The sequence below is a fragment of the Lithobates pipiens genome, unplaced genomic scaffold, assembly GCF_037356315.1.
Source record: "Lithobates pipiens isolate NorthernLeopardFrog02 unplaced genomic scaffold, aLitPip1_a1.2 Scaffold_134, whole genome shotgun sequence".
NCBI lineage: Eukaryota > Metazoa > Chordata > Amphibia > Anura > Ranidae > Lithobates > Lithobates pipiens.
In genome coordinates this window covers 68382-129138 of record NW_027507723.1, presented here as the reverse complement: position 1 = coordinate 129138, position 60757 = coordinate 68382, and the positions used below count along the sequence as shown (strand labels likewise).

General features: G+C 50.4%; 1 protein-coding gene across 1 annotated transcript; it reads right to left on the bottom strand.

The window, feature by feature from the left end:
• Positions 1-29443: 29443 nt before the first annotated feature.
• Positions 29444-58948, bottom strand: LOC143981292 (G-protein coupled receptor 4-like). Its single transcript, XM_077479094.1, has 2 exons — positions 58245-58948; positions 29444-30744 (listed from the first exon to the last, which is right to left on the bottom strand). The coding sequence occupies exon 2, from the start codon at positions 30612-30614 to the stop codon at positions 29505-29507; it is 1110 nt and encodes a 369-aa protein (XP_077335220.1). The 5' UTR covers positions 30615-30744; positions 58245-58948; the 3' UTR covers positions 29444-29504.
• Positions 58949-60757: the final 1809 nt, after the last annotated feature.

Genomic DNA, 60757 nt, shown 5'->3' with positions numbered 1-60757 from the left:
CTCTGACACTCATCTCCCCTCTACAAGTGTCCTCCTCCTCCTCCTGTACATTACACTGCACTCCGACACTCATCTCCTCCCTACAAGTGTCCTCCTCCTCCTCCTGTACCTTACACTGCACTCCGACACTCATCTCCTCCCTACAAGTGTCCTCTTCCTCCTCCTGTACCTTACACTGCACTCCGACACTCATCTCCTCCCTACAAGTGTCCTCTTCCTCCTCCTGTACATTACACTGCACTCTGACACTCATCTCCCCTCTACAAGTGTCCTCCTCCTTCTCCTCCTCCTCCTGTACATTACACTGCACTCCGACACTCATCTCCTCTCTACAAGTGTCCTCCTCCTCCTCCTCCCTCCTCCTCCTCCTGTACATTACACTGCACTCCGACACTCATCTCCTCCCTACAAGTGTCCTCTTCCTCCTCCTGTACATTAAACTGCACTCCGACACTCATCTCCTCTCTACAAGTGTCCTCCTCCTCCTGTACATTACATTACACTCCGACACTCATCTCCTCTCTACAAGTGTCCTCCTCCTCCTCCTCCTGTACATTACACTGCACTCCGACACTCATCTCCACTCTACAAGTGTCCTCTTCCTCCTCCTGTACATTACACTGCACTCCGACACTCATCTCCCCTCTACAAGTGTCCTCCTCCTCCCCCCTCCTGTACATTACACTGCACTCCGACACTCATCTCCTCTCTACAAGTGTCCTCCTCCTCCTCCTGTACATTACACTGCACTCCGACACTCATCTCCCCCCTACAAGTGTCCTCCTCCTCCTCCTGTACCTTACACTGCACTCCGACACTCATCTCCTCCCTACAAGTGTCCTCTTCCTCCTCCTGTACCTTACACTGCACTCCGACACTCATCTCCTCCCTACAAGTGTCCTCTTCCTCCTCCTGTACCTTACACTGCACTCCGACACTCATCTCCTCTCTACAAGTGTCCTCCTCCTCCTGTACATTACACTGCAGTCCGACACTCATCTCCTCCTCCTGTACCTTACACTGCACTCCGACACTCATCTCCTCCCTACAAGTGTCCTCTTCCTCCTCCTGTACCTTACACTGCACTCCGACACTCATCTCCTCTCTACAAGTGTCCTCCTCCTCCTGTACATTACACTGCAGTCCGACACTCATCTCCTCCTCCTGTACATTACACTGCACTCCGACACTCATCTCCTCCCTACAAGTGTCCTCCTCCTCCTCCTGTACCTTACACTGCACTCCGACACTCATCTCCTCCCTACAAGTGTCCTCTTCCTCCTCCTGTACCTTACACTGCACTCCGACACTCATCTCCTCCCTACAAGTGTCCTCTTCCTCCTCCTGTACATTACACTGCACTCTGACACTCATCTCCCCTCTACAAGTGTCCTCCTCCTTCTCCTCCTCCTCCTGTACATTACACTGCACTCCGACACTCATCTCCTCTCTACAAGTGTCCTCCTCCTCCTCCTCCTCCTCCTCCTCCTGTACATTACACTGCACTCCGACACTCATCTCCTCTCTACAAGTGTCCTCCTCCTCCTCCTGTACATTACACTGCACTCCGACACTCATCTCCTCTCTACAAGTGTCCTCTTCCTCCTCCTGTACATTACACTGCACTCCGACACTCATCTCCTCCCTACAAGTGTCCTCCTCCTCCTCCTGTACCTTACACTGCACTCCGACACTCATCTCCTCCCTACAAGTGTCCTCTTCCTCCTCCTGTACCTTACACTGCACTCCGACACTCATCTCCTCCCTACAAGTGTCCTCTTCCTCCTCCTGTACATTACACTGCACTCTGACACTCATCTCCCCTCTACAAGTGTCCTCCTCCTTCTCCTCCTCCTCCTGTACATTACACTGCACTCCGACACTCATCTCCTCTCTACAAGTGTCCTCCTCCTCCTCCTCCTCCTCCTCCTCCTGTACATTACACTGCACTCCGACACTCATCTCCTCCCTACAAGTGTCCTCTTCCTCCTCCTGTACATTAAACTGCACTCCGACACTCATCTCCTCTCTACAAGTGTCCTCCTCCTCCTGTACATTACATTACACTCCGACACTCATCTCCTCTCTACAAGTGTCCTCCTCCTCCTCCTCCTGTACATTACACTGCACTCCGACACTCATCTCCACTCTACAAGTGTCCTCTTCCTCCTCCTGTACATTACACTGCACTCCGACACTCATCTCCCCTCTACAAGTGTCCTCCTCCTCCCCCCTCCTGTACATTACACTGCACTCCGACACTCATCTCCTCTCTACAAGTGTCCTCCTCCTCCTCCTGTACATTACACTGCACTCCGACACTCATCTCCCCCCTACAAGTGTCCTCCTCCTCCTCCTGTACCTTACACTGCACTCCGACACTCATCTCCTCCCTACAAGTGTCCTCTTCCTCCTCCTGTACCTTACACTGCACTCCGACACTCATCTCCTCCCTACAAGTGTCCTCTTCCTCCTCCTGTACCTTACACTGCACTCCGACACTCATCTCCTCTCTACAAGTGTCCTCCTCCTCCTGTACATTACACTGCAGTCCGACACTCATCTCCTCCTCCTGTACCTTACACTGCACTCCGACACTCATCTCCTCCCTACAAGTGTCCTCTTCCTCCTCCTGTACCTTACACTGCACTCCGACACTCATCTCCTCTCTACAAGTGTCCTCCTCCTCCTGTACATTACACTGCAGTCCGACACTCATCTCCTCCTCCTGTACATTACACTGCACTCCGACACTCATCTCCTCCCTACAAGTGTCCTCCTCCTCCTCCTGTACCTTACACTGCACTCCGACACTCATCTCCTCCCTACAAGTGTCCTCTTCCTCCTCCTGTACCTTACACTGCACTCCGACACTCATCTCCTCCCTACAAGTGTCCTCTTCCTCCTCCTGTACATTACACTGCACTCTGACACTCATCTCCCCTCTACAAGTGTCCTCCTCCTTCTCCTCCTCCTCCTGTACATTACACTGCACTCCGACACTCATCTCCTCTCTACAAGTGTCCTCCTCCTCCTCCTCCTCCTCCTGTACATTACACTGCACTCCGACACTCATCTCCTCTCTACAAGTGTCCTCCTCCTCCTCCTCCTCCTGTACATTACACTGCACTCCGACACTCATCTCCTCTCTACAAGTGTCCTCTTCCTCCTCCTGTACATTACACTGCACTCTGACACTCATCTCCCCTCTACAAGTGTCCTCCTCCTCCTCCTGTACATTACACTGCACTCCGACACTCATCTCCTCCCTACAAGTGTCCTCCTCCTCCTCCTGTACCTTACACTGCACTCCGACACTCATCTCCTCTCTACAAGTGTCCTCTTCCTCCTCCTGTACCTTACACTGCACTCCGACACTCATCTCCTCCCTACAAGTGTCCTCTTCCTCCTCCTGTACCTTACACTGCACTCCGACACTCATCTCCTCCCTACAAGTGTCCTCTTCCTCCTCCTGTACATTACACTGCACTCTGACACTCATCTCCCCTCTACAAGTGTCCTCCTCCTTCTCCTCCTCCTCCTGTACATTACACTGCACTCCGACACTCATCTCCTCTCTACAAGTGTCCTCCTCCTCCTCCTCCTCCTCCTCCTGTACATTACACTGCACTCCGACACTCATCTCCTCTCTACAAGTGTCCTCCTCCTCCTCCTCCTCCTGTACATTACACTGCACTCCGACACTCATCTCCTCTCTACAAGTGTCCTCTTCCTCCTCCTGTACATTACACTGCACTCTGACACTCATCTCCCCTCTACAAGTGTCCTCCTCCTCCTCCTGTACATTACACTGCACTCCGACACTCATCTCCCCTCTACAAGTATCCTCCTCCTGTACATTACACTGCACTCCGACACTCATCTCCTCTCTACAAGTGTCCTCCTCCTGTACATTACACTGCACTCCGACACTCATCTCCCTCTACAAGTATCCTCCTCCTGTACATTACACTGCACTCCGACACTCATCTCCTCTCTACAAGTGTCCTCCTCCTCCTGTACATTACACTGCACTCCGACACTCATCTCCTCTCTACAAGTGTCCTCTTCCTCCTCCTGTACATTACACTGCACTCCGACACTCATCTCCTCTCTACAAGTGTCCTCCTCCTCCTCCTGTACATTACACTGCACTCCGACACTCATCTCCCCTCTACAAGTATCCTCCTCCTGTACATTACACTGCACTCCGACACTCATCTCCTCCCTACAAGTGTCCTCTTCCTCCTCCTGTACATTACACTGCACTCCGACACTCATCTCCTCTCTACAAGTGTCCTCCTCCTCCTGTACATTACACTGCACTCCGACACTCATCTCCTCTCTACAAGTGTCCTCCTCCTCCTCCTGTACATTACACTGCACTCCGACACTCATCTCCTCCCTACAAGTGTCCTCTTCCTCCTCCTGTACATTACACTGCACTCCGACACTCATCTCCTCTCTACAAGTGTCCTCCTCCTCCTCCTCCCTCCTCCTGTACATTACACTGCACTCCGACACTCATCTCCCCTCTACAAGTATCCTCCTCCTCCTCCTGTACATTACACTGCACTCCGACACTCATCTCCTCCCTACAAGTGTCCTCCTCCTGTACATTACACTGCACTCCGACACTCATCTCCCCTCTACAAGTATCCTCCTCCTGTACATTACACTGCACTCCGACACTCATCTCCTCTCTACAAGTGTCCTCCTCCTCCTCCTGTACATTACACTGCACTCCGACACTCATCTCCTCCCTACAAGTGTCCTCTTCCTCCTCCTGTACATTACACTGCACTCCGACACTCATCTCCTCTCTACAAGTGTCCCCCTCCTCCTGTACATTGCACTGCACTCTGACACTCATCTCCCCTCTACAAGTATCCTCCTCCTGTACATTACACTGCACTCCGACACTCATCTCCCCTCTACAAGTATCCTCTTCCTGTACATTACACTGCACTCCGACACTCATCTCCTCTCTACAAGTGTCCTCCTCCTCCTCCTGTACATTACACTGCACTCCGACACTCATCTCCCCTCTACAAGTATCCTCCTCCTGTACATTACACTGCACTCCGACACTCATCTCCTCTCTACAAGTGTCCTCCTCCTCCTGTACATTACACTGCACTCCGACACTCATCTCCTCTCTACAAGTGTCCTCTTCCTCCTCCTGTACATTACACTGCACTCCGACACTCATCTCCTCTCTACAAGTGTCCTCCTCCTCCTCCTGTACATTACACTGCACTCCGACACTCATCTCCCCTCTACAAGTATCCTCCTCCTGTACATTACACTGCACTCCGACACTCATCTCCTCCCTACAAGTGTCCTCTTCCTCCTCCTGTACATTACACTGCACTCCGACACTCATCTCCTCTCTACAAGTGTCCTCCTCCTCCTGTACATTACACTGCACTCCGACACTCATCTCCTCTCTACAATTGTCCTCCTCCTCCTCCTGTACATTACACTGCACTCCGACACTCATCTCCTCCTCCTGTACATTACACTGCACTCCGACACTCATCTCCCCTCTACAAGTATCCTCCTCCTGTACATTACACTGCACTCCGACACTCATCTCCTCTCTACAAGTGTCCTCCTCCTCCTCCTGTACATTACACTGCACTCCGACACTCATCTCCTCCCTACAAGTGTCCTCTTCCTCCTCCTGTACATTACACTGCACTCCGACACTCATCTCCTCTCTACAAGTGTCCCCCTCCTCCTGTACATTGCACTGCACTCTGACACTCATCTCCCCTCTACAAGTATCCTCCTCCTGTACATTACACTGCACTCCGACACTCATCTCCCCTCTACAAGTATCCTCTTCCTCCCCGTACATTACACTGCACTCCGACACTCATCTCCTCTCTACAAGTGTCCTCCTCCTCCTCCTGTACATTACACTGCACTCCGACACTCATCTCCCTCTACAAGTATCCTCCTCCTGTACATTACACTGCACTCCGACACTCATCTCCTCTCTACAAGTGTCCTCCTCCTCCTGTACATTACACTGCACTCCGACACTCATCTCCTCTCTACAAGTGTCCTCTTCCTCCTCCTGTACATTACACTGCACTCCGACACTCATCTCCTCTCTACAAGTGTCCTCCTCCTCCTCCTGTACATTACACTGCACTCCGACACTCATCTCCCCTCTACAAGTATCCTCCTCCTGTACATTACACTGCACTCCGACACTCATCTCCTCCCTACAAGTGTCCTCTTCCTCCTCCTGTACATTACACTGCACTCCGACACTCATCTCCTCTCTACAAGTGTCCTCCTCCTCCTGTACATTACACTGCACTCCGACACTCATCTCCTCTCTACAATTGTCCTCCTCCTCCTCCTGTACATTACACTGCACTCCGACACTCATCTCCTCCTCCTGTACATTACACTGCACTCCGACACTCATCTCCTCCCTACAAGTGTCCTCCTCCTCCTCCTGTACCTTACACTGCACTCCGACACTCATCTCCTCCCTACAAGTGTCCTCTTCCTCCTCCTGTACCTTACACTGCACTCCGACACTCATCTCCTCCCTACAAGTGTCCTCTTCCTCCTCCTGTACATTACACTGCACTCTGACACTCATCTCCCCTCTACAAGTGTCCTCCTCCTTCTCCTCCTCCTCCTGTACATTACACTGCACTCCGACACTCATCTCCTCTCTACAAGTGTCCTCCTCCTCCTCCTCCTCCTCCTGTACATTACACTGCACTCCGACACTCATCTCCTCTCTACAAGTGTCCTCCTCCTCCTCCTCCTCCTGTACATTACACTGCACTCCGACACTCATCTCCTCTCTACAAGTGTCCTCTTCCTCCTCCTGTACATTACACTGCACTCTGACACTCATCTCCCCTCTACAAGTGTCCTCCTCCTCCTCCTGTACATTACACTGCACTCCGACACTCATCTCCTCCCTACAAGTGTCCTCCTCCTCCTCCTGTACCTTACACTGCACTCCGACACTCATCTCCTCCCTACAAGTGTCCTCTTCCTCCTCCTGTACCTTACACTGCACTCCGACACTCATCTCCTCCCTACAAGTGTCCTCTTCCTCCTCCTGTACATTACACTGCACTCTGACACTCATCTCCCCTCTACAAGTGTCCTCCTCCTTCTCCTCCTCCTCCTGTACATTACACTGCACTCCGACACTCATCTCCTCTCTACAAGTGTCCTCCTCCTCCTCCTCCTCCTCCTCCTCCCTTCTCCTGTACATTACACTGCACTCCGACACTCATCTCCTCCCTACAAGTGTCCTCTTCCTCCTCCTGTACATTAAACTGCACTCCGACACTCATCTCCTCTCTACAAGTGTCCTCCTCCTCCTGTACATTACATTACACTCCGACACTCATCTCCTCTCTACAAGTGTCCTCCTCCTCCTCCTCCTGTACATTACACTGCACTCCGACACTCATCTCCACTCTACAAGTGTCCTCTTCCTCCTCCTGTACATTACACTGCACTCCGACACTCATCTCCCCTCTACAAGTGTCCTCCTCCTCCCCCCTCCTGTACATTACACTGCACTCCGACACTCATCTCCTCTCTACAAGTGTCCTCCTCCTCCTCCTGTACATTACACTGCACTCCGACACTCATCTCCCCCTACAAGTGTCCTCCTCCTCCTCCTGTACCTTACACTGCACTCCGACACTCATCTCCTCCCTACAAGTGTCCTCTTCCTCCTCCTGTACCTTACACTGCACTCCGACACTCATCTCCTCCCTACAAGTGTCCTCTTCCTCCTCCTGTACCTTACACTGCACTCCGACACTCATCTCCTCTCTACAAGTGTCCTACTCCTCCTGTACATTACACTGCAGTCCGACACTCATCTCCTCCTCCTGTACCTTACACTGCACTCCGACACTCATCTCCTCCCTACAAGTGTCCTCTTCCTCCTCCTGTACCTTACACTGCACTCCGACACTCATCTCCTCTCTACAAGTGTCCTCCTCCTCCTGTACATTACACTGCAGTCCGACACTCATCTCCTCCTCCTGTACCTTACACTGCACTCCGACACTCATCTCCTCCCTACAAGTGTCCTCCTCCTCCTCCTGTACCTTACACTGCACTCCGACACTCATCTCCTCCCTACAAGTGTCCTCTTCCTCCTCCTGTACCTTACACTGCACTCCGACACTCATCTCCTCCCTACAAGTGTCCTCTTCCTCCTCCTGTACATTACACTGCACTCTGACACTCATCTCCCCTCTACAAGTGTCCTCCTCCTTCTCCTCCTCCTCCTGTACATTACACTGCACTCCGACACTCATCTCCTCTCTACAAGTGTCCTCCTCCTCCTCCTCCTCCTCCTCCTCCTGTACATTACACTGCACTCCGACACTCATCTCCTCTCTACAAGTGTCCTCCTCCTCCTCCTCCTCCTGTACATTACACTGCACTCCGACACTCATCTCCTCTCTACAAGTGTCCTCTTCCTCCTCCTGTACATTACACTGCACTCCGACACTCATCTCCCCTCTACAAGTGTCCTCCTCCTCCTCCTGTACATTACACTGCACTCCGACACTCATCTCCTCCCTACAAGTGTCCTCCTCCTCCTCTTGTACCTTACACTGCACTCCGACACTCATCTCCTCCCTACAAGTGTCCTCTTCCTCCTCCTGTACCTTACACTGCACTCCGACACTCATCTCCTCCCTACAAGTGTCCTCTTCCTCCTCCTGTACATTACACTGCACTCTGACACTCATCTCCTCTCTACAAGTGTCCTCCTCCTCCTCCTCCTCCTCCTCCTGTACATTACACTGCACTCCGACACTCATCTCCTCTCTACAAGTGTCCTCCTCCTCCTCCTCCTCCTGTACATTACACTGCACTCCGACACTCATCTCCTCTCTACAAGTGTCCTCTTCCTCCTCCTGTACATTACACTGCACTCCGACACTCATCTCCCCTCTACAAGTGTCCTCCTCCTCCTCCTGTACATTACACTGCACTCCGACACTCATCTCCCCTCTACAAGTATCCTCCTCCTGTACATTACACTGCACTCCGACACTCATCTCCTCTCTACAAGTGTCCTCCTCCTCCTCCTGTACATTACACTGCACTCCGACACTCATCTCCCCTCTACAAGTATCCTCCTCCTGTACATTACACTGCACTCCGACACTCATCTCCTCTCTACAAGTGTCCTCCTCCTCCTGTACATTACACTGCACTCCGACACTCATCTCCTCTCTACAAGTGTCCTCTTCCTCCTCCTGTACATTACACTGCACTCCGACACTCATCTCCTCTCTACAAGTGTCCTCCTCCTCCTCCTGTACATTACACTGCACTCCGACACTCATCCCCCCCTCTACAAGTATCCTCCTCATCCTCCTCCGTACATTACACTGCACTCCGACACTCATCTCCTTCTCTACAAGTGTCCTCCTCCTCCTCCTGTACATTACACTGCACTCCGACACTCATCTCCTCCCTACAAGTGTCCTCTTCCTCCTCCTGTACATTACACTGCACTCCGACACTCATCTCCTCTCTACAAGTGTCCTCCTCCTCCTCTGTACATTACACTGCACTCCGACACTCATCTCCCCTCTACAAGTATCCTCCTCCTGTACATTACACTGCACTCCGACACTCATCTCCCCTCTACAAGTATCCTCCTCCTGTACATTACACTGCACTCCGACACTCATCTCCTCTCTACAAGTGTCCTCCTCCTCCTGTACATTACACTGCACTCCGACACTCATCTCCTCTCTACAAGTGTCCTCCTCCTCCTCCTGTACATTACACTGCACTCCGACACTCATCTCCTCCCTACAAGTGTCCTCTTCCTCCTCCTGTACATTACACTGCACTCCGACACTCATCTCCTCTCTACAAGTGTCCTCCTCCTCCTCCTCCTCCTGTACATTACACTGCACTCCGACACTCATCTCCCCTCTACAAGTATCCTCCTCCTGTACATTACACTGCACTCCGACACTCATCTCCTCTCTACAAGTGTCCTCCTCCTCCTCCTGTACATTACACTGCACTCCGACACTCATCTCCCCTCTACAAGTATCCTCCTCCTGTACATTACACTGCACTCCGACACTCATCTCCTCTCTACAAGTGTCCTCCTCCTCCTGTACATTACACTGCACTCCGACACTCATCTCCTCTCTACAAGTGTCCTCTTCCTCCTCCTGTACATTACACTGCACTCCGACACTCATCTCCTCTCTACAAGTGTCCTCCTCCTCCTCCTGTACATTACACTGCACTCCGACACTCATCTCCCCTCTACAAGTATCCTCCTCCTGTACATTACACTGCACTCCGACACTCATCTCCTCCCTACAAGTGTCCTCTTCCTCCTCCTGTACATTACACTGCACTCCGACACTCATCTCCTCTCTACAAGTGTCCTCCTCCTCCTGTACATTACACTGCACTCCGACACTCATCTCCTCTCTACAAGTGTCCTCCTCCTCCTCCTGTACATTACACTGCACTCCGACACTCATCTCCTCCCTACAAGTGTCCTCTTCCTCCTCCTGTACATTACACTGCACTCCGACACTCATCTCCTCTCTACAAGTGTCCTCCTCCTCCTCCTCCTCCTGTACATTACACTGCACTCCGACACTCATCTCCCCTCTACAAGTGTCCTCCTCCTCCTCCTGTACATTACACTGCACTCCGACACTCATCTCCTCCCTACAAGTGTCCTCCTCCTGTACATTACACTGCACTCCGACACTCATCTCCCCTCTACAAGTATCCTCCTCCTGTACATTACACTGCACTCCGACACTCATCTCCTCTCTACAAGTGTCCTCCTCCTCCTCCTGTACATTACACTGCACTCCGACACTCATCTCCTCCCTACAAGTGTCCTCTTCCTCCTCCTGTACATTACACTGCACTCCGACACTCATCTCCTCTCTACAAGTGTCCCCCTCCTCCTGTACATTACACTGCACTCTGACACTCATCTCCCCTCTACAAGTATCCTCCTCCTGTACATTACACTGCACTCCGACACTCATCTCCCCTCTACAAGTATCCTCTTCCTGTACATTACACTGCACTCCGACACTCATCTCCTCTCTACAAGTGTCCTCCTCCTCCTCCTGTACATTACACTGCACTCCGACACTCATCTCCCCTCTACAAGTATCCTCCTCCTGTACATTACACTGCACTCCGACACTCATCTCCTCTCTACAAGTGTCCCCCTCCTCCTGTACATTACACTGCACTCCGACACTCATCTCCTCTCTACAAGTGTCCCCCTCCTCCTGTACATTACACTGCACTCTGACACTCATCTCCCCTCTACAAGTATCCTCCTCCTGTACATTACACTGCACTCAGACACTCATCTCCTCTCTACAAGTGTCCTCCTCCTGTACATTACACTGCACTCCGACACTCATCTCCTCTCTACAAGTGTCCCCCTCCTCCTGTACATTACACTGCACTCCGACACTCATCTCCTCTCTACAAGTGTCCCCCTCCTCCTGTACATTACACTGCACTCTGACACTCATCTCCCCTCTACAAGTATCCTCCTCCTGTACATTACACTGCACTCTGACACTCATCTCCTCTCTACAAGTGTCCTCCTCCTGTACATTACACTGCACTCCGACACTCATCTCCTCTCTACAAGTGTCCTCCTCCTCCTGTACATTACACTGCACTCCGACACTCATCTCCTCTCTACAAGTGTCCTCTTCCTCCTCCTGTACCTTACACTGCACTCCGACACTCATCTCCTCCCTACAAGTGTCCTCTTCCTCCTCCTGTACCTTACACTGCACTCCGACACTCATCTCCTCTCTACAAGTGTCCTCCTCCTCCTGTACATTACACTGCAGTCCGACACTCATCTCCTCCTCCTGTACCTTACACTGCACTCCGACACTCATCTCCTCCCTACAAGTGTCCTCTTCCTCCTCCTGTACCTTACACTGCACTCCGACACTCATCTCCTCTCTACAAGTGTCCTCCTCCTCCTGTACATTACACTGCAGTCCGACACTCATCTCCTCCTCCTGTACATTACACTGCACTCTGACACTCATCTCCCCTCTACAAGTGTCCTCCTCCTTCTCCTCCTCCTCCTGTACATTACACTGCACTCCGACACTCATCTCCTCTCTACAAGTGTCCTCCTCCTCCTCCTCCTCCTCCTGTACATTACACTGCACTCCGACACTCATCTCCTCTCTACAAGTGTCCTCTTCCTCCTCCTGTACATTACACTGCACTCTGACACTCATCTCCCCTCTACAAGTGTCCTCCTCCTCCTCCTGTACATTACACTGCACTCCGACACTCATCTCCCCTCTACAAGTATCCTCCTCCTGTACATTACACTGCACTCCGACACTCATCTCCTCTCTACAAGTGTCCTCCTCCTCCTCCTGTACATTACACTACACTCCGACACTCATCTCCTCTCTACAAGTGTCCTCTTCCTCCTCCTCCTCCTGTACATTACACTGCACTCCGACACTCATCTCCCCTCTACAAGTATCCTCCTCCTGTACATTACACTGCACTCCGACACTCATCTCCTCTCTACAAGTGTCCTCCTCCTCCTCCTCCTCCTGTACATTACACTGCACTCTGACACTCATCTCCCCTCTACAAGTGTCCTCCTCCTCCTCCTGTACATTACACTGCACTCCGACACTCATCTCCCCTCTACAAGTATCCTCCTCCTGTACATTACACTGCACTCCGACACTCATCTCCTCTCTACAAGTGTCCTCCTCCTCCTCCTGTACATTACACTACACTCCGACACTCATCTCCTCTCTACAAGTGTCCTCTTCCTCCTCCTCCTCCTGTACATTACACTGCACTCCGACACTCATCTCCCCTCTACAAGTATCCTCCTCCTGTACATTACACTGCACTCCGACACTCATCTCCTCTCTACAAGTGTCCCCCTCCTCCTGTACATTACACTGCACTCCGACACTCATCTCCTCTCTACAAGTGTCCCCCTCCTCCTGTACATTACACTGCACTCTGACACTCATCTCCCCTCTACAAGTATCCTCCTCCTGTACATTACACTGCACTCTGACACTCATCTCCTCTCTACAAGTGTCCTCCTCCTCCTGTACATTACACTGCACTCCGACACTCATCTCCTCTCTACAAGTGTCCTCTTCCTCCTCCTGTACCTTACACTGCACTCCGACACTCATCTCCTCCCTACAAGTGTCCTCTTCCTCCTCCTGTACCTTACACTGCACTCCGACACTCATCTCCTCTCTACAAGTGTCCTCCTCCTCCTGTACATTACACTGCAGTCCGACACTCATCTCCTCCTCCTGTACCTTACACTGCACTCCGACACTCATCTCCTCCCTACAAGTGTCCTCTTCCTCCTCCTGTACCTTACACTGCACTCCGACACTCATCTCCTCTCTACAAGTGTCCTCTTCCTCCTCCTGTACATTACACTGCAGTCCGACACTCATCTCCTCCTCCTGTACATTACACTGCACTCTGACACTCATCTCCCCTCTACAAGTGTCCTCCTCCTTCTCCTCCTCCTCCTGTACATTACACTGCACTCCGACACTCATCTCCTCTCTACAAGTGTCCTCCTCCTCCTCCTCCTCCTCCTGTACATTACACTGCACTCCGACACTCATCTCCTCTCTACAAGTGTCCTCCTCCTCCTCCTGTACATTACACTGCACTCCGACACTCATCTCCTCTCTACAAGTGTCCTCTTCCTCCTCCTGTACATTACACTGCACTCTGACACTCATCTCCCCTCTACAAGTGTCCTCCTCCTCCTCCTGTACATTACACTGCACTCCGACACTCATCTCCCCTCTACAAGTATCCTCCTCCTGTACATTACACTGCACTCCGACACTCATCTCCTCTCTACAAGTGTCCTCCTCCTCCTCCTGTACATTACACTACACTCCGACACTCATCTCCTCTCTACAAGTGTCCTCTTCCTCCTCCTCCTCCTGTACATTACACTGCACTCCGACACTCATCTCCCCTCTACAAGTATCCTCCTCCTGTACATTACACTGCACTCCGACACTCATCTCCTCTCTACAAGTGTCCTCCTCCTCCTGTACATTACACTGCACTCCGACACTCATCTCCTCTCTACAAGTGTCCTCTTCCTCCTCCTGTACATTACACTGCACTCCGACACTCATCTCCTCTCTACAAGTGTCCTCCTCCTCCTCCTGTACATTACACTGCACTCCGACACTCATCTCCTCCCTACAAGTGTCCTCTTCCTCCTCCTGTACATTACACTGCACTCCGACACTCATCTCCTCTCTACAAGTGTCCTCCTCCTCCTGTACATTACACTGCACTCCGACACTCATCTCCTCTCTACAAGTGTCCTCCTCCTCCTCCTGTACATTACACTGCACTCCGACACTCATCTCCTCTCTACAAGTGTCCTCTTCCTCCTCCTGTACATTACACTGCACTCCGACACTCATCTCCCCTCTACAAGTGTCCTCCTCCTCCTCCTGTACATTACACTGCACTCCGACACTCATCTCCTCCCTACAAGTGTCCTCCTCCTGTACATTACACTGCACTCCGACACTCATCTCCCCTCTACAAGTATCCTCCTCCTGTACATTACACTGCACTCCGACACTCATCTCCTCTCTACAAGTGTCCTCCTCCTCCTCCTGTACATTACACTGCACTCCGACACTCATCTCCTCCCTACAAGTGTCCTCTTCCTCCTCCTGTACATTACACTGCACTCCGACACTCATCTCCTCTCTACAAGTGTCCCCCTCCTCCTGTACATTACACTGCACTCTGACACTCATCTCCCCTCTACAAGTGTCCTCCTCCTCCTCCTGTACATTACACTGCACTCCGACACTCATCTCCTCCCTACAAGTGTCCTCCTCCTGTACATTACACTGCACTCCGACACTCATCTCCCCTCTACAAGTATCCTCCTCCTGTACATTACACTGCACTCCGACACTCATCTCCTCTCTACAAGTGTCCTCCTCCTCCTCCTGTACATTACACTGCACTCCGACACTCATCTCCTCCCTACAAGTGTCCTCTTCCTCCTCCTGTACATTACACTGCACTCCGACACTCATCTCCTCTCTACAAGTGTCCTCCTCCTCCTGTACATTACACTGCACTCTGACACTCATCTCCCCTCTACAAGTATCCTCCTCCTGTACATTACACTGCACTCCGACACTCATCTCCTCCCTACAAGTGTCCTCCTCCTGTACATTACACTGCACTCCGACACTCATCTCCCCTCTACAAGTGTCCTCCTCCTGTACATTACACTGCACTCCGACACTCATCTCCTCTCTACAAGTGTCCTCCTCCTGTACATTACACTGCACTCCGACACTCATCTCCTCTCTACAAGTGTCCTCCTCCTCCTCCTGTACATTACACTGCACTCCGACACTCATCTCCCCTCTACAAGTGTCCTCCTCCTCCTCCTGTACATTACACTGCACTCCGACACTCATCTCCCCTCTACAAGTATCCTCCTCCTGTACATTACACTGCACTCCGACACTCATCTCCTCTCTACAAGTGTCCCCCTCCTCCTGTACATTACACTGCACTCTGACACTCATCTCCCCTTTACAAGTATCCTCCTCCTGTACATTACACTGCACTCCGACACTCATCTCCTCTCTACAAGTGTCCTCCTCCTGTACATTACACTGCACTCCGACACTCATCTCCTCTCTACAAGTGTCCTCCTCCTCCTGTACATTACACTGCACTCCGACACTCATCTCCTCTCTACAAGTGTCCTCCTCCTCCTCCTCCTGTACATTACACTGCACTCCGACACTCATCTCCTCTCTACAAGTGTCCTCCTCCTGTACATTACACTGCACTCTGACACTCATCTCCCCTCTACAAGTATCCTCCTCCTGTACATTACACTGCACTCCGACACTCATCTCCCCTCTACAAGTATCCTCCTCCTGTACATTACACTGCACTCCGACACTCATCTCCTCCCTACAAGTGTCCTCCTCCTGTACATTACACTGCACTCCGACACTCATCTCCTCTCTACAAGTGTCCTCCTCCTCCTCCTGTACATTACACTGCACTCCGACACTCATCTCCTCTCTACAAGTGTCCTTCTCCTGTACATTACACTGCACTCTGACACTCATCTCCCCTCTACAAGTGTCCTCCTCCTGTATATTACACTGCACTCCAACACTCATCTCCTCTCTACAGTTGTATCTCTTCCTATATGTAGTGTGGTATATGGTTCGGTGTAGGAATACATTGGTGTCACACAGACACTCTTCTCTCTCTGGATCGTTCTGTCCTCCTCTCTCTCCTGTAGTTGGATGGAGATGAGGATCCTCCGCCGTCCCCTGGAAGTCGCCTGTTTTATGGCCGATGTCTCCGGAGTGTCGGGGGAGGGGAATTATCTGCATGCTTCTGGTAAATGTCCAACCCCCCATTTTCTCTTCTAGGGAGAGGAGTCGCCGTGTGATGTCATCATCCCGCCTCTCCCTACAGTGAGTATCCCTCCTCTCCTCTCCTCTCCGTGTATCTCAGTCCTCAGACCCCCTCCTGGTCACTCAAACTGTACTCGTCTCCCAGTCTGTATTCTGCATATGTCCCACCATTGGATCCTTCGCACCTTCACCCCGCCCCTCCTCCTTCACCCCGCCCCTCCTCCTTCACCCCGCCACTCCCTCTCCCGCCACTCCTCCCTCACCCCGCCACTCCCTCTCCCGCCACTCCTCCTTCACCCCGCCACTCCTCCTTCACCCCGCCACTCCTCCTTCACCCCGCCCCTCCTCCTTCACCCCGCCCCTCCTCCCTCACCCCGCCCCTCCTCCCTCACCCCGCCCCTCCTCCTTCACCCCGCCCCTCCTCCTTCACCCCGCCCCTCCTCCTTCACCCCGCCCCTCCTCCTTCACCCCGCCACTCCTCCTTCACCCCGCCCCTCCTCCTTCACCCCGCCACTCCTCCTTCACCCCGCCCCTCCTCCTTCACCCCGCCCCTCCTTCACCCCGCCCCTCCTTCACCCCGCCACTCCTCCCTCACCCCGCTCCTTCACCCCGCCCCTCCTCCTTCACCCCACCACTCCTCCTTCACCCCGCCACTCCTCCCTCACCCCGCCACTCCCTCTCCCGCCACTCCTCCCTCACCCCTCCACTCCTCCTTCCCCCCGCCACTCCTCCTTCCCCCCGCCACTCCTCCTTCCCCCCGCCACTCCCTCACCCCGCCCCTCCTCCTTCACCCCGCCACTCCTCCCTCACCCCGCTCCTCCTCCTTCACCCCGCCCCTCCTCCTTCACCCCGCCCCTCCTCCTTCACCCCGCCACTCCTCCCTCACCCCGCCACTCCCTCTCCAGCCACTCCTCCTTCCCCCGCCACTCCTCCTTCCCCCCCCACCACTCCTCCCTCACCCCGCCACTCCTCCTTCCCCCCCGCCACTCCCTCACCCCGCCACTCCCTCACCTCGCCACTCCCTCACCTCGCCACTCCTCCTTTCCCCCCGCCACTCCCTCACCTGCCACTCCTCCTTTCCCCCCGCCACTCCCTCACCTGCCACTCCTCCTTTCCCCGCCACTCCTCCTTTCCCCTCCACTCCTCCTTTCCCCTCCACTCCTCCTTTCCCCGCCACTCCTCCTTTCCCCGCCACTCCTCCCTCACCCCGCCACTCCTCCCTCACCCCGCCACTCCTCCCTCACCCCGCCACTCCTCCCTCACCCCGCCACTCCTCCTTCACCCGCCACTCCTCCTTCACCCGCCACTGTCTCACCCCGCCACTGCCACTCCTCCTTCCACCCGCCACTCCCTTCCCCCGCCACTCCTTCCTCCCGCCACTCCTTCACCCCGCCACTCCTTCACCCCGCCACTCCCTCCCCCCGCCACTCCCTCCCCCCGCCACTCCCTCCCCCCGCCACTCCTTCCCCCCGCCACTCCTTCCTCCCGCCACTCCTTCACCCCCGCCACTCCTTCACCCCGCCACTCCTTCACCCCGCCACTCCTTCACCCCGCCACTCCTTCACCCCGCCACTCCTCCCTCACCCCGCCACTCCCTCTCCCCGCCACTCCTCCTTTCCCCCCGCCACTCCTCCTCCCCCCCGTCACTCCTCCTTCACCCCGCCACTCCTCCTTCACCCCGCCACTCCTCCTTCACCCCGCCACTGCTCCTACACCCCGCCACTCCTCCTACACCCCGCCACTCCTCCTACACCCTGCCACTCCTCCTTCACCCGCCACTCCTCCTTCACCCGCCACTCCTCCTTCCCCCGCCACTGTCTCACCCCGCCACTGCCACTCCTCCTTCCCCCCCGCCACTCCCTCCCCCCGCCACTCCCTCCCCCCGCCACTCCCTCCCCCCGCCACTCCCTTCCCCCGCCACTCCCTTCCCCCGCCACTCCTTCCTCCCGCCACTCCTCCTCCCCCCCCACCACTCCTTCACCCCGCCACTCCTTCACCCCGCCACTCCTTCACCCCGCCACTCTTTCCCCCCGCCACTCCCTCACCCCGCCACTCCTTCCCCTCGCCACTCCTTCCTCCCCGCCACTCCTCCTTTCCCCTGCCACTCCCTCACCCCGCCACTCCTCCTTTCCCCCCGCCACTCCCTCACCCCACCACTCCTCCTTCCCCCCCCCCCCGCCACTCCCTCACCCCGCCACTCCCTCACCCCGCCACTCCTCCTTTCCCCCCGCCACTCCTCCTTTCCCCCCGCCACTCCTCCTTTCCCCCCGCCACTCCTCCTTTCACCCCGCCACTCCTCCCTCACCCCGCCACTCCTCCCTCACCCCGCCACTCCTCCCTCACCCCGCCACTCCCTCTCCCCACCACTCCTCCTTTCCCCCCGCCACTCCTCCTCCCCCCGTCACTCCTCCTCCCCCCCCGTCACTCCTCCTCCCCCCCGTCACTCCTCCCTCACCCCGCCACTCCTCCTTCACCCCGCCACTCCTCCTTCACCCCGCCACTCCTCCTTCACCCCGCCACTCCTCCTTCACCCCGCCACTCCTCCTTCACCCCGCCACTCCTCCTACACCCCGCCACTCCTCCTACACCCCGCCACTCCTCCTACACCCCGCCACTCCTCCTACACCCCGCCACTCCTCCTTCATCTCGCCACTCCTCCTTCATCTCGCCACTCCTCCTTCACCCGCCACTCCTTCATCCCACTGGCCAGTCCTCCTTCACCCCGCTACTCCTCCTTCACCCCGCCACTCCTCCTTCACCCCGCCACTCCTCCTTCACCCCGCCACTCCTTCTTCACCCCGCCACTCCTTCTTCACCCCGCCACTCCTTCATCCCACCCGCCACTCCTTCATCCCACCCGCCACTCCTCCTTCACCCCACCACTCCTCCTTCACCCGCCACTCCTCCTTCACTCCACCACTCCTTCATCCCACCCGCCAGTCCTTCTTGACCCCGCCACTCCTCCTTCCCACCCTCCACCCCTCCTACATCCGCCACTCCTCCTTCACCAGCCACTCCTCCTTCACCCGCCACTCCTCCTTCACCCCACCACTCCCTCACCCCACTTATCCTGCATCTTACCACTCCTGCGTTGTTTTCAGGCTTGATTTGCTGGTTACCTTTTTGTAAATAAATTGCTGTATTTTATTATTAGATGTTTACATAGATTTGTTGCCTGGTGATGGAGGAGGGCAGCAGCTTTGGACCATATAAGTGTCCGGGCAAAGATTGGAAATTGCCCACCGAAATCCCCCCTTCCTATCAGACACCCAGTGCAATGAGCTGATCCCGTCCCGCTATGTATGGAGGAGCCTCTGGCCAGTCTCATGTCTGTGGCAGGTCGGTGCGTACGGTGTCAGACGGTGCGTACGGTGTCAGACGGTGCGTACGGTGTCAGACGGTGCGTACGGTGTCAGACGGTGCGTACGGTGTCAGACGGTGCGTACGGTGTCAGACGGTGTGCGTACGATGTCAGACGGTGCGTACGGTGTCAGACGGTGCGTACGGTGTCAGACGGTGTGCGTACGATGTCAGACGGTGTGCGTACGATGTCAGACGGTGCGTATGCGTACGATGTCAGACGGTGCGTACGATGTCAGACGGTGCGTACGGTGTCAGACGGTGCGTACGATGTCAGACGGCGCGTACGATGTCAGACGGTGCGTACGGTGTCAGACGGTGCGTACGATGTCAGACGGCGCGTACGATGTCAGACGGCGCGTACGATGTCAGACGGCGCGTACGGTGTCAGACGGTGCGTACGATGTCAGACGGTGCGTACGATGTCAGACGGCGCGTACGGTGTCAGACGGTGCGTACGATGTCAGACGGTGCGTACGGTGTCAGACGGTGCGTACGGTGTCAGACGGTGTGCGTACGGTGTCAGACGGTGCGTACGGTGTCAGACGGTGCGTACGGTGTCAGACGGTGTGCGTACGATGTCAGACGGTGTGCGTACGATGTCAGACGGTGCGTATGCGTACGATGTCAGACGGTGCGTACGATGTCAGACGGTGCGTACGGTGTCAGACGGTGCGTACGATGTCAGACGGCGCGTACGATGTCAGACGGTGCGTACGGTGTCAGACGGTGCGTACGATGTCAGACGGCGCGTACGCTGTCAGACGGTGCGTACGATGTCAGACGGCGCGTACGATGTCAGACGGCGCGTACGATGTCAGACGGCGCGTACGGTGTCAGACGGTGCGTACGGTGTCAGACGGTGTGCGTACGGTGTCAGACGGTGCGTACGGTGTCAGACGGTGCGTACGGTGTCAGACGGTGTGCGTACGATGTCAGACGGTGTGCGTACGATGTCAGACGGTGTGCGTACGATGTCAGACGGTGTGCGTACGATGTCAGACGGTGTGCGTACGGTGTCAGACGGTGTGTATGATGTCAGACGTGGGTTGTAGCTGGCTGGAATTCTCTGCAGATTATTGGAGAGTCAGGTGAGGGAATGAAGGGCCCCCAGTGGCCCCTGTGCTTCAATACTGTGTGGCTGAGGAGGGGATTCCAGTGGGGATTACAGTGAAATGTCACGGCTGTGCCTGGCACTGTACATGTATCTGTATGTCCCTATCTGACCGGGACAAGTCATTCCCAGGACACACTCCATGCAGATGTCTTCCAGCTGTGGTCAGAAGAAGACGGTCAGGACAAGGACACAGGAGATCCTCCGCTCCCACCCGGGTCTGGATGGACACACAGAGCTGCAGCTCCGCTCCGGTGCCCCCATAGCAAGCTGCTTCCTGTGGGGGGCACTCGACAGGAGGGAGGGGAGAGAAGAGGCAAAGAGAGACCTGAGAAGAGGAGGATCCCGGCTGCTCTGTGCAAATCCAACTAGTATAACATGTTTGTGTCTTTTTTAAAAAAATGAGACTTTTCCATCACTTTAAAGCAGGGTTGGGTTATAATAAAATCTCCCAAGCTTTGACCATCTCACGGAGCTCTGTTCAATCCATCATCGGAGAATGGAAAGAGTATGGGCACAACCACAAACCTACCAAGACACGGCCGTCCACCTAAACTGACCGGGCCGGGCAAGGAGAGCATTCATCAGAGAAGAGCCAAGAGGTCCATGGTAACTCTGGAGGAGCTGCAGAGATCCACAGCTCAGGGGGGAGAATCTGTCCACAGGACAACTATTAGTCGTCTCTCCACAAATCTGCCCTTTATGGAAGAGTGACAAGAAGAAAGACATTGGAGAAAGAAAGTCATAAGAAGTCCTGTTTGTAGTTTGTGAGAAGCCATGTGGGGGAGGGGGCAGCAAACATGTGGAAGAAGGTGATCTGGTCAGAGGAGACCAAAATTCTACTTTATGGCCTAAAAGCAAAACGCTATGTGTGGGGGAAACTAACACCGCCCATCCCCCGAACACACCATCCCCACCGTGAGACATGGTGGTGGCAGCATCATGTGGTGGGGATGGTTTTCTTCAGCAGGGACAGGGAAGCTGGTCAGAGTTGATGGGAAGATGGATGGAGACAAATACAGGACAATCTTAGAAGAAGACCTGTTATGCCGCCTACACACGATCACATTTTCTGATAACAAATGTTGGCTAGCAGGTTCTCAAATTTTCCGCCAACAAAACTCTGTTGTCGGAATTTCCGAGCGTGTGTACACAAGTCCGTCGCACAAAAGTTCACGCATGCGCGGAATCCAGCAGAAGGAGCCGCACTGGCGTCGTCCGCCTCAACTGCTCGTGGATCTGCCTGCCTGTGTAGTGGGAAGCAAGCAGACAATCGTAGGGGAGATGTGGATATTACAGTTATAACTGAAATTGGTCAATTAATCGATAAAAAATAATAATAATTGTTTTAAACAAACATATTGCATGGCTCTCTCAACCAAAAAGGTTCCCTACCGCTGGTTTACATCAAAGCATATTCATGTGTTAGAATGGCCCAGTCACAGTCCAGACCTAAATCCCATTGAGAATCTGTGGCCAGACTTGAGAATTGCTGATCACAGACGCTCTCCATCCAAACAGAGCTTGAGATATTTTACAAAGAAGAAGAATGGGCAGAAATGTCCTCTCTAGATGGGCAAAGCTGGTAGAGACACCCCCAAAAAGACTTGTAGAGAAAGGGGGTTCTACAAAGTATTGACTCCGGGGGGCGCCATACAAATGCCCCTCCCCCACACTTTTCACATATTTATTTGTATCATTTACCATTTTCCTTCCACTTCACAATTATGTGGCGTGTGTAGTAGAGGGACCCTATAGGTGGCATGTGTAGTAGGGGGAACCTATAGATGGTGTGTGTATCAGTGGGATTCTATAGGTGCAGTGTGTAGTAGAGGGGTACTAAAGGCGTTGTGTGTAGTAGAGGGATCCTATAGGTGGCATGTGTAGCAGTGGGATTCCATAGGTGGTGTGTGTAGTAGATGGATCCCATAGCTAGCGTGTATAGCAGTGGGATCATATGGGTGGCATGTGTAGCAGATGGATCCTATAGGTGGCATGTGTAGTAGAGGGATCCTATGGGTGGCATGTGTAGTAGAGGGATCCTATGGGTGGCATGTGTAGCAGATGGATCCTATAGGTGGCATGTGTAGTAGAGGGATCCTATGGGTGGCATGTGTAGCAGTGGAAATCTATAGGTGCCATGTGCAGTAGATGGATACTATGGGTGGCGTGAGTAGCAGTGGGATTCTATAGGTGGCATGTGTGGTAGATTGATGGTATAGGTGCCGGGTGTAGTAGAGGGGTTCAATAGGCGGTGTGTATAGTAGATGGATCCTATAGGTGCTGTGTGTAGTAGAGAGATTCTATAGGTGGCGTTGTAGTAGATGCATCCTATAGGTGGTGAGTGTAGTAGATGGATCTTCTAGGCAGCGTTTGTAGTAGAGGGATCCTATAGGCAGCGTGTGTAGTAGAGGGATCCTATGGGTGGCATGTGCAGTAGAGGGATCCTCTAGGCAGCGTGTGTAGTAGATGCATCCTATAGGGGGCATTGTAGTAGATGGATCTTATAGGCAGCCTGTGTAGTAGAGGGATCCTATAAGCGGTGTGTGTGTAGTAGAGGTATTCTATAGGTGGCGTGTGTAGCAGTGGGATTCTATAGGCAGTGTTGTAGTAGATGGGTCCTATAGCTGGCGTGTGTAGTAGAGGGATCCTATAGATGGCATTGTAGTAGATGGATCCTATAGGTGCTGTGTGTAGTAAAGGGACCCTATAGGCGGTGTGTGTAGTAGATGGATCCTATAGGCGGCATGTGTAGTAGATGGATCCTATAGTTGGTGTGTGTAGTAGATGGATCCTATGGGTGCCCTGTGCAGTAGAGGGATCCTATAGGTTGCGTGTGCAGTAGATGGATCCTATAGGTGCTGTGTGTAGTAGAGGGATCCTATAGATCAGGCATGTCCAAAGTCCGGCCCGCGGGCCAATCGCGGCCCGCGGTCCGGTTTTGAACGGCCCGCCTGGTGTGCTGCGGGATCAGGGCTGTCAAATAAGCCGATCCCCGTCACTGTGTGAAGCTCCGTCGGCTTCAAATGTGAAAGTAAAGTGCAGAGGAGTGTGCTGTGCTCTCTGCTTCCCCCTACAGTGCAGTACCCGGCTGAATAAGGAAATGGAATGGAAAGGTACTGTACTACAAGCTAGATTCGTTTTAAAAAGGCTTTATTTATGTGTGTGTGTGTGTGTGCATGTGTGTCTGTATGTATGTATATGTGTGCATGTCTGTCTGTATGTATGTGCATGTGTGTCTGTATGTATGTGCATGTGTGTCTGTATGTGTATGTGTGTCTGTATGTGTGTGTGTGTGTGTGTGTGTGTGTGTGCATGTCTGTCTGTATGTGTGTGTGTGCATGTCTGTATGTATGTATGTGTGTGCATGTCTGTCTGTATGCATGTGTGTGCATGTGTGTCTGTATGTATGCATGTATGTGTGTGTGCGCGCATGTGTGTCTGTATGTATGTGTGTCTGTATGTATGTGTGTGCATGTCTGTATGTATGTGTGTGCATGTGTGTCTATATGTGTGTGTGTGTGTGTGCATGTCTGTCTGTATGTATGTGTGTGTATGTGTGTCTGTATGTGCATGTGTGTCTGTGTGTGTGTGTGTGTGTGTGTCTGTGCATGTATGATTGCATGTGTGTGTGTGTCCATGTATGTCTGTATGTATGCGTATGTGCATGTGTATGTCTGTCTGTATGTGTGTGCAGCATGTGTGTCTGTATGTATCTGTGTGCATGTATGTGTGTGTGTGTGTGTGTATGTATGTCTGTATGTGCGTGTATGTATGTGCGTGTATGTATGTATGTATGTGTGTGCATGTGTCTGTATGTGTGTGTGTGCATGTGTCTGTATGTATGTAAGTATATGCATGTGTCTGTATGTGTATGCATGTGTCTGTATGTGTGTATGTGTATGCATGTGTGTTACTTTTAATCCAGACCTCCCCCCCCCATTCTTGTACCATCAGAACTGCTTTTGTGGTGCTTGTGTGTGTGATAGCAGCCAGGATTGCTGCTCCTCTGAAAAGCAATCCATATACAGATCGCTTTTCAGAGGCATTTGAAAGGTGGTAAAGAGGCATTATGTTGCCTCCTCACCACCTGTTTTAAGCCCGTAAATGTAGCATCACTATACCGCAACTGTGCAGTCTACACAGTTGCGGGGTAGTTGCAGTGCAGGCCCATTCACCCTGAGCATACCTCCAGCTGCAGCCACAGCATGTGTACACCCCCAGCTGCTCCCTCTGCAGCTAGAGGGGGAGAAGTTGGGGGTGGTAAAAACAGCTTAACCATGTAGTTTTACTGCCCCTCCAATAAGCCCTTGGTTCACATCTGCATGGCTGCATGCTGTGTGTAGGGCAGCCCATGCATTTCAATGGTCTTCCATACCCACAAAAATACAGGGAAAGAAGTCCCAGAGCTTTTTTTTTTTTTTTTATTGCGCTGCACCAAAAGCACCCCATGTTTCCAATGTGTGGGGTACCATTAAGACTTAACGGTACCCCTAAAGAACAGAGCATTCGTCTGTGTGTCGGGCAAACGAGCGCAACAAAGGCACGAGAATTTTTGTTGGGCCAGGTATGAGTGCTCGAATGACCGAATTTTAATGGTTCAAAGAATGTCAGGCAAAATGGTCGGCCCTCACACATGTTCACTTCATCGAATCTGGCCCTCTTTGAAAAAAGTTTGGACACCCCTGCTATAGATGATATAGTAGATGGATGCTATAGGTGCTGTGTGCAGGAGATGGATCCTATAGGTGGTGTGTGTAGTAGATGGATCCTATAGGTGCTGTGTGTAGTAGAGGGATCCTATAGATGATATAGTAGCTGGATGCTATAGGTGCTGTGTGCAGGAGATGGATCCTATAGGTGGCGTGTGTATTACATGGATCCTATAGGCGCGTGTGTCGTAGATGGATCCTATAGGTGGCGTGCATAGTAGAGGGATTCTATAGGTGGCATGTGTAGTAGATGGATCCCATAGGCAACGTGCGTAGTAGAGTGATCCTATAGGTTGCGTGTGTAGTAGATGGATCGTATGGGTGGCGTGTGTAGTAGAGGGATCCTATAGGTGGTGTGTGTATAGTAGAGGGATGCTATAGGCGGTGTGTGTGTAGTAGATGGATCCTATAGGCAAAGTGCGTAGTAGAGGGATCCTATAGGTGGCGTGTGTAGTAGAGGGATCCTATAAGCGGCGTGTGTAGTAGAAGGATCCTATAGGTGGCGTGTGTATTAGAGGGATTCTATAGGCGGCGTGTGTAGTAGATGGATCCTATAGGTGATGTGTGTAGTAGATGGATCCTATAGGTGGCGTGCATAGTAGAGGGATGCTATAGGTGGCGTGTGCAGTAGATGGATCATATAGGTGGCATGTGTAGTAGATGGATCCTATAGGCGATGTGCGTAGTAGAAAGATTCTATAGTCGGCGTGTGTATTAGAGGGATCTATAGGCGGCAGGTGTAGTAGATGGATCATATAGGCGACGTGTGTAGTAGAGAGATTCTATAGGCGGCGTGTGTAGTAGATGGAGCCTATAGGTTGCGTGTGTAGTAGAGGGATCCTATAGGCGCTGTATGTAGTAGATGGGTCCTATAAGCACCATGTATAGTAGATGGATCCTATGGGTGGCATGTGTAGCAGAGGGATTCTATAGGTGGTGTGTGTAGTAGATGGATCCTACAGGTGGCGTGAGTAGTAGATGGATTCTATAGGCGGCGTGTGTATTAGAGACATCCTATAGGCGATGTGTGTAGTAGGTGGTGTGCATAGTAGAGGGATGCTATAGGTGGCGTGTGCAGTAGATGGATCCGATCGGTGGCGTGTGTAGTAGAGGGATTCTATAGGCGGCATGTGTAGTGGATGGATCCCATAGGCGATGTGCGTAGTAGAGGGATTCTATAGGTGGCGTGCGCAGTCGAGGGATGCTATAGGCGACGTGCGTAGTAGAGGGATGCTATAGGCGGTGTGTGTAGTAGATGGATCCTATAGGTGGAGTGTGTAGTAGAGGGATGCTATAGGCAACGTGTGTAGTAGAGGGATTCTATAGGCGGCGTGTGTAGTAGATGGATCCTATCGGTGGCGTGTGTATTAGAGGGATTCTATAGGCGGCGTGTGTAGTAGATGGATCCTATAGGTGGCATGTGTAGTGGATGGATCCCATTGGCGATGTGCGTAGTAGAGGGATTCTATAGGTGGAGTGCGTAGTCGAGGGATGCTATAGGCGACGTGCGTAGTAGAGGGGTGCTATAGGCGGTGTGTGTAGTAGATGGATCCTATAGGTGGAGTGTGTAGTAGAGGGTACCTATAGGCGCTGTACGTAGTAGATGGGTCCTATAAGCGCCATGTATAGTAGATGGATCCTATGAGTGGCGTGTGTAGTAGAGGGATTCTATAGGCGGTGTGTGTAGTAGATGGATCCTACAGGTGGCGTGAGTAGTAGAGGGATTCTATAGGTGGCGTGTATATTAGAGGGATCCTATAGGCGATGTGTGTAGTAGATGGATCCTATAGGTGGCGTGCATAGTAGAGGGATGCTATAGGTGGCGTGTGCAGTAGATGGATCCGATCGGTGGCGTGTGTAGTAGAGGGATTCTATAGTCGGCGTGTGTATTAGAGGGATTCTATAGACGGCATGTGTAGTAGATGGATCCTATAGGCGGCATGTGTAGTAGATGGATCCTATAGGCGATGTGCGTAGTAGAGGGATTCTATAGGTGGTGTGTGTAGTAGAGGGATGCTATAGGCAACGTGTGTAGTAGATGGATCCTATAGGCGACGTGTGTAGTAGAGGGATTTTATAGGCGGCGTGTGTAGTAGATGGATCCTATGGGAGATGTGCGTAGTAGAGGGGTCCTATAGGTGGTGTGCGTAGTAGAGGGATGCTATAGGCAACGTCTGTAGCAGATGGATCCTGTAGGCGGTGTGTGTAGTAGATGGATCCTATAGGCGATGTGTGTAGTAGATGGATTCTGTAGGTGGCCTCCGTATTAGAGGGATTCTATAGGCAGCGTGTGTAGTACCTGGATCCTATAGGTGGCGTGTGTAGTACCTGGATCCTATAGGTGGCGTGTGTATTAGAGGGATTCTATAGTCGGCGTGTGTATTAGAGGGATTCTATAGTCGGCGTGTGTAGTAGATGGATCCTATAGTCGGCGTGTGTAGTAGAGGGATTCTATAGTCGGCGTGTGTATTAGAGGGATTCTACAGGCGGCGTGTGTAGTAGATGGATCCTATAGGCGGCGTGTGTATTAGAGGGATTCTATAGTCGGCGTGTGTATTAGAGGGATTCTACAGGCGGCGTGTGTAGTAGATGGATCCTATAGGCGGCGTGTGTATTAGAGGGATTCTATAGGCGGCGTGTGTAGTAGATGGATCCTATAGGCGGCGTGTGTAGTAGATGGATCCTATAGGCGATGTGTGTAGTAGATGGATCCTATAGGTGGCATGTGTAGTAGATGGATCCTATATGTGACATGTGTAGCAGATTAATTCTATAGGTGGCGTGTGTAGTAGATGGATCATATAGGCAACGTGTGTAGTAGATGGATCCTATAGGTGGCGTGTGTAGTAGATGGATCCTATAGGTGGCGTGTGTAGTAGAGGGATTCTATAGGCAGTGTGTGTAGTAGAGGGATGCTATAGGCAATGTGTGTAGTAGATGGATCCTATAGGCGGTGTGTAGTAGATGGATCCTATAGGTGGCGTGTGTAGCAGATGGATCATATAGGTGGCGTGTGTAGTACATGGATCCTATAGGTGGAGTGTGTAGTACATGGATCTTATAGGTGGCGTGTGTAGTAGAGGGATTCTATAGGTGGCGTGTGTAGTAGATGGATCATATAGGTGGTGTGTGTGTAGTAGATGGATCCTATAGGTGGCGTGTGTAGTAGATGGATCCTATAGGCGGCGTGTGTAGTAGATGGATCCTATAGGTGGTGTGTGTGTAGTAGATGGATCCTATAGGTGGTGTGTGTGTAGTAGATGGATCCTATAGGTGGCGTGTGTAGTAGAGGGATCCTATAGGTGGCGTGTGTAGTAGAGGGATTCTATAGGTGGCGTGTGTAGATGGATCCTATAGGTGGCGTGTGTAGAAAATGGATCCTATAGGTGGCGTGCGTGTATATGAGGGCTGTGTTTGGCGGTAGCAGAGCAGCCGGTGTAGGGAGATGGGAGGCAGATTCTTGGCACGGTGGAGGTGTAATGTGTGGCCTGGTACAGCCCGCTCCTCCGCCAGTGACAGCTGTGTACTCCTCACTCACCCTCTCCCCTGTTCCCATGTAACTCGATTGCCACAGCCGTCTCGGCAATGTCTGCGTAAGCTGCACTGACTCAGCAGACAGATGGCAGACCTGCAGACTATTCCATTCTTCCACCTGCAGATCATCACTCCAGGATGGCTCACACTCCTCGGCGTGCCGTACGGTCACACCGCGCTCTGACAATAACCGACACCTTATTCTGGAAGATGTTGGAATAATTTATTGCATTGTGCAGATTCTCCCCATCGCCCATCTGCCCTCCTGGCTCAGACTATGGAGGTGGCTCCTCTGGCAGCCATTTCCACCATCCCCATTTCTTCTCCTCGATATCCCATCCCCCGCCCTTCCCCTCCCCGGTCCAACCACCCAGTTCTGTCCTTGCCCATCGCCCACGCCACCACCCGCCCTATTGCTTTTGCCACCTCCCCTCTTGCCCCAGGGCAGGCCAGGCAGTAAAGGGCAGGATCGGCGACACAGTTCAGGGTGGCCATGGCCAGTGCCGCATGGTAAGCAGGGAACAGCCTTTCCTCGAGTGCACAGCTTTTACCCTCTGCTCCGGCGTCTCCGCTGATCAGAAACACCACGCTGCGCAGGAGCAGCAGCACGTAATAGGGCCCGTAACACAGGAGGGCCACACACGGAAGACCCAGCGCCAGCCTCCGCACTCTCCTCTTCTCCCTGCGCTCACACGACGCGCTGTCCTTCAGGGCCCGCAGCAATCCGGCATAACACAGCAGCATGATCCCCCAGGGCAATAAAAATCCCGCTAATACCCTCCCAACATTGGCCAGGGCATCTGCTGTTCCGGAGAGGGGGTAGCTCTCGTAGCAGAAGGTGTGGTTATAGCGGTCCCGGGTGATGGCGTCGCTGAACAAGGGTGGAGTATTGGCAGCCAGTTCAACAACCCAGACCAGTGCAGAGATGGCGGCAGCCGAGCGGATGGGCCTGGCGCCGGGAAAGCGCAGCGGGTGTGCCACCGCCAGATATCGGTCCGCAGAGACACAGGACAGGAAGGCCGCTCCCACGTACAGATTGGTGTAGAAAACAAATCCAAAAAGTCGGCAGGCCCCCGGCCCATAGCCCCATACGTCCCGCCGCAGGTAATAGTCTGTCCATGGTGGAAGGGCACAAATGAGGAGGAGATCGGAGAGGCTGAGGTTCAGCAGGTACACTCCCAGCTCTTTACCTTTCCGCACCTGAAGCCAGGCTGCCCACAGCGCCAGCAGATTGGCTGGAAGGCCGACCACAAACACCACGGCATAGAGGGAAGGAGGAAGGACGCCGTCCAGATCTGAGTCCACGTTGCAGGCCTCCCGGGTGACGTTGGTCATCGTGAAGGGAAGGGAAAGCGCCAGATGACAACCAGTTGTGTCCATTCACTTGTTCGCTGTATGCCGCTCCTCCTCCTCCGCCTTCCTGCCCCTTGTAGGGCGCTTCGTGCTGAATGGGAGCTCATTTATGGGGCCTGTCCTTCGTGACTTCTCAGGGGCGGCACCATCACTGCGTCTGTGGAAAGAGAATATCAGAGGGTGAGAAATCACATATATAGAACGAGGAGTTCTCATAGACTGAACAACAGGAACCTGTATATACCGACCAGCAGAGGCCTTGTGTAGGACCCATTATAGAGAGGGCAAGGGGAGCAGACAAGATACTCATCTACAAGGGGTAGGCTAAGAAAAAGGGTAGGTGCTCTGTGAGAGGAGGGGCAATTATTAGGGGTAGGGAGTGAGGAAGCAGTGGTGGGTACTCTGTGAGAGGAGGGGCAGTTATTAGGGGTAGGGAGTGAGGAAGCAGTGGTGGGTACTCTGTGAGAGGAGGGGCAGTTATTAGGGGTAGGGAGTGAGGAAGCAGTGGTAGGTACTCTGTGAGAGGAGGGGCAATTATTAGGGGTAGGGAGTGAGGAAGCAGTGGTAGGTACTCTGTGAGAGGAGGGGCAATTTTTAGGGGTAGGGAGTGAGGAAGCAGTGGTAGGTACTCTGTGAGAGGAGGGGCAATTTTTAGGGGTAGGGAGTGAGGAAGCAGTGGTAGGTGCTCCTGTCAGAGGATTGGCAATTATTGGGTGTAGGGAGTGAGGTACTCTGTGAGAGGAGGGGCAGTTATTATGGGTAGGTGGTGAGGAAGCAGTGGCAGTATATTATTTGAATGGGGAATATCCTCCCAGACAAATTGAGGTCATACATGACTGGAGCATACAGAAGGGGAGATGGCGTCTCCTACCCCCTGGGTGACCGGCTCTTCCCATATACTCTGTGTTTGGTATCGCTATTCGCGATTTGCGAAATATAATACTGAACAATAATCTACCGGTTTCCAGAACTGCGTGTAAGGGGAGGGGCATGATCCAGTCATAAACACAATGGCCACTCCTCTGACGCTTAATTGGTCACATGGTATCTGTCAACACCCCTTTGATCTCAGAGAAAAGAGGGGTGCTGGGCCAGTTCTCATGTACCATCAACCAAGGAAGATCTGTCAAATTCTGAGAGCCAATAACAATCTTGCTCATTGGCTGGACCAAGACATTGCAAGTATTCTACCTTTTCAACCTTTTTTTATTTTTTATTATTATAATTTATTTCTCTGTTGTTTTGTTTTCTTTTTATCTCTTTGTATCGCCCTTTTTCTTGTGGAAGTTCCAATTCTTTAATAATAGGCGGTGGTGGCCTAAGTAGAGACCCTAGGGAAAAAAAATGGCAATTGATGAAATGTGCGATATTTTTTTTTTATGTCACGCAGTATTTCTGCAGCGGTTTTGCAAATGCAATTTTTTTGGAAAAAATTCACTTTAATAATTCCTATTGCAAGGAATGTAAACATATCATCAGGTCCTCTTTATGGAGATCATGTAATAGAAATAAGAGATGACAGGTCCTCTTTATGGAGATCATGTAATAGAAATAAGAGATGACAGGTCCTCTTTATGGGGATCTCATGTAATAGAAATAAGAGATGACGGGTCCTCTTTATGGGGATCTCATGTAATAGAAATAAGAGATGACAGGTCCTCTTTATGGAGATCATGTAATAGAAATAAGAGATGACGGGTCCTCTTTATGGAGATCTCATGTAATAGAAATAAGAGATGACGGGTCCTCTTTATGGAGATCATGTAATAGAAATAAGAGATGACAGGTCCTCTTTATGGAGATCATGTAATAGAAATAAGAGAAGACAGGTCCTCTTTATGGAGATCATGTAATAGAAATAAGAGATGACGGGTCCTCTTTATGGAGATCTCATGTAATAGAAATAAGAGATGACAGGTCCTCTTTATGGAGATCTCATGTAATAGAAATAAGAGATGACGGGTCCTCTTTATGGAGATCATGTAATAGAAATAAGAGATGACAGGTCCTCTTTATGGGGATCTCATGTAATAGAAATAACAGATAACAGGTCCTCTTTATGGGGATCATGTAATAGAAATAAGAGATGACGGATCCTCTTTATGGATCTCATGTAAAAGAAATAAGAGATGACGGGTCCTCTTTATGGAGATCATGTAATAGAAATAATAGATGACGGGTCCTCTTTATGGAGATCTCATGTAATAGAAATAAGAGACGACGGGTCCTCTTTATGGAGATCATGTAATAGAAATAAGAGATGACGGGTCCTCTTTATGGAGATCATGTAATAGAAATAAGAGATGACGGGTCCTCTTTATGGAGATCATGTAATAGAAATAAGAGATGACGGGTCCTCTTTATGGAGATCTCATGTAATAGAAATAAGAGATGACGGGTCCTCTTTATGGAGAGATCATGTAATAATAGAAATAAGAGATGACGGGTCCTCTTTATGGAGATCATGTAATAGAAATAAGAGATGACGGGTCCTCTTTATGGAGATCATGTAATAGAAATAAGAGACGACGGGTCCTCTTTATGGAGATCATGTAATAGAAATAATAGATGACGGGTCCTCTTTATGGAGATCTCATGTAATAGAAATAAGAGATGACGGGTCCTCTTTATGGAGATCATTTAATAGAAATAAGAGATGACGGGTCCTCTTTATGGAGATCTCATGTAATAGAAATAAGAGATGACGGGTCCTCTTTATGGAGAGATCATGTAATAATAGAAATAAGAGATGACGGGTCCTCTTTATGGAGATCATGTAATAGAAATAAGAGATGACGGGTCCTCTTTATGGAGATCTCATGTAATAGAAATAAGAGATGACGGGTCCTCTTTATGGAGAGATCATGTAATAATAGAAATAAGAGATGACGGGTCCTCTTTATGGAGATCTCATGTAATAGAAATAAGAGATGACAGGTCCTCTTTATGGAGATCATGTAATAGAAATAAGAGACGACGGGTCCTCTTTATGGAGATCATGTAATAGAAATAATAGATGACGGGTCCTCTTTATGGAGATCTCATGTAATAGAAATAAGAGATGACGGGTCCTCTTTATGGAGATCATTTAATAGAAATAAGAGATGACGGGTCCTCTTTATGGAGATCTCATGTAATAGAAATAAGAGATGACGGGTCCTCTTTATGGAGATCATTTAATAGAAATAAGAGATGACGGGTCCTCTTTATGGAGATCTCATGTAATAGAAATAAGAGATGACGGGTCCTCTTTATGGAGATCTCATGTAATAGAAATAAGAGATGACTGGTCCTCTTTATGGATCTCATGTAAAAGAAATAAGAGATGACGGGTCCTCTTTATGGAGATCATGTAATAGAAATAAGAGATGACGGGTCCTCTTTATGGGGATCATGTAATAGAAATAAGAGATGACGGGTCCTCTTTATGGAGATCTCATGTAATAGAAATAAGAGATGACAGGTCCTCTTTATGGAGATCATGTAATAGAAATAAGAGATGACGGGTCCTCTTTATGGAGATCTCATGTAATAGAAATAAGAGATGACGGGTCCTCTTTATGGGGATCATGTAATAGAAATAAGAGATGACGGGTCCTCTTTATGGAGATCTCATGTAATAGAAATAAGAGATGACGGGTCCTCTTTATGGAGATCATGTAATAGAAATAAGAGATGACGGGTCCTCTTTATGGAGATCTCATGTAATAGAAATAAGAGACGACGGGTCCTCTTTATGGAGATCATGTAATAGAAATAAGAGACGACGGGTCCTCTTTATGGATCTCATGTAATAGAAATAAGAGATGACAGGTCCTCTTTATGGAGATCTCATGTAATAGAAATAAGAGATGACGGGTCCTCTTTATGGAGAGATCATGTAATAGAAATAAGAGATGACGGGTCCTCTTTATGGAGATCTCATGTAATAGAAATAAGAGATGACAGATCCTCTTTATGGAGATCATGTAATGGAAGTAAGAGACGACGGGTCCTCTTTATGGAGATCATGTAAAAGAAATAAGAGACGACGGGTCCTCTTTATGGAGATCATGTAATAGAAATAAGAGACGACGGGTCCTCTTTATGGAGATCATGTAATAGAAATAATAGATGACGGGTCCTCTTTATGGAGATCTCATGTAATAGAAATAAGAGATGACGGGTCCTCTTTATGGAGATCATTTAATAGAAATAAGAGATGACGGGTCCTCTTTATGGAGATCTCATGTAATAGAAATAAGAGATGACGGGTCCTCTTTATGGAGATCATGTAATAGAAATAAGAGATGACGGGTCCTCTTTATGGAGAGATCATGTAATAATAGAAATAAGAGATGACGGGTCCTCTTTATGGAGATCATGTAATAGAAATAAGAGATGACGGGTCCTCTTTATGGAGATCATGGAATAGAAATAAGAGATGACGGGTCCTCTTTATGGAGATCTCATGGAATAGAAATAAGAGATGACGGGTCCTCTTTATGGAGATCTCATGTAATAGAAATAAGAGATGACGGGTCCTCTTTATGGAGATCATGTAATAGAAATAAGAGACGACGGGTCCTCTTTATGGAGATCATGTAATAGAAATAAGAGATGACGGGTCCTCTTTATGGAGATCTCATGTAATAGAAATAAGAGATGACAGGTCCTCTTTATGGAGATCATGTAATAGAAATAAGAGATGACGGGTCCTCTTTATGGTGATCTCATGTAATAGAAATAAGAGATGACGGGTCCTCTTTATGGAGATCTCATGTAATAGAAATAAGAGATGACGGGTCCTCTTTATGGAGATCATGTAATAGAAATAAGAGATGACGGGTCCTCTTTATGGAGATCATGTAATAGAAATAAGAGATGACGGGTCCTCTTTATGGAGATCATGTAATAGAAATAAGAGATGACGGGTCCTCTTTATGGAGATCATGTAATAGAAATAAGAGATGACGGGTCCTCTTTATGGAGATCTCATGTAATAGAAATAAGAGATGACGGGTCCTCTTTATGGAGATCATGTAATAGAAATAAGAGATGACGGGTCCTCTTTATGGAGATCATGTAATAGAAATAAGAGATGACGGGTCCTCTTTATGGAGATCTTATGTAATAGAAATAAGAGATGACGGGTCCTCTTTATGGAGATCATGTAATAGAAATAAGAGATGACGGGTCCTCTTTATGGAGATCATGTAATAGAAATAAGAGATGACGGGTCCTCTTTATGGAGATCTCATGTAATAGAAATAAGAGATGACGGATCCTCTTTATGGAGATCATGTAATAGAAATAAGAGATGACGGGTCCTCTTTATGGAGATCATGTAATAGAAATAAGAGATGACGGGTCCTCTTTATGGAGATCTCATGTAATAGAAATAAGAGATGACGGGTCCTCTTTATGGAGATCATGTAATAGAAATAAGAGATGACAGGTCCTCTTTATGGAGAGATCTGGGAGTCAAAACGACCCCAAATCTCTTCTTTACCTTTTTTTAAAAGCAAAAGGCTAAAAAAACATGATTTTCTTCCAGCCTGGCTGAGAAGTGACGTCATGATGTTGCTCCAGTCCTCTGAGGTCATACTGTGGAGTCCATCAAAGATCTATGAGAGCAGTCGGCCTCACCATCGGATCGTTTCTTGGGCGAACCGATGGAAACAGTAAAGCCCAAGAAGCATCGGTGAGCGGCAGGAGGGGTGGGGGAGGTGTCCCCTCCTTCCACTTTGGAAACCGGCCCAGCAGCTCATGAGAAAGCCCTTCGCCCGTAGAAAATAAAAATTACCAGGGTTATGGTGGATATCTTCACCAATGATCCCGGTAAACCATGTGCAGACCTCAATGCATATATACGTATTGCCGTCAGCAAGTGGTTAATTAACTTAACGTATCGGCAATCACTCTCAGGCTGCTGGCGCCTAGATTGTGGTCCCACAAACTGGAAATCTGATGTCACCATTGTGGGACTGGAGGAGTGTCTGATCTCTCACGTGTATGGAATGGCCGGGATATATTCAGAAGGACATCTATTGTCCTCTATATAAGGCACAATGTAATTAGTTCCAAAGTCTCTGAGCTGTGAGACTGTTGGACCAATGATGGTCTTCTATATAAAGCACACTATGATTGGTTCCATAGTCTCTGAGCTGTGAGATTGATGGTCCTCTATATAAGGAACACTATGATTGGTTCCATAGTCTCTGAGCTATGAGATCTCCCCAATGATGGTCTTCTATATAAGGCACGCTGTGATTGGTTCCATAGTCTCTGAGCTGTGAGATTGATGGTCCTCCTATATAAGGCACACTGTGATTGGTTCCATAGTCTCTTAGCTGTGAGATTGATGGTCCTCTATATAAAGCACACTGTGATTGGTTCCATAGTCTCTCAGCTGTGAGATCGTCCAATGATAGTCCTCTATATAAGGCACACTGTAATTGGATCCATAGTCTCTGAGCTGTGAGACTGATGGGCCAATGATAGTCCTCTATATAAGGCACACTGTCATTGGGTTCAGAGTCTCTAAGCTGTGAGATCGCCCAATGATGGTCCTTTATATAAGGCGCACACTGTGATTGGGTCCATAGTCTCTGAGCTGTGAGACTGATGGGCCAATGATAGTCCTCTTTATAAGGCAGACTGTAATTGGTTCCAGTCTCCGAAGCAGTGAGATTGGCCCAATGATGGTCCTCCATATAACGCCTCTTCTCTATATGGATGGTATCTGACCTCAGCTATCCTGTCATGGGGACATCAGGCAGTGTCCCTAGTAGGGCCCCCTTCCCACACTCCGGCCCCACAGCAGCTGCATGGGTTGTTATGTCTGTATCCGATCTGATTGATCTTGGCCTCATGGACATTATCTGTATATACTTTGTAGCCTGAGATCCGGTATATGTGAGTGCTATATTGGTGAATGTCTTTGTGACAAATGAGGGGAACTTCCTGCTATTCCAAGAACAGGCACCAGGAATTTGCTTAAATTCAAACCGTGGGGGGGCCTTGGACATTCCTACCCATACAGTGACTTCAGCCAGTCAGGGTGATCAGGCAGGCGTGGGTTTTGGGGCTGTCTGAATGTATTACCTGGCACTGGGGATTTCTTCATTCACACCCATAAACGAGGGAATCTATTGGCTTTCTCTAGCTCTACATGGCCAGGCATTAGACTTACCGGGGTCATGGCCGGTGTTCTGCCATATAGCGTCCGTCCATCGGATAATGTCCGCCCCGTACTGCGCAGGCGCAGCACTTGTGCAGTACGGAGCAGAAGGAGATTTGGAAAATCTCCAAAGATGAACATCGCCTGCGCCGTGAGTGGAGGTGGTGGCCCCACCATCCAAGCGGACATAGGGCTGCAAATATTACAGGTACCCCTCACGGGCTCGCTTCGCTCGCCACACTTCGGGCTCGGCTCTTTTAATTCCAACTCTATGTCCACTTGGATGGTGAGGCTAGAACCAGGACTCACGGTGCAGGCGCCGTTCATCTTCGGCTATTTTCGGAATCTGTGTGTGCTGTGTACTGTCCATGCGCACTACACAGCGGACACTATCTGTTGGGGGACACAATGTGATAGGACACCGACATTACACATACCGGGGTCATGGCCGGCATTACACATACAGGGGTCATGGCCGGCATTACACATACCGGGGTCATGGCCGGCATTACACATACCGGGGTCATGGCCGGCATTACACATACCGGGGTCATGGCCGGCATTACACATACCGGGGTCATGGCCGGCATTACACATACAGGGGTCATGGCCGGCATTACACATACCGGGGTCATGGCCGGCATTACACATACCGGGGTCATGGCCGGCATTACACATACAGGGGTCATGGCCGGCATTACACATACCGGGGTCATGGCCAGGATGATCAAGAGTTCTGAAGGCAATAATCTACTTACAGAATGGGGGGAGTGGGGGTGAAGAAGAGAATGTGTCTGGCAACAACATGATCTCAAGTATCTGACCTCAGCCATCATGTCATAGAGACATCTGAACACCCTTCCCACCCTTGGGCCACCAAAGCAGCAAGAGTCTCTTCTCCAGAGAGAATAAGTTCAGAGCTCACAACCTTTCCTCATAACTAATATCCTCCAGACCCTTTATCAGCTTTGTTGCCCTTCTTTGTAGTCTCTCCATTTCCAGTACATCCTTCCTGAGGACTGGTGCCCAGAACTGGACAGTATACTCCAGGTGCGGCCGGACCAGAGTCTTGTAGAGGGGAGAATTATCCTTTTATCTCTGGAGTTGATCCCTTTTTAATGCCAATATTCTGTTTGCTTTGTTAGCAGCAGCTTGGCATTGCTGAGCCCATCATCTACTAGGACCCCCAGGTCCTCCTCCATCCTACATCCCCCCAGAGGTTCCCCTCCCCCCAGTCTATAGATTGCATTCAGATTTTTGCCACCCAAATGCATTATTTTACATTTTTCTACATTGAACCTCATTTGCCATGTAGTTGCCCCTCCCCCCATTCATTTGTTCAGATTTTCTTGCAAGGTTTCCACTTAGCTGCTTAGCTTAGTATCGTCCACAAATACAGAGATTGAACTGTTTCCCCCATCCCCCTCCTCCAGGTTGTTTATGAACAAATTAAATAGGATTGCTCCCAGCACAGAACCCTGGGGGACCCCACTACCCACCCCCGACCATTCCAAGTACTCCCCATTTATCACCACCCTCTGAACTCGCCCTTGTAGCCAGTTTTCAATACATGTACCCACCCTATGGTCTATGCCAACCGACCTTATTTTGTACAGTAAACGTTTATGGGGAACTGTGTCAAATGCTTTTGCAAAATCCAGATACACCACGTCTACGGACCTTCCTTTATCTAGATACACCACGTCTACGGGCCTTCCTTTATCCAGATACACCACGTCTACGGGCCTTCCTTTATCTAGATACACCACGTCTACGGGCCTTCCTTTATCTAGATACACCACGTCTACGGGCCTTCCATTATCTAGATACACCACGTCTACGAGCCTTCCTTTATCTAGATACACCACGTCTACGGGCCTTCCTTTATCTAGATACACCACGTCTACGGACCTTCCTTTATCTCGATACACCACGTCTACGGGCCTTCCTTTATCTAGATACACCACGTCTACGGGCCTTCCTTTATCCAGATACACCACGTCTACGGGCCTTCCTTTATCTAGATACACCACGTCTACGGGCCTTCCATTATCTAGATACACCACGTCTACGGGCCTTCCTTTATCTAGATACACCACGTCTACGGGCCTTCCTTTATCTAGATACACCACGTCTACGGGCCTTCCTTTCTCCAGATACACCACGTCTACGGGCCTTCCTTTATCTAGATACACCACGTCTACGGGCCTTCCATTATCTAGATACACCACGTCTACGGGCCTTCCTGTATCCAGATACACCACGTCTATGGGCCTTCCTTTATCTAGATACACCACATCTACGGGCCTTCCTTTATCTAGATACACCACATCTACGGACCTTCCTTTATCTAGATACATCACATCTACGGGCCTTCCTTTATCTAGATACACCACGTCTACGGGCCTTCCTTTATCCAGATACACCACGTCTACGGGCCTTCCTTTATCCAGATACACCACGTCTACGGGCCTTCCATTACCTAGTTACACCATGTCTACGGGCCTTCCTTTATCTAGATGGCAACTCACCTCCTCATAGAAGGTTAGTAGATTGGTTTGGTAAGAACGATTCTTCATGAATCCATGCTGATTACTGCTAATCATACCGTTCTCATTACTAAAATCTTGTATGTAGTCCCTTCCAAGAGTTTACATAATATTGATGTTGGGCTAACTGGTCTGTAATTTCCAGGGCTGTATTTGGGGCCCTTTTTAAATATTGGAGCTACATTGGCTTTTCTCCAATCAGCTGGTACCATTCCAGTCAGTAGACTGTCAGTAAAAATTAGGAACAATGGTCTGGCAATTACTTGACTGAGCTCCCTAAGTACCCTCGGGTGCAAACCATCTGGTCACGGTGATTTATTAATGTTAAGTTTCCCAAGTCTAATTTTAATTCTGTCCTCTGATAACTATGGAGGTGCTTCCTGTGATGTGTCCTGAGGATAAACACTGCAGTTTTAGTTACTGAAGCCCCCCGATTCCCTCGTGAAGACGGAGGAGAAGAATAAATTCAATACCTTCGCCATCTCCCCATCCTTTGTAACCAGATGTCCTTCCTCATTCATTATGGGGACAATATGGTCTGTCCTCCCTTTTTTACTGTTTACATACTTAAAGAATTTCTTGGGATTTTTTTGCTCTCCTCCGCTATGTGTCTTTCGTGTTCTATCCAAGCCGTCCTTATTGCACCCTTACATTTCTTGTTGCATTCTTTATAAAGTCTGAATGCTGATGATGATCCCTCAACCTTGTATTTTTTGAAGGCCTTCTCCTTGGCTTTTATATGCATTTTTACATTGGAGTTAAGCCTTCCAGGAATTTTGTTCGCTCTTTTAAATTTATTACCAAATGGGTTGCATTGGCTAATGCCCTTATTTAATATGCTCTTTAAAGCAAGCCCATCTCCCCTCTGCATTCTTTGTTCCTAAGATTTTAATTTATGCCTTTTAGTAAGGTTCATAGTTTTGGAAAGTTGGCTGTTTTGAAATTCAGTGTCTTTGTATTCCCCTTATGTTTCCTATTTGTGTGATTTATACTGAAGCCAATTGGCCTGTAATCGCTGTTACCTTGCATGCCCTGTATTTCCACATCCGTGATAAGGTCAGTATTGTTGGTAATCAGTAGATCCAGTAACGCTTTATTTCTAGTTGGTGCGTCTACCATCTGACCCATAAAATTGTCCTGCAAGACATTTAGGAACTGGCGAGCATTAGATGAATGTACGGTTCCTTCCACCCAGTCTATGTCTGGATAATTAAAATCCCCCATTATGATAACACTTCCCATCCTTGCTGATAATCCAAATTGTGATAGGTGATCCCCATCCCCCTCCTTCCTCAGGTTAGGGGGCCTATAGCATAGTCCCAGTCATATTCCCCCCTTAGCTTCATCCCTTCGGAGCTCTACCCTTAAGGATTCCACCTCCTCCCTAGCACCCTTAGTGATGTCATCTCTCACATTCACTTGTACATTTTTCTTGATATATAGGCATACCCCTCCCGATTATTATTATTTTTTTTTTTTACCCTCTCTATCCTTGCGATAAAGAGTATACCCTTGAATTTTTGACAGCCAATCATGAGAGCTGTTGAACCAGGTCTCTGAAATTCCCACAAAATCCAAATTCTCCTCGCACAACAGTATCTCTAGTTCACCCATCTTGTTTGCCAGGCTCCTGGCATTGGTGAACATGCCACGTAGTTTAGCCCGGTCGCATATTATCCTCTTATTGGGTGTTCCGAGATTGTACCTAGGACTTGATACTACACTTACCTTGGGTTTATGTGCTTTGGTCAACCTACCACTGATGCCCCCAATACTACCCTCTGGAATATGTTTTCCGCGCTGACTATCTCTACCTCTGGACCGTTGTGGGAGCGGAGGAGCGGCTCATCTCTCACATGAATGGAATGGCTAGGACATATTTGGAGAATTCTCCTCAGGATATGACAATGTGTCTTCAGTGCTGGAAATGAATAAGATTGGGATGTGAATGGAATGCATTTGTTGTTTCTTCTATCTGAGATCTAAACATTGACTTTAGTCTATTTCCCGTCTCACCAGTGCTGGCGCAGTGACCGTCCTCCACACTCTGCAGACAATCTGAATATCCTGTGTGTAGAATCCGGTGGTGAGCCGTACATTTATACTCCTTATTTGACCCTTACAGAATTGATATTAAAGTGCCATTCTGAGATGCAAGATTTCAGACATTCATGAAACTTTGAGTGGGACACCTCTGATATTCGGATGGTAACCTGGGATTAACTGAAACCATATTCTACACCAAGTTTTACCAACCGGGGGTTGCAGGGAATCCTAGGATCCTGTGAGAGATCCTCAGGGGTTACTTTATCTGTGTATTCCTATCTGCCCAACGGTGGCTTCCATAACCCCACCACAGACTACCGCTGCAACAAATTTGTGTCCGCCAAATAGTGCATTCAGTTTTCGTACCCGAGTACCACCTGGTGGATAGATATCAGCCCAGTGGTTCCAGCATCTGAGATCACCATTGTGGGCAGCATGGGAGGAGAGGAGCAGCTCATCTCTCTCATGGAAGTATGAGAAGAACAGGAGACAACTATTCTTGTTTAAAAAAAAAACATACACCAAACATCCCCTCCTGGAACAGTACTACTCAACCTAAATCTGGAGCCCCCCCCCCCCCCCCAGTCTACAATGTAAAAAAATTGAATGTTACTTATTCATAGGAAACCTGAGCCTGAGACGATAGAAACAACCACCTGGAGGAAATTTACTTCACATCAGAGGGCCTCCCATCACATCAGAGGTTCCTCCCATTACATCAGAGATTCCCCCATCACCTCAGAGATTCTCCCATCACAGCAGAGGTTCCTCCAACACATAAGTGGTCCTCCCAACACATCAGAGGATCCTCCCATTACATCAGAGATTCCCCCATCACCTCAGAGATTCTCCCATCACAGCAGAGGTTCCTCCAACACATACGTGGTCCTCCCAACACATCAGAGGATCCTCCCATCACATCAGAGGATCCTCCCATCACATCAGACATTCCCCCATTACATCAGAGGTTTGCCCATCACCTCAGAGGTTCCCCCATCACAGCAGAGGTTCCTCCAACACATAAGTGGTCCTCCCAACACATCAGAGAATCCTCCCAGCACATCAGAGGTTCCCCCATCACTGCAGAGGTTCCTCCCAGCACATCAGAGGGTCCTCCCATCACATCAGAGGTCCCTTCACTGCATCAGAGGTTCCTTCATTACATCAGAGGTTCCTCCATCACATCAGAGGTCCCTTCACTGCATCAGAGGTCCCTTCACTGCATCAGAGGTTCCCCCATCACATCAGAGGTCCCTTCACTGCATCAGAGGTCCCTTCACTGCATCAGAGGTTCCCCCATCACATCAGAGGTCCCTTCACTGCATCAGAGGTTCCTCCATTACATCAGAGGTTCCCCCATCACATCAGAGGTCCCTTTACTGCATCAGAGGTCCCTTCACTGCATCAGAAGTTCCTCCATTACATCAGAGGTTCCTCCATCACATCAGAGGTTCCCCCATCACATCAGAGGCTCCCCCATCACATCAGAGGCTCCCTTTCATATCAGAGGCCCCTCTTCATATAAGAGGCTCCCCATCCCCCCAGGAGACTCCCCTTCACATCAAAGTCACCCCATTATATCAGAAGCCCCCCATCACATTAGAAGTCCCCCATCGCGTCAGGAGACTCCCCTTCACATCAGTGTTTCCCCATCACACCAAAGGCCCTTGTTCATATTAGAGGCCCCCCTTAATATAGGAGACCCTGCTTCACATCAGAGTTCCACCATCACATCAGTGGCCCCATTCATATAAAAGACCCCCCCATCCGCTTAACGGTTCCCCATCGTGTCAAGAGACCCCCTCTTTTTGCGTCAGAGTTCCCCTCATCACCTTAGAGGTCCCCTATCATGTCAGGAGACCCCCCTTCACATCAGAGTTACCCCATTATATCAGAGGCCCCTATACCCTATCACCTTAGAGGCCCCCCACCATGTCAGGAGACCCTTCTTCATGTCAGAGTCACCCCTATACATCCCATTGTGAAGTCCCCCAATCAAACAGCCCCCCCCCCCCCCAGCACCTCCGCAACATCTCCAGAATTCGCCCCTTCCTGACTAATGGCACCACAAAGCAACTTATTCACTCCTCGATTATTTCCTGCCCTGACTACTGCAACTCTCTCCTTAATGGCCGACCCTTACACAAGCTACCCCCCTTCAGTCAATAGACAGTCAGAATGCTGCGGCTAGACTAATACACCTCTCTAACCAATCTGTGACTGCCGCCCCTCTCTGCCAATCCCATGGTCTAAAAAATTGGAGAAATGACTGCGTTAACCAAAATGTAACAAAAAAAAGCTGCTAACATTTAAACAAAGTCCAGACAAATGTGAAAAAACAAAGTGGAGCGCTAAGTAAATGACATAACAGCAATAAACTGGAATGATAAATGTGTATAAACATATACACAAGATTAGTGAACGTGCAAAAGTCCAATTTTTACTGATGCGAACAAAAAAGGAATTGTGAAATTTCAAATAAACATAAAAGAAAAGCACTAAAAAAAAGTGTCCATCTAGTACATAACTTGTGAATCCTCGATGGAATAAAGGGTGGTGCAAACGATATGTGACTGGCTGTGAAGCTGTAAGAGTAAAGGAATCCTCTATCAAAGGAATATAGATAGGTACTCTTACCGGATGCGGTGGACCCACCTACCAGCGATAGTGGGTCAGTCAGACTTGTGTAGGCCAAATGCCTCAGGGTTAGGGGTTTGCAGGAAGAGAATCACTCCAAACAGGGTAATTCCAGTCCTTGATGAAGTTGATCCAACCAAAGTTCCCAGATTCAAATGGCTCTCGATGAAGCATGGACCCATCACCCAATAGGGGAGCTGTCTCAATGGTGTTGATCCAACCAAAGTTCCCGGATTCAAATGGCTCTCGATGAAGCATGGACCCATCACCCAATAGGGGAGCTGTCTCAATGGTGTTGATCCAACCAAAGTTCCCGGATTCAAATGGCTCTCAATGAAGCATGGACCCATCACCCAATAGGGGAGCTGTCTTGAGGTTGATGGTATATACAGATAGGCTCAATGGAACCGGGGTAAGGATAAGAAAAAATGGAGAGGCGCCATATGGTGCAGGTCAAAAACTGAGAGGTTTCTATTTTAAACAGGACAATGCATCATAATAGATGAGTACAAAAATATACCGGTGATCACGAGTAGTAGAAGTATAAAAAGCGATGTGGGAAGCATGCGCAGCTACACTTTGTTTTTTCACATTTGTCTGGACTTTGTTTAAGAGTTTTCTCACAATCCCTTCATTGGCTTCCCCACCCCCCACCGTATAAAATTCAAAATGCTAACCACCACATACAAGGCCATCCACAACATCGCCCCCAGCTACATCACCAACCTCATCTGCAGATATCACCCAAATCATCCCCTCCACTCCTACCAGGACTTCCTGCTCTCTAGCTCCCTTGTTACCTCCTCCCATGCTCACCTTCAGGACTTCATAAATCCGATCAGCCCCTAACCTGTCCACCTTCAAGACTTCTCTAAAACCTCTCCCATGCTCTGGAACTCCCTGTCCCGGTATGTCCAATCAGCTCCTAACCTGTCCAACTTCAGGACTTCTCCAAAACCTTTCCCATCCTCTGGAACTCCCTGCCCCTGTATGTCCGATCAGCCCCTAACTTGTCCACCTTCAGGACTTCTTCAGAGCCTCCCCATCCTCTGGAACTCCCTGCCCCAGTATATCCGATCAGCCCCTAACCTGTCCACCTTCAGGAATTCTTCAGAGCCTCCCCATCCTCTGGAACTCCCTGACCCAGTATGTCCGATCAGCCCCTAACCTGTCCACCTTCAAGGCTTTTTCAGAGCCTCTCCCATCCTCTGGAACTCCCTGCCTCAGTATGTCCGATGAGCCCCTAACTTGTCCACCTTCAGGACTTCTCTAGAGCCTCCCCATCCTCTGGAACTCCCTGCCCCTGTATGTCCGATCAGCCCCTAACCTGTCCACCTTCAGGAATTCTTCAGAGCCTCCCCATCCTCTGGAACTCTCTGACCCAGTATGTCCGATCAGCCCCTAACTTGTCCACCTTCAGGACTTCTCTAGAGCCTCTCCCATCCTCTGGAACTCCCTGCCCCGGTATGTCTGATCAGCCCCTAACCTGTCCACCTCCTGGAGATCCCTGAAAAATCACTTATTCAGGAAAGCCTATCCCACGCCCACCTAACAACTGTCCCCGAGCCACCCACATCAAATAATTCCCTTTTGTACCACCACCCCCTCCCTTTAGAATGTAAGCTCAACGAGCCGGGTCCTCCTGTCTCTTCTGTATTGTATTGTAATTGTGCCGTCCCCCCCTCTACATTGTAAAGCGCTGCGTAAACTGTTGGTGCTATATAAATCATGTATAATAATAATAATAATATCACACTGTAGCTCCATCATAGAGCCAGTGATTGGTATGGTGCTGGTGGCCGGCCTGCCCATATCTTGACAACTCATGACACTGATCTAGAGCAGACCGGGCCCCCTGCTCGCAGCCCCCCCAGGGGAACGCCGACAGCACCGGAGTTTGAGAAGCACTGTCCTAGAATGCATTTCAGCTTCATATAACACAACACGAAGTGCTTAGAAAGCCGGTGACCTCTCTCTGCTGAATGGCATGTCAAGAATGGCGGGCGAGAGCTTAATGTTATTAGAGGTTTAACATTAACATTATTGGAGGTTTAACATTAACATCATGACATGCCGGCACGCTGCTAAGAATCACATTCACCCTCCAAAATATAAGTCGAGGTTTCCACTCCCCACCAATGGAGGGCTAGGGCTGCCGCTGAGCACAGCGCACCAACGCTACAAACAACAACAAGGAACCGCGGGCTATAGATCAGAATGTCATGCCAAGGGTTCCTGAAGGGTAAAAAGGCAGAGAAAGTACAACGCCAACCTTTTCCTGTTGGTTCAGTCTGCAGATAGCTGACGAGGTGGAATGGATTTCCATCCCAATAAACACATTCCATTCGTGTTTCATCTCTTTTCAACAATAAACCCCCCCCCCCCCCCCGATATTGAAAACACATTGCCATGTGGTGAAGGCGAGTTATCCCAATATAGAGAGGTCGGCGTTCTCTCCAATGTACCGGAGGGGAAGCAAGACCTCCCAATGAAGAAACGAGAGAAAGTTGTCACTAAGTGTAGAAAGCCCCTACCTAATGACTGGGAGGAGGGAAAGTCAACATAGTGCTCACCTATACCAGGGCGGGAGGTCTATATTAGGTAGAGAACCCATAAAGCGAGACACGTGATCTCCTCTACCACAAAACAAAGGCGATTGCCAGCAGAGAGACATTTTATTGAATGTTCCAGGTTGGTGATACGACCTAAATACTCATTAAGTGTGCCGGAAATGGAGACGAGGGAAAGATCTGAAGATTAAACCAACGGAAGGGGAGTCAATGTATCTCCTCCGTATCCACATGTGGATTGCAATTATTTTCCTTTTTGCATTTCCTGAAATTCTCCATTTAAAGTATCAACTCCAGTCCTATGTGTTGTAATCCTAATAGAAGAGGCATTCCTGATTTCATTATAACCCTACCCAAAACCCAACCGACCAATGTATTGCATGTGTAGATTTAAAGTGTATCTAACCTCCCAACCACCCAAGTAAATACATGAATGTGGCATCACCTCTCTTCTCACTGCAACACTCTCTATACTCCTAAGTATAGCACCCCCCCCCCCCCCCCACTCAACTCTCTACCTTGGTATGTAGCCCCCTCTCCTCCTCAGTATGACACCTACTCTGCTCTCCTCCATAGTATGGTACCCCCTTCTGTATTCTCCTCGGTATGGGAACCTCTCCCCACTCCGCGGTATTCCCCTCGGTATGGGAACCTCATCACACTCCACTCTCCTCCTCACTATGGCAACCTTACCCCACTCCACTCTTCTCAGTATGGCAACCTCTCCACACTCTGCTCTTCTCCTCAGTATGGCAACCTCTCCCTACTCAGCTCTTCTCCTCAGTATGGCAACCTTTCCCCACATAGCTCTTCTCCTCGGTATGGGAACCTCTCCCCACTCCGCTCTTCTCCTCAGTATGACAATCTCTCCCCACTCCGCTCTTCTCCTCAGTATGACAATCTCTCCCCACTCAGCTCTTCTCCTCAGTATGACAATCTCTCCCCACTCAGCTCTTCTCCTCAGTATGGCAACCTTTCCCCACATAGCTCTTCTCCTCGGTATGGGAACCTCTCCCCACTCCGCTCTTCTCCTCGGTATGGCAACCTCTCCCCACTCCGCTCTTCTCCTCAGTATAACACCTACTCTGCTCTCCTCCATAGTATGGTACCCCATACTGTATTCTCCCCACTCCGCTCTTCTCAGTATGACAATCTCTCCCCACTCAGCTCTTCTCAGTATGGCAACCTCTCCCCACTCAGCTCTTCTCCTTAGTATGGCAACCTTACCCCACTCCACTCTTCTCAGTATGGCAACCTCTCCCCACTCAGCTCTTCTCCTCAGTATGGCAACCTCTCCCCACTCAGCTCTTCTCCTCAGTGTGACAATCTCTCCCCACTCAGCTCTTCTCCTCAGTATGGCAACTTCTCCCCACTCAGCTCTTCTCCTCAGTATGGCAACCTCTCCGCACTCAGCTCTTCTCAGTATGACAACCTATCCCCACACTGCTCTTCTCCTCATTATGACATCTCCTTCTGCCACTCTACAAGACTCTGGTCCGGCCGCACCTGGAGTATACTGTCCAGTTCTGGGCACCAGTCCTCAGGAAGGATGTGCTGGAAATGGAGCGACTACAAAGAAGGGCAACAAAGCTGATAAAGGGTCTGGAGGATATTAGATATGAGGAAAGGTTGTGAGCTCTGAACTTATTCTCTCTGGAGAAGAGACGCCTGAGAGGGGATATGATTTCATTATATAAATACCGTATTGATGACATTTTTCAGTGAAAGGGAATTTAATAAGACACGCGACCATTCACTAAAATTAGAAGAAAAGAGGTTTATCCTTAAACTGCGTAGAGGGCTCTTTACTGTAAGAGCAGTTAGGATGTGGAAATTCCCTTCCACAGGCGGTGGTCTTAGCGGGGGGCATCGATAATTTAAAAAAACTATTAAATAAGCACAACATACAGGGATATACAATGTAATACTGACATATAATCTCACACATAGGTTGGACTTGATAGACTTGTGTTTTTTTTTGGAAATAGTATGAGGCCCAGTCTCATCTTCCTGGGGGTGAACACACTGATGGTGGGTGGTGCACACTAAGGTGGTGGACTCTACACATAGCCTTGTAATGGACCTTATGAAACTGCAATGACAACTTGACTCTGGTCATCCCGGGCCTCGGTTGTATATCTTATATGGCTCTAATATTTGGAATGTGGGCTCTTGGGCGACCTATCTGACTATCTAAACCTTTACCCCCCCCAGAAGAACCCTGTTCATTTTCTGGTCTCAGGGAACACTCTTGCCATGATTAGTTCATTGGGAGTCGTATGCTGTCCTTACAGTGATAGCTCGAATGCCACTTAAAAGATCATTGGTGTCATGGCTCTGCCAAGTGGTGATTAACCTGGGAATCGGCACCACCAGATGAAAGGTCAATCCACCACAGCTCAAGGAAGCTGTGAAGGAAGGTTCCATGGAATGCTGGTTGAGAGTGTCTGCTCTTGGGCAGCCTTTCTCAACCTTTTCAACACAGAGGAACCCTGGGAATAATTCTCCGGTCTTGGGGAACCCTGTGCTAAAAATTAAAAATCTACAACTCATCATACATTAGTGTGATGGTCAATGAGAAGAATGCTTCAAAGCCCTTGTACACACGGGTCGGACATTCCGACAACAAAATCCGTCGGATTTTGTCCGAAACTTGTGTTGCATACACACGGACAAAGTTTTTGGAAAATCCGATCGTACGTAACGTGATGACGTAATTTCGTTACGATGGGACTACGCTCAGGCTAGTAGCCAATAGCTTTGGTCTAAGAATTTGATCTGAGCATGCGTGGCACTTTGTCCGATCGGAATTCTCTACACACAGTCGGACAAAGTCCGATCGGATCATGTTGTCGGAAAGTTTTATAGCCCAGCTCTAAAACTTTGTCCGTCGGATATTCAGACGGAAGCAGTCTGATGGAACCCACACACAGTCGGATTATCCGACAACGCGGTCCTATCGGACATTTTCCATCGGAATGTCTGACAGTGTGTACAAGGGCGTACACTTGTGGTTGCTGGGATGAATTACCACCTTACAGATAACTAAAAAGATCAATGGTGTCCTTGAGAACTTACCTGAGAGGCAGAAATTGACCATTGCTCAGGGAACCCCTACCAACCTCTAGAGGAACCCAAGGAACCCTGGTTGAGAAACCCTGCTCTATCTAGGGTATCCAAGGGAAAGTGGGGTTGGGGGTATTATTTTGGAGTGTATTGTCTCCTGTATTTATTATCAGTTGTGTGGCCGGGTTATCTGTGAAGGAGAAGGCCTTGGAAGAGTTGATATAAGCGCTGATCTGGGCTGCCTCGTGATCTCAGTTTTTGTGTCTGGATAATACACCAAATGAGACTTCTCAGACACTGTATCCGTCATGGGAGAAGGATAGAAGCTTCTAGAATGTTAGGACCGGGGCACAGGGTAGCTGTGTCAATAATTAATGAGCTGCCTGCTTTGTATATAAATATTTACATACTGGAAGTGATTAGAAAGTGACTTACAGCAGGAGCAGAACCCAGTTAGGAAGTCTGGAATGAGGGAGATGGTGTGGAACGGGGAGGGTGGAATCTGTTCTGCAGGATAAGGTAGAGGAGGTGACCGATAACAAAGGAAGATAAGAACCAGCATAAAGAAGTGCAGACAATGCAAAATATGACTGAGAGGTCAGCGAGGAGAGAGTGCAGGATCCCAGAGGAGAGAGAGGGCAGGATCACAGAGGAGAGGGAGTGCAGGATCGCAGAGGAGAGAGGGGGCAGGATCACAGAGGAGAGAGAGGGCAGGATCACAGAGGAGAGAGAGTGCAGGATCACAGAGGAGAGAGAGTGCAGGATCACAGAGGAGAGAGAGTGCGGGATCACAGAGGAGAGAGAGTGCGGGATCACAGAGGAGAGAGAGGGCAGGATCACAGAGGAGAGAGGGGGCAGGATCACAGAGGAGAGAGAGGGCAGGATCCCAGAGGAGAGAGAGGGCAGGATCACAGAGGAGAGGGAGTGCAGGATCACAGAGGAGAGAGGGGACAGGATCACAGAGGAGAGAGAGGGCAGGATCACAGAGGAGAGAGAGGGCAGGATCACAGAGGAGAGGGAGTGCAGGATCACAGAGGAGAGAGGGGGCAGGATCACAGAGGAGAGAGAGGGCAGGATCACAGAGGAGAGAGAGTGCAGGATCACAGAGGAGAGAGAGGGCAGGATCACAGAGGAGAGAGGGGGCAGGATCACAGAGGAGAGAGAGGGCAGGATCACAGAGGGTAGAGAGTGCAGGATCAGAGGGGACAGAGTGCAGGATCACAGAGGAGAGAGAGGGCAGGATCAGAGGGGACAGAGTGCAGGATCAGAGGGGAGAGAGTGCAGGATCCCAGAGGAGAGAGAGTGCAGGATCAGAGGGGACAGAGTGCAGGATCAGAGGGGAGAGAGTGCAGGATCCCAGAGGAGAGAGAGTGCAGGATCAGAGGGGACAGAGTGCAGGATCCCAGAGGAGAGAGTGCAGGATCAGAGGGGAGAGAGTGCAGGATCACAGAGGAGAGAGAATACAGGATCACAAGGGGGGGGGGGGGAGAGTGCAGGATCGCAGAGGAGAGAGTGTAGGATCCCAAAGGAGAGAGAGTGCAGGATCAGAGGGGAGAGAGTGCAGGACCACAGAGGAGAGAGTGCAGGACCACAGAGGAGAGAGTGCAGGATCAGAGGGGAGAGAGTGCAGGATCACAGAGGAGAGAGTGCAGGATCCCAAAGGAGAGAATGTGCAGGATCAGAGGGGAGAGAGTGCAGGATCACAGAGGAGAGAGTGTAGGATCCCAAAGGAGAGAGAGTGCAGGATCAGAGGGGAGAGAGTGCAGGATCACAGAGGAGAGAGTGCAGGATCCCAAAGGAGAGAGAGTGCAGGATCACAGAGGAGAGAGTGTAGGATCCCAAAGGAGAGAGAGTGCAGGATCAGAGGGGAGAGAGTGCAGGATCACAGAGTCGGGAGAGTGCAGGATCACAGAGGAGAGAGTGTAGGATCCCAAAAGAGAGAGAGTGCAGGATCAGAGGGGAGAAAGTGCAGGATCACAGAGGAGAGAGTGCAGGATCACAGAGGAGAGAGAGGGCAGGATCAGAGGGGACAGAGTGCAGGATCAGAGGGGAGAGAGTGCAGGATCACAGAGGAGAGAAAGTGCAGGATCAGAGGGGACAGAGTGCAGGATCACAGAGGAGAGAGTGCAGGATCACAGAGGAGAGAGAGTGCAGGATCAGAGGGGAGAGAGAGTGCGGGATCACAGAGGAGAGAGAGGGCAGGATCACAGAGGAGAGAGAGTGCAGGATCACAGAGGAGAGAGAGGGCAGGATCACAGAGGAGAGAGGGGGCAGGATCACAGAGGAGAGAGAGGGCAGGATCACAGAGGGTAGAGAGTGCAGGATCAGAGGGGACAGAGTGCAGGATCTCAGAGGAGAGAGAGGGCAGGATCAGAGGGGACAGAGTGCAGGATCAGAGGGGAGAGAGTGCAGGATCACAGAGGAGAGAGAGTGCAGGATCACAGAGGAGAGAGAGTGCAGGATCAGAGGGGAGAGAGTGCAGGATCCCAGAGGAGAGAGAGTGCAGGATCAGAGGGGACAGAGTGCAGGATCAGAGGGGAGAGAGTGCAGGATCACAGAGGAGAGAGTGCAGGATCCCAGAGGAGAGAGAGTGCAGGATCAGAGGGGACAGAGTGCAGGATCCCAGAGGAGAGAGTGCAGGATCAGAGGGGAGAGAGTGCAGGATCACAGAGGAGAGAGAATACAGGATCACAAGGGGGGGGAGAGTGCAGGATCGCAGAGGAGAGAGTGTAGGATCCCAAAGGAGAGAGAGTGCAGGATCAGAGGGGAGAGAGTGCAGGATCACAGAGGAGAGAGTGCAGGACCACAGAGGAGAGAGTGCAGGATCAGAGGGGAGAGAGTGCAGGATCACAGAGGAGAGAGTGTAGGATCCCAAAGGAGAGAGAGTGCAGGATCAGAGGGGAGAGAGTGCAGGATCACAGAGGAGAGAGTGCAGGATCCCAAAGGAGAGAATGTGCAGGATCAGAGGGGAGAGAGTGCAGGATCAGAGGGGAGAGAGTGCAGGATCACAGAGGAGAGAGTGTAGGATCCCAAAGGAGAGAGAGTGCAGGATCAGAGGGGAGAGAGTGCAGGATCACAGTCGGGAGAGTGCAGGATCACAGAGGAGAGAGTGTAGGATCCCAAAAGAGAGAGAGTGCATGATCAGAGGGGAGAGAGTGCAGGATCACAGAGGAGAGAGTGCAGGATCACAGAGGAGAGAGAGGGCAGGATCAGAGGGGACAGAGTGCAGGATCAGAGGGGACAGAGTGCAGGATCAGAGGGGAGAGAGTGCAGGATCACAGAGGAGAGAGAGAGTGCAGGATCAGAGGGGACAGAGTGCAGGATCAGAGGGGAGAGAGTGCAGGATCACAGAGGAGAGAGTGTAGGATCCCAAAGGAGAGAGAGTGCAGGATCAGAGGGGAGAGAGTGCAGGATCACAGAGGAGAGAATGTAGGATCACAGAGGAGAGAATGTAGGATCACAGAGGAGAGAGAGTGCAGGATCAGAGGGGAGAGAGTGCAGGATCCCAGAGGAGAGAGAGTGCAGGGTCACAGAGGAGAGAATGTAGGATCACAGAGGAGAGAATTTAGGATCACAGAGGAGAGAGAGTGCAGGATCAGAGGGGAGAGAGTGTAGGATCACAGAGGAGAGAGTGTAGGATCAGAGGAGAGAGAGTGCAGGATCACAGAGAAGAGAGTGCAGGATCACAGAGGAGAGAGTGTAGGATCCCAAAGGAGAGAGAGTGCAGGATCAGAGGGGAGAGAGTGCAGGATCACAGAGGAGAGAATGTAGGATCACAGAGGAGAGAATGTAGGATCACAGAGGAGAGAGAGTGCAGGATCAGAGGGGAGAGAGTGCAGGATCCCAGAGGAGAGAGAGTGCAGGGTCACAGAGGAGAGAATGTAGGATCACAGAGGAGAGAATTTAGGATCACAGAGGAGAGAGAGTGCAGGATCAGAGGGGAGAGAGTGTAGGATCACAGAGGAGAGAGTGTAGGATCAGAGGGGAGAGAGTGCAGGATCACAGAGAAGAGAGTGCAGGATCACAGAGGAGAGAGTGTAGGATCACAGAGCAGAGAGAATGCAGGATCCCAGAGGAGAGAGAGTGCAGGGTCACAGAGGAGAGAATGTAGGATCACAGAGGAGAGAGAGTGCAGGATCAGAGGGGAGAGAGTGCAGGATCCCAGAGGAGAGAGTGTAGGATCACAGAGCAGAGAGAATGCAGGATCCCAGAGGAGAGAGAGTGCAGGATCACAGAGGAGAGAGTGCAGGATCACAGAGGAGAGAGTGTAGGATCACAGAGCAGAGAGAATGCAGGACCCAGAGGAGAGAGAGTGCAGGGTCACAGAGGAGAGAATGTAGGATCACAGAGGAGAGAGAGTGCAGGATCAGAGGGGAGAGAGTGCAGGATCCTAGAGGAGAGAGTGTAGGATCACAGAGCAGAGAGAATGCAGGATCCCAGAGGGGAGAGAGTGCAGGATCACAGAGGAGAGTGAGTGCAGGATCAGAGGAGAGAGAGTGTAGGATCACAGATGAGAGAGTGCAGGATCACAGATGAGAGAGTGCAGGATCACAGAGGAGAGAGTGTAGGATCACAGAGGAGAGAGTGCAGGATCCCAAAGGAGAGAGAGTGCATGATTAGAGGGGAGAGAGTGTGGGATCTCAGGGGAGAGAGTGCGGGATCTCAGAGGAGAGAGTGCGGGATCTCAGAGGAGAGAGTGCGGGATCTCAGAGGAGAGAGTGCAGGGTCACAGAGGAGAGAGTGTAGGATCACAGAGGAGAGAGAGTGCAGGGTCACAGAGGAGAGAGTGCAGGATCCCAAAGGAGAGAGAGTGCATGATCAGAGGAGAGAGAGTGCAGGATCCCAAAGGAGAGAGAGTGCATGATCAGAGGGGAGAGAGTGCAGGATCACAGAGTACAGAGTGCAGGATCCCAAAGGAGAGAGAGTGCATGATTAGAGGGGAGAGAGTGTGGGATCTCAGGGGAGAGAGTGCGGGATCTCAGGGGAGAGAGTGCGGGATCTCAGAGGAGATAGTGCGGGATCTCAGAGGAGAGAGTGCGGGATCTCAGAGGAGAGAGTGCGGGATCTCAGAGGAGAGAGTGCAGGGTCACAGAGGAGAGAGTGCAGGATCCCAAAGGAGAGAGAGTGCATGATCAGAGGGGAGAGAGTGCAGGATCACAGAGGACAGAGTGCAGGATCCCAAAGGAGAGAGAGTGCATGATTAGAGGGGAGAGAGTGCGGGATCTCAGAGGAGAGAGTGCGGGATCTCAGAGGAGAGAGTGCAGGATCTCAGAGGAGAGAGTGCAGGGTCACAGAGGAGAGAGTGCAGGATCCCAAAGGAGAGAGAGTGCATGATTAGAGGGGAGAGAGTGTGGGATCTCAGGGGAGAGAGTGCGGGATCTCAGAGGAGAGAGTGCGGGATCTCAGAGGAGAGAGTGCGGGATCTCAGAGGAGAGAGTGCGGGGTCACAGAGGAGAGAGTGTAGGATCAAAGAGGAGAGAGTGCAGGATCACAGAGGAGAGTGAGTGCAGGATCAGAGGAGAGAGAGTGTAGGATCACAGATGAGAGAGTGCAGGATCACAGATGAGAGAGTGCAGGATCACAGATGAGAGAGTGCAGGATCACAGAGGAGAGAGTGCAGGATCACAGAGGAGAGAGTGCAGGATCCCAAAGGAGAGAGAGTGCATGATTAGAGGGGAGAGAGTGTGGGATCTCAGGGGAGAGAGTGCGGGATCTCAGAGGAGATAGTGCGGGATCTCAGAGGAGAGAGTGCAGGGTCACAGAGGAGAGAGTGCAGGATCCCAAAGGAGAGAGAGTGCATGATTAGAGGGGAGAGAGTGTGGGATCTCAGAGGAGAGAGTGCGGGATCTCAGAGGAGAGAGTGCGGGATCTCAGAGGAGAGAGTGCGGGATCTCAGAGGAGAGAGAGTGCAGGATCCCAAAGGAGAGAGAGTGCATGATTAGAGGGGAGAGAGTGTGGGATCTCAGGGGAGAGAGTGCGGGATCTCAGAGGAGATAGTGCGGGATCTCAGAGGAGAGAGTGCAGGGTCACAGAGGAGAGAGTGCGGGATCTCAGAGGAGAGAGTGCGGGATCTCAGAGGAGAGAGTGCGGGATCTCAGAGGAGAGAGTGCAGGGTCACAGAGGAGAGAGTGCGGGATCACACTTGTCATCCTGTCTGGGCGTTCAGAATTGGATGAATAATGTCATGCAGGGGGACACTTGTGATTATTGGATTGTTGTCAGATGTCGGATTAGAGAGTGTTCAGGATCAGATATTCTCCTCACTACTCTGCTGGATGAGGAGAGGGATGAGGGTGGAAAGAAAAGTACAGGACAGAGATAACACTCTCCTGACCTATACTCTTCTATACCCTCCTAATCTATACTTTACTATACTTTCCTAATCTACACTCTTCTGATCAATACACTTCTGTACTCTCCAGATCTATATACTCTTATATACTCTCCTAATCAATACTTTTCTATACTCTCCTGATCAATCCTCAGGTACACTCTTCTATACTCTCCTAATCAATTCTCTTTTTATACTCTCCTGATCAATCCTCAGGTACACTCTTCTATACTCTCCTAATCTATACTCTTCTATACTCTCCTGATCAATACTCAGGTACACTCTTCTATACTCTCCTAATCAATACTCTTCTATACTCTCCTGATCAATACTCTCCTGATCTATACTCTTCTATTCTCCTGATCAATGCTTTTCTATACTATCCTGGCCTACAGTCTTTTTTTTATACTCTACTGATCATTACTCATCTACACTCTCCTAATCAATACTCTGCTGATCAATACTCAGGTACACTCTTCTATACTCTCCTGATCAATGCTCGTCTATAGTCTCCTAATCAATACTCTTCTACACTTTCCTGACCTATACTCTTCTATACTTTCCTGATCTATATGCTTCTATACTCTCTTAATCAATACTCATCTACAATCTTCTACACTCTCCTAACCAATACTCTTTTTATACTCTCCTGATCAATACTCAGGTACACTCTTCTACGTTCTCCTGATCTATACTCTTCCATACTCCCCTGATCAATACTTATATATACTCTCCTGATCTATGATCTTCTATACTCTCCTGATCAATACATTTATATACTCTCATGACCTATACTCTTCTATACTGCGCTGGAGCAGGAGAGGAAAAAAGGATCGATGGGGAAGTGAGGAGTACAAAGTGATCCTCCTCTCCCGATCTGCACTCTGCCGTGGAAACTATTGTTGTCCCTGAATGTTTCAGAACGAACACTCCGTCCCCGGATGGTGGGATGTGGAGGGTACTATATATAGTGTGTAGTGTAGAGTATATAATACTTTATAGCACAGAGTATTGTTTGGTGTATGTATTGCATTGTGTAGTATAGAATGGTGTATAGTATATTGTATAGTATAGAGTGTTTTGTATTGTAGTATAGTGTAGTATAATATTTTGGGTATTGCAGGGTATTATTTAGTATATTATAGTATATTGTAGTATTTTTTATATTGTATAGCGTATTGTAGTATATTTTATAGAGTATATTATAGTTTATTGTAGTATATTATATAGGGTCTGGTATAGTATAGCGTTTTCTTTTTTTATAGAGTATAATATTGTAGTAAAGCGTTTTGTTACCTGTGTCCCCTGCGATGGGTTTCCCCCTCCTCTGCTCCTCTTCAGCTCAGTCTTGTTGGAGAAGATCCCAGCATGTCCCAGCAGACTGTCCGGGTGAGTGCCTAGGCACAGCTCGGTCTTCTAGGCACAGCTCGGTCTTCTAGGCACAGCTCGGTCTTCTAGGCACAGCTTGGTCTTCTAGGCTCAGCTCCGTCTTCTGGCTCGCAGAGGAGTCTCCTACTTAGAAGAGTGCTCTGGGCAGACTGGAGCTGGTACATAGGTTCAGCTTCTGGGATGGAGAAGAGAGCCCTGGAGGTTGGGCTAAACATTAACCATGTGTGGAGCAGACTGATCAGAGGACCCAAAGTGAGAGAGGAGCTTGCATCACATCGCAGCCTGTCCCCGCAGAACAAATGTGGAGTTGTTTAGAGAAGTTAGAAATAGTCATACAGAATGGATCATTTTCCTGCAGACAAAGTCGCCATCTGGAGGATCGCCAGCAGTAATGGATTTGTGGTTTCTTCACAGTACTGGGCTGAAACCACAGAGTCCATATCGATGAGTCTGAGCGGAGCCCATATCGATGAGTCTGAGTGGAGCCCATAGCGATGAGTGTGAGTGGAGCCCATAGCGATGAGTGTGAGCGGAGCCCATATCGATGAGTCTGAGAGGAGCCCATATCAATGAGTGTAAGCAGAGCCCGTATCGATGAGTCTGAGCGGAGCCCGTATCGATGAGTCTGAGCGGAGCCCGTATCAATGAGTCTGAGCAGAGCCCATAGCGATGAGTCTGAGAGGAGCCCATATCGATGAGTGTGAGCAGAGCCCGTATCGATGAGTCTGAGCGGAGCCCATAGCGATGAGTCTGAGAGGAGCCCATATCGAGGAGTGTGAGCAGAGCCTGTATCGATGAGTCTGAGCAGAGCCCATAGCGATGAGTCTGAGAGGAGCCCATATCGATGAGTGTGAGCAGAGCCCGTATCGATGAGTCTGAGCGGAGCCCATAGCGATGAGTCTGAGAGGAGCCCATATCGAGGAGTGTGAGCAGAGCCTGTATCGATGAGTCTGAGAGGAGCCCATATCGAGGAGTGTGAGCAGAGCCCGTATCGATGAGTCTGAGCGGAGCCCGTATCGATGAGTCTGAGCGGAGCCCGTATCAATGAGTCTGAGCAGAGCCCATAGCGATGAGTCTGAGAGGAGCCCATATCGATGAGTGTGAGCAGAGCCCGTATCGATGAGTCTGAGAGGAGCCCATATCGAGGAGTGTGAGCAGAGCCCGTATCGATGAGTCTGAGCGGAGCCCGTATCGATGAGTCTGAGCGGAGTCCGTAGCGATGAGTCTGAGCGGAGTCCATAGCGATGAGTCTGAGCGGAGTCCATATCGATGAGTCTGAGAGGAGCCCATAGCGATGAGTGTGAGCGGAGCCCATATCGATGAGTCTGAGAGGAGCCCATATCGATGAGTCTGAGAGGAGCCCATAGCGATGAGTCTGAGCGGAGCCCATAGCGATGAGTCTGAGCGGAGCCCATACCGATGAGTCTGAGCGGAGCCCATAGCGATGAGTCTGAGCGGAGCCCATAGCGATGAGTCTGAGCGGAGCCCATAGCGATGAGTCTGAGCGGAGCCCATAGCTATGAGTCTGAGCGGAGCCCATAGCTATGAGTCTGAGCGGAGCCCGTAGCTAAGAGTATGAGCGGAGCCCGTAGCGATGAGTCTGAGCGGAGCCTGTATCGATGAGTCTGAGTGGAGCCCATAGCTATGAGTCTGAGCAGAGTCCGTAGCGATGAGTCTGAGCGGAGTCCATAGCTATGAGTCTGAGCGGAGTCCATAGCTATGAGTCTGAGCGGAGCACGTAGCGATGAGTCTGAGCGGAGCCTGTATCGATGAGTCTGAGCAGAGCCCATGGCGATGAGTCTGAGCGGAGCCCATGGCGATGAGTCTGAGCGGAGCCCATGGCGATGAGTCTGAGCGGAGCCCATAGCTATGAGTCTGAGCGGAGCCCGTAGCTAAGAGTATGAGCGGAGCCCGTAGCGATGAGTCTGAGCGGAGCCTGTATCGATGAGTCTGAGTGGAGCCCATAGCTATGAGTCTGAGCAGAGTCCGTAGCGATGAGTCTGAGCGGAGCCCATAGCTATGAGTCTGAGCGGAGTCCATAGCTATGAGTCTGAGCGGAGCACGTAGCGATGAGTCTGAGCGGAGCCTGTATCGATGAGTCTGAGCAGAGCCCATGGCGATGAGTCTGAGCGGAGCCCATGGCGATGAGTCTGAGCGGAGCCCATGGCGATGAGTCTGAGCGGAGCCCATGGCGATGAGTCTGAGCGGAGCCCATGAGTCTGAGCGGAGTCCATAGCAATGAGTCTGAGCGGAGCCCATAGCGATGAGTCTGAGCGGAGCCCATAATGATCAGCCTGAGCGGGGTCCATAGTGATGAGTCTGTGATGAGTCTGAGACGAGCCCATAGTGATGAGTCTAAGCGGAGCCCATAGGGATGAGTCTGAGAGGGGCCCATAGGGATGTGTCTGAGCGAAGCCCAT

Coding starts and splice junctions, on each gene's coding strand:
- LOC143981292 (XM_077479094.1), bottom strand. CDS start 30,614: ATGGACACAACTGGTTGTCATCTGGCGCTTTCCCTTCCCTTCACGATG.